This window comes from Lepisosteus oculatus, chromosome 4, assembly GCF_040954835.1.
Source record: "Lepisosteus oculatus isolate fLepOcu1 chromosome 4, fLepOcu1.hap2, whole genome shotgun sequence".
NCBI lineage: Eukaryota > Metazoa > Chordata > Actinopteri > Semionotiformes > Lepisosteidae > Lepisosteus > Lepisosteus oculatus.
The window spans coordinates 5,045,903-5,114,536 of NC_090699.1; the positions used below are offsets into that span (position 1 = coordinate 5,045,903).

The following is a 68,634-nucleotide window of genomic DNA, read 5'->3' on the forward strand; positions in this document are numbered from 1 at the left end:
TGCTTGCCTTTGTGATTGCAATAGCAATTATTCCTTTTTATTATGTTTTCATAATTTTCATACATTTTCTGGGTACGAGATTAATACCCTTCACATAAAATGAGGTAGATGTTTTTTTATATTTCTTCATTTTTTCTCATGTTTTTATCCAAGCTAGTAGACAAACAGGACAAGGTCTTCAAGCCTTTTCAGCTTTCCTACTGGGCCACAATTTGAAAATGAAAATGATCTCTGAAGATATAAATGTTGTTGTTTTATTTTTCAATATTTCTGTCTGGTGAGTGGACATAGTAAGACATATAAGACATGTGATGGTTTGCACTCGATGCCCAAGGGGTAAAAAAGAGTGTAACATTACAAAAACAACCTTATGCATAATCATATGAGTAATGTTCATCATCTTCATCATGATATTGTAACGCAACGGGGGCTCAGGCGGGCGCCCTTGCCGCATTTGGTCGGCCCCATCCCGACTGGAGGCTCGAACCCGGGACTTCCGCGTCTCTCTGCAGCGACCTAGCCCCGTGAGCCAAAGAGAGATCTCTCTTCAGCCCAGTAGCTGTGGTCCTGCTATCACAGGGAAGGGCGGTGACGTCACCCGCTCTGGTACGCCGGCTCTTACACAGCGCCTGTCGGCCGTAAGCGTTACACTCTCCCCCGCTTAAATCGCCGTCCCCGGCGAAGGGCTATCCCGCCCCGCTTCTGACACCAATGTAACGCAACGGGGGCTCAGGCGGGCGCCCTTGCCACATTAGGTCGGCCCCTGCACCGTCCGGGGCTCAAACCCGGGACTTCCACGTCTCTCTGCAGCGACCTAGCCCCGTGAGCCAAAGAGAGATCTCTCCACAGCCCAGTAGCTGTGGTCCTGCTATCACAGGGAAGGGCGGTGACGTCACCCGCTCTGGTACGCCGGCTCTTACACAGTGCCTGTCGGCCATAAGCGTTACAATATAAAAAGTAGCTTATTATTCTACTGTGGCTTGTTGTGAACACGATGTGCTTCTTTCAGGCTTCCATCTGCATTGAGATCTTGTGTCTGAATGTAAATGAGTAATCAGGATAATTTAACTTTAAATTTGGATCATGAAAAATATATTTCACACATACTGTACTTTAGTGGCTTTAAAGCCATACGGTCTCATACATAATATATACCTGATGTACATACAGTAGATGGTAGTGGTAGCTAAATATATAAAAAAGTACACAGTATTTCACCATCCTCATAAATATTTTATACATCAAAGTCTTCAATTCTGTAACGTGCCGTGGCTGTTTTGGAAATGGTTTGATGAGCTTGTTCTAACCATATAAAGTTTATATACTTCATTAAACACTATAATGTTTTATCCATTTTTAAGAATATGTAATAGTAATATGGAACTGTGTAGCTCAAGAAAGTTTGGTAGTAACAATATCTCTTGCGGATATTTTTGGAAACTTTCAGATGTTCATTTTAAAAAAATGTTTATTGTTCTTAGATTGTTATGGACATTGAAATAATCACATACTGTAATGTAGCACCCTGCACACAACTGTCAGTTTAGTGCAGTGGTTAAATCAAGCAAGTGTTCTTCTGAGTATTGCGGTTCAAGACTTGATTGGGATGAGCCTTTTTTTCTATGTTTTTTGCATAGCTGGATGTATAAAATAGTTTATTATTATAGCTTATTGTTAATGAGATGTGCCTCTTTCAGGTTTACATCTGCATTAAGAAAATCTATATTTTTTCTTAATTACATTTTCAGCAAGAAGTGGTCAACAATCAATTTATCTTTAAATTTGGATTTCGAAAAATATTTCACATAATATATGTAGTGGCATAGAAACCATACTGAATCATACTGTATATATAGTATATTTATACAGTATGCAAACACACTGCTGTTCATTGGCATGTGTTTTATTACTGTTTTAGTATATCTGTGGATCTGGTTTAATGGGAGTTCCGTGTGTGGAACAGCGGGAGGCAATACCAGGCGAGGGCAGGGCTGTTTGTTGATTATACTATGAATGAGTCCCCGAAGCATATCGTCCAAGTTTCGGAAATATAAAAGAATAAACTTTTGTTGAGTTTGCATGAGTGAAAAGGATACCTATTTTTCAAGCCATGTACTGCTTGCAAAGTAGCTGATTTTGAAAAGCAGCCAATTTCACTTGAAGAATTTAACATTTGACTGTACTGTAGCTCTGAGCTGTCTTCTGAGCTGTGTGGTGATTAACGAGAGTCCTTGCATGAAACTTCGATGGATTAGAAGTTGATAAAGAAGGAAATACTAAGAAATATCAAATTTCTACCTCACTGAGACGCTGGTCATTGTGTTCCCGATCAAGACCAATACAGTCCTGGACACCAGGTGTCAAAACCATGCACATTTATTTGCCCTCTGTGACAGTATCTATGAGAGACATTAAATGAGAACTCCCATGTTGTTACACACAGGTGACAGAATGAGAGGAGTTTCCACACACTGATGGTCAGCAGGGCTGCTGTCTTGAGACTCAGCAGTCAGGAGGTTTATCTGATGATGGCAGTGTGGGGTCACACAACACCAGAGTGTTCATATTGATACAAATAGGTGTTACAAAAACTGTGAAAATTCCAAAATAGACAGCCGTTTTTTTTTTCAATAAGATCTAAGGTCATAACCCAAGGAGAGAGAGTTGAGTCTCTTAGTAAGAAAAACATGCTGCTCTCTGTGATATGTTTCCCCACAGCTCCCAGGCCACAGGGGTCAGCGCTGAGCAACTGACCCTCCAGGACAAACCCTGATCTGACAGGAGGGTGAGACTGAGCAACAGAACCACTTCCCTCCAGGACAAACCCTGATCTGATGGGGGAGAAGAGTTGGTTCAGCAAAGACAGAACAGCTCACAGTAGTTGAACACATCTTCATTATGATTAGGTCTAAGGAGACTTTACTCGACAGAGCTCTTCACTAGATACACCAATGCAACACCAAGTGGCACTATGAACCCCTTTATAAACCAAACTAGAACAAATCAACCTCATGTGAGAAGGTGACTCTAAGTTCTCTAACAATTAATTAATCCATTATAAGAACCTGAACAAAAACAATAGAGGCCTTAACACTCTCCAGTGACAACAGAAGACACAGCAGTCCTTAGGTGTGTATGTGTGACAACAGGAGGGACAGGAGTCCACAGGTGTCATTCTGGTCTCTCTCCCAAAATTACCTTGAGCGTAAGGCTCCTCTGTTCCTCACCTCACACACTGGCTGATACTGACACGGAGACTCATGGCAGAACCAGCAAGAACTGTGCATTGAGAAACCTGTGAACAAGTGACCGAGTCCACTTTCCTTCGGTGGTCTGGACAAGAACATCCATCCATTTTCTAACCATTTCTTCCAGTCCAAGGTCTAAGGGAAGCCGCAGAATATCCCAGTAGGCAACAGTAGCAAGGCACCAGAACACACACAGAAACACAGACAGACTCACACTCACACCAGGCCCACTTTCCCCAGAAGCCAATTAAACTACCAGCAGGTCTTTTGACATATACTGTATAGTACCCCAGGAACTGAACAAAGGGACCCCAGCGATGTGAGGAAGTATTATTAACCACTTCGCTGTCCTTCCTGCACGGAACATTTAAACACAAAAAATACAATAATTTTGCTAATCAAATTGACTGCTTCTCCAAACCACACGGGCCTTTGAGCACTTCTGAGAAACAGCCTGTGTGGCCTTTAGGCTTTCAAAAGAATACAAATCATACTGTCATCTTCATGAGAAGTGAGAACTGTTTTAGATAAATAGGCAGAGACATCTGCATGACATTAAAGGCCCTTACAGATCCCCCTTTAATCACATCTTGAGACACTAGGAGACTATGTGTCTATGTAAGAGTGTACATATGTCACAGACACCATCAGACACTTCTGAAGAGCTCTGGACTGACCATCCCAGAGACCTGCTCCATCACACACTGAGACTCTGGACTGACCAACACCAACTTCTGAAGAGCTCTGGACTGACCATCCCAGACACCTGCTCCATCACACACTGAGACGAGCTCTATAGAGACCAATACTTCTGAGCTGGAGTTCTGAAAGCTCTGAGAAAACTAGAAGGGTAAAAACGTTTTTCCTACAGTTGTTGTTGTTTCTCTTTCTGATTCAGAACACTATCTGAAGCTAAATGAGTCAGAATAAATAATAATCTATAGGGTTTTAACAACTCTGAAAGAACCTCAGTAACAGTGTTATGTCTACAGTCCTATTATATTGTTTCCTGTAAAAGGTTTCTCTGTTATCTCCTCTCTCTCATTGTGTCTCCTGTCTTTTTGTTAGTTTATTACTGAGGGATTCTCTGTGATCTCCTCTCTCTCTTTGTCTCATCATGTCTCCTGTCCTCTCTCTCTCTGGGGAGACTCTTGGCTCTGCTCTGCTTGCTGTGAGAGATCACTTGTACTGAGAATCAGTAAATCTCCAGTCATTCACACTCCTGTCTGCAGTGAATTACTCACCTTGAAGTCCAATGTGTACAAGCCTCACCTGCGTTCATTCCTGATCTGACATCCATGCATTTTAAACAATCGTCTGTTGTGTGTGACATTTCAGAAAAAACAACAAGGCGAGGATAATATTATCAGGAATCGCCACTGTGTCTATAGTTCAAATACTGTACATAGGCAATGGTCACTTCTAAACACACATTCATGGTAATAACACAGGGTTACCAGAGCTGTACTCAGACTATAAAAGCTTCCTGCAAAACTGCTTGGGTTAAGAGCTCTATACGGGACACCTTGTATGTGTCTTCTTTAAGGTTCTCAAACCTTCTCGAGTGGGTATCATAGCACGTGTGGTGCAGAGCAGTGGCTCTGTGGCTAGGGATCTGTGCCTGTGGCTGGAAGGTTTCAAATTCCATGGCCGGCAGAGGAATCCTTCTCCAAGGCCCTTAACCCCAACTGCTCCTGCAGTGCTGTATACATGGCTGACCCTGTGCTTTGACCCCAAGCTTCTCTCTCTCCACCTGTGTGTCTCATAGAGAGCAAGCTGGGGTCTGTGAAAAGAAAAATTCCTAATGCAAGAAATTGAATAGGGCTAATAACGTGATCTTAGCTTATACTTAGAGTAAAGCCACAGTCTGTCTCTTGCATTACCACAGACATTGTTTTTAGGGGTGAGAGACTCTTGCAATTGAATTTCATACCTGACCTGACTTGACCTGGGTTCATTCCTGATCCGGGATTATTTAGGAATACCTAATCAGAAATAGTCACTGTGCCACGTGTGGAAGTATGTTCTATAGATTTGAAGCACATGCCATTGTCACTCATACCCTTTCATGGTAATAACACAGGGTGAGCCCTCTGGTCACAGTTTGAACTGCTCTTCCCCAACATTTCCTCTGCTGTCCTCTAGCTTGTGTCTCACTGTTTATTATAAAGAATTCAGCTGGGTTGATCAGTGTGGAACACTCCCTTCACACTAAAGAGGCTCAGTTCCTGCAGCCTGTCAGTGGGGGACACTCCGTTCAGACTAAAGAGACTCACTTCCTTCAGCCTCTCAGTGTTGGACACTCCCTTCAGACTAAAGAGACTCAGTTCCTCCAGCCTGTCAGTGTGGGACTCTCCCTTCAGACTAAAGACACTCAGTTTCTTCAGTCTGTCAGTGGGGGACACACTCTTATGACTAAAGAGACTCAGTTCCTTCAGTTCCTACTCTAAAAGGTTTACCGGATGTCTTGCAATTTCCACACCACATCTTGTCCTGTTTCCACAGCTGGGTGGGGTAGTTCAGGTGACCTGAGGGGGTAATTTACTGCAGGATGGGGGTGAGATCACTGATGCAGCTCCGCAGGGTGCAGCGAGCTCTGGCTGGGGCTGACTGAGAGTGTGGTGTCAGTGCTTCTGTGGAAAGCAGGAGGCCTGCGGTTCTGTCTTCCCTGGGGTTTTATCTGATGACAAACCCTGTGGGTTTCCATGGAAACATCAGTACGCAGATAAGAGCTCACTTCTCTGGTTTCTCCAATCGCCACCTGCAGGGAAAAGATCGATCGCTGGTCCATTTCCTTTTCAAACCTGAGAGCTGAATTCTCCTCTCCGAGACGAGGCAGGGCAGACTCTGTTAGAGAGTCACGGCGCCACCCTGCTGTCCACACAGGAGAGGGGGCTGTTTCATGTGACCCTGGGGACGAGGGAGAGCTGCCTGTAGTAAGGTGTCTATCCCAGCAAGCAACGGGCACAGGGCAGGGTACACTCCGGACAGGACGCCAGTCCATCACAAGGCACACACACACCCTGACACCAGGGCCAATATCCTACCAGTGTGTCTTTGGACTGTGGGAGGAAACACATAGGAACATGGGGAGAACATGCAAACTCCACGCAGACAGCACCCCAGGAGCTGAACCCCAGGACCTCAGCGCTACAAGGCGCCCATGCTCACCACTGCTCAGTGCCTGTGGTCTAGCTGCTCTTTCGTCTGTTCAGTTCCAGCTTCGTCCTGCTGTCTCCCCTCCTGGGTGATTGGAAATCAGATCCGGGGAATCTGCAGAGCCATCAGGTGCGCCTGAGTTATCTGGAAAGTCTGGGAGCACTTATCAGGGTCGAATCACACAAGCACCAGTGCAGAAGCTCATCAAGATGAGAACGACACAGCTGTGAAGATGGAATCAGAGAAGACAGGAGACTGACCCCTGACAGATTCACCCCCGGCCCATGTCTTACAGCTGTAGGCTGGGCTAAGGCTCTCCAGGACCCTTGATTGGGGCTCAAGGCTCTGCTTTCCGGCTCTGAGATAGAGACCGAGTGAGTCTTGCGTGGACTGTGAGCCCGGCGGACTTCTCCAGAGTAAACCGGAGGACACGAGGGCCAACCACAGGACAGTGTGTTTAATAACGAGTGTAGTGGGAGTGTGGAACAAGCTGCCCAGCCCTGTTGTTGAAGCCGATACCCTGGCCTCTGTCAGGACACAACTGGGTGAAACACTCCAGTCAGGCCAGGAGGCTTTTCTTTACGCGCAGGGTGGTGGGAGTGTGGAACAAGCAGCCCAGCCATGATATTGAAGCTTCCAGATCAATTACTTACTAACTACCAAACAGGCCAGATAGGCCGAACAGCTCTTCTCATTGAAAGCGATTCTAAGGACTTTCAACCTTGCATACAAAACCACGGCTCGCATTAGTCTCACTCTCCTCTCTGAGGTTTCTCAGTGTGGCTCTGAGGTTTGACACACTCCACCCAGCAACACTGGTGTGACCCATCCTCCTGTGGATGCTATCTCCCATCTCCGATGGCCTCTCGCAGACGGGTCTGTGTGTGATTGGCTGTCTGCAGGGTTTAAGAACGGTACAGCCCACAGACGGGCTCACAACGAGCGCTGAGTGAGTGGGCACATCGACACCACAGAGTAAGTGTGTCTCCTTTCATCTGCTGTCTCATCTACCACAATCTCACTGGGCTTTACTGCACTGTACTGTGTTTTTACCACAATCTCACTGGGCTTTACTGTACTGGACTGTGTTTTTACCACAATCTCACTTGGCTTTACTGCTCTGTACTATGTTTTTACCCAGATCTCACTGGGCTTTACTGGACTGTATTGTGTTTTTACCACAATCTCATTGGGCTTTCCTGCACTGTACTGTGTTTTTACCACAATCTCACTGGGTTTTACTGGACTGTGTTTTTACCCTGATCTCACTGGGCTTTCCTGCACTGCCTTGTGTTTTAACTCTGATCTCACGGGGCTTTACTGCACTGTACTGTGTTTCTAACACAAACTCACTGGGCTTTACTGCACTGTACTGTACTTTTACCACAATCTCACTGGTCTTTACTGCACTGTACTGTGCTTTAACCACACAATAACAGAGTAGATCTTACCACAGTACCTGACAGAAAGTCTCAGTGTTGTGTGTGGCTGTGTAGGTTGCTGTATTGCCCTGATTGGACTGGGGCTCGTCTGTGTTCAGTGACCAGCTGTGTGTTAAAGACGCAGGTGTGCTCAGGGATACAGACTCTCTCCGCTCATCTCTGTCTGGTTTTCTCTAACAGATGGATGTGTTTCTCCTCCTGCTGTGTCTGGGGGTGCTGTCCTCAGTGAGAGCCAGTGAGTATTATTCTCACTCCTCCTGCTCCTTAGATCCTGAGCTGGAACTGAAGCTCTGCTGTGGTTCAGAGTGATATACATCTCTATTGAGTATTCAATCAGCAATCTAATTAGACACAATCTCAGAGCAGTTTCAGTCTAGTTTATCTGCCACAGGCGCACGCGCAATGAGATGCTTATTTGCATGTAGGCTCCAATACAAAGACATTGAGGAAACACCAACTTCAACACACAACAACAGCAGCAGCAACAACGAAGCTGAATAACACACAGATAAAAGGCAGCAGCAACCAGTGTGCAGTTGTAGAGTCACTGTAGAATTCGACAAGCTGACATCCTGAGGGAAGAAGCTGTCTCTGAGTCTGGAGATCTGTGTCTTTATGATCCTACAGTATAACACTTACCAGAGGGCAGGGGAGAGAATAGTGAGACTAATGTCTGGGATAGAGGGGAGCTGTGCTCCAGTGATGGACTGGGCCAAACTGATCACCCTGTGACACCTTCCAGTCAGACATCGAGCTGCTGGCAAACCACACTGTGATCCCACAGGTGATCCCACACTCTCAACAGAGCACCTGCATACTGGAGTAAGAATACCTGAAGATAGAGAGATCACAGAGAATCCCCCAGTAATAAACACACAACAGGACAGGAGACACAGGGAGAGAGAGGAGATCACAGAGAATCCCTCAGTAATAAACACACAACAGGACAGGAGACACAGGGAGAGAGAGGAGATCACAGAGAATTCCTCAGTAATAAACACACAGCAGGACAGGAGACACAGGGAGAGAGAGGAGATCACAGAGAATAATAATAAACCCTCACTCCCTCAGTCAAATCCCTCAGTAATAAACACACACAACAGGACAGGAGACACGATGAGAGGGAGAGGAGATCAGAGAGTCTCTCAGTAATAAACACACACAACAGGACAGGAGACACACAGAGAGAGAGGAGATCACAGATATTATCTCAGTGATAAACACACACAACAGGACAGGAGACACAATAAGAGAGGAGATCACTGAGAAACCTTAGTAAGAGGATGGGAGGTGTAATTCTGAGTGTCGTTAGAAAGCAGGAAATTGGTTGTCCTGAGAATTTGCCTCTTGTAACACTCTCTGTCTTTCAGAGTCTCATCAGTCTCACTGGTGCTACCATCGCGGGCAGTGTGGTAAGACACTGGAGTGAATCATCTAATCAATAATATCCTGATCAGTGATTGATTAAGGAATGCTCTGATTAATTACCCCGATTGATGATTGGTTAAGGAATGGCCTGACTGGAGACAGGAGTCTCCTGTCTACACAACCGATCAGCGTACACAGGCACTGTGTTCCTGTTACAGGACCTTCTGCCTGGGTGTCCAGGCCTATTGGTCACTGCAATGGGCAACGTCAGTCTCCTGTGGACATCAGGACCTCTGGAGTGACCACTGACCCCTATCTGACTGATCTGACCTTCAATGGGTACAGAGAGAAGAACATCATGAGAGAGCTGACCAACAACGGACACACAGGTAACACTGACACACACACTGACTGACTGAGACAGCGAGAGACTGACTGAGACAAAGACTAACAGAGACAGTGTGTGACTGAGACAGTGACAGGAGCAGTGCGTGACTGGGACAGTGACGGGAGTAGTGTGTGACTGAGACAGTGACGGGAGCAGTGTGTGACTGAGACAGTGACAGGAGCAGTGTGTGACTGGGACAGGACAGTGACAGAAGTAGTGTGTGACTGGGACAGTGACGGGAGAAGTGTGTGACTGGGACAGTGACAGGAGCAGTGTGTGACTGGGACAGTGACGGGAGTAGTGTGTGACTGGGACAGTGACGGGAGCAGTGTGTGACTGAGACAGTGACGGGAGCAGTGTGTGACTGGGACAGGACAGTGACGGGAGCAGTGTGTGACTGGGACAGTGACGGGAGCAGTGTGTGACTGGGACAGGACAGTGACAAAAGTAGTGTGTGACTGGGACAGTGACGGGAGTAGTGTGTGACTGGGACAGTGACGGGAGCAGTGTGTGACTGGGACAGGACAGTGACAGAGTAGTGTGTGACTGAGACAGTGACGGGAGCAGTGTGTGGCTGGGACAGTGACGGGAGCAGTGTGTGACTGGGACAGGACAGTGACAGAAGTAGTGTGTGACTGGGACAGTGACGGGAGTAGTGTGTGACTGGGACAGTGACGGGAGCAGTGTGTGACTGGGACAGGACAGTGACGGGAGCAGTGAGTGATTGGGACAGTGACGGGAGCAGTGTGTAACTGGGACAGTGACGGGAGCAGTGAGTGACTGGGGCAGTGACGGGAGCACTGTGTGACTGGGACAGTGATGGGAGCAGTGAATGACTGGGACAGTGACAGGAGCAGTGTGTGACTGAGACAGTGACAGAAGTAGTGTGTGACTGCGACAGTGACGGGAGCAGTATGTGATTGGGACAGTGACGGGAGTAGTGTGTGACTGGGACAGGACAGTGACGGGAGCAGTGTGTGATTGGGACAGTGACGGGAGTAGTGTGTGACTGGGACAGTGACGGGAGCAGTGAGTGACTGGGGCAGTGACGGGAGTAGTGTGTCACTGGGGCAGTGACGGGAGCAGTGTGTGACTGAGACAGTGACGGGAGCAGTGTGTGACTGGGACAGGACAGTGACGGGAGCAGTGAGTGACTGGGACAGTGACGGGAGCAGTGTGTGACTGGGACAGGACAGTGACGGGAGCAGTGAGTGACTGGGGCAGTGACGGGAGCAGTAAGTGACTGGGACAGTGACGGGAGCAGTGAGTGACTGGGACAGTGATGGGAGCATTGATGGGAGACACCCTGGCCCTCTCTGGCTGTGTGTCTCAGTGCAGGTGACCCTGCGGCCAGGGGCGGGGGTCAGTGGCGGGGGGCTCTCTGGCCAGTACTCCGCTGTCCAGTTCCACTTCCACTGGGGAAACTCCGCAGACTTCCCCGGCTCCGAGCACCTGCTGGACGGCCAGCGCTTCCCCATGGAGGTGAGGGGACAGCGCGGGGTTGTGTGACTGTGTCCAGGCTTGTGTCACTGTTTCCAGGCTTGTGTCACTGCCACAGGCTTGTGTCACTGCCACAGGGTTGTCTTACTGCCACAGACTGTGAGGGGCGATGGAAAGCTTTCTCCCATGCTGACCGCTGATATAGGTGTCCCTCAGGGCTGTGTGCTTGGTCCCCTGCTGCTCTCCTTGTTTACCCACGACTGTGAGGCCAGACGCAGCTCCAGCTCCATCTGCAGGTGTGCTGAGGACGCTGCAGTACCATCATCAGCCGAATCGCCAGTCAGGAGGAGACGGCCTACAGGGATGAGGTCAGGACCCTGGTGGAGTGGTGCCTCGACAACAATCTCTCCCTCAACGTCGGCAAAACCAAAGAGCTGGTTGTCGACTTCAGAAAGCAGGCTGGGGACCACACCTATAGACATGGTTCTCAGCTTCAAGTTCCTGGGTACCTTCATTACTGATGATTTAACGGGGTCCCAGCGTGTAACTGGAGCTACAGAGAAGGAGCAACAGCACCTTTACTTCCTCAGACTGTTGAAAAAATGGATCTGCCTTCAGGTGTCCTTGCTCCAGTCTGCTCTCTGTTGGGAGCGTGCTCATGTTTGGGGTTACAGTGTGGTTTGGTGGCAGCTCGTTGTGTAAGCAGAAGGCGTGACAGGGGGTGACCACTGGGTCACACTGACGGGTTTTTTTTTCCTCACACTACTTGTGTCACTTTTTTGAAAGATGTGCAGTATGTTATTTAAATTGTTGTTGGTGCTGCTGCTGTTCTGTGTTCATGTTGTTAATGATTCCTCTCTAATGTCTTTGTATTGGAGCCTACATGCAAATAAGCATCTCGTTGCGCTTGCGCCTGTGGCACATAAAATTTACTGAACTGTTTCCAGTGTTGTGTTACTGACACAGGGTTGGGTTACGGCCACAGGTTTGTGTTGCTGTTTCCAGGCTTGTGTCACTGCCACAGGCTTTTGTTACTGCTACAGGTTTTGTTACTGACACAGGCTTGTGTTACTGTTTCCAGGATTGTGTTACTGTTTTCAGTGTTGTGTTATTGTGTTGTCACGTATTCAGTGCTGTGTCACAGTGTTGTGTAAGAGCTGTGTTGTGTTACTGTTTTCAATGTTGCGTTACAGCATTCAGTGTTGTGTAAGTGCTGTGGTGCTGTGTTGTGTTATCAGCTGCACATCGTCCATGTGAAGAAGGGGAAGAGTTTGCCTGCAGCTCTGGCTGATCCTGAGGGCATCGCTGTCCTGGGCTTTTTCATAGAGGTCAGTACTGAGAGAGAGAGACAGGACACTGAGAGAGAGACAGGACACCCTGAGAAAGAGAGACAGGACACAGAGAGAGAGAGGACACTGAGAGAGAGAGACAGGACCCTGAGAGAGGGAGAGACAGGACACACACAGAAAGAGAGAGACAGGATACTGAGAGAGAGAGACAGGACACAGAGATAGAGAGAGACAGGACACAGAGAGAGAGATAAGACACACACACAGAAAGAGACAGGACACAGAGAGAGACAGGACACACAGAAAGAGACAGGTCACAGAGAGAGAGAGACAAGACACACAGAGAGAGATACAGGACACAGAAAGAGGACAGAGAAGACACAGGGAGGACAGACAGAGACAGGACAAATAGAAGAGAGAGACAGGACAGAGAGAGGGCAGTCATGATAACAGAGAACTGATAGTGAACGTCTCAAATAACGTTCTGTTGTTCTTTGTAGTAAATGTCTGTAAATGTCTTCCTAATTGTTATTTCTTTGGAAACGTGTGGTTCATCTGTCAAGCCAGCAGAGCTGTCTGGTTGAGCCCCCGTGTCCAGTAGAGGGCAGTGTTCCTGCAGGGAGATGAGTCTGTAGGCTCTCTGCTCCTGGGGGGCCCCGGGGTCACTGTGTGTGTCCAGTGGCGCTGTCCAGTCCAGTGACCAGCTGATCTCAGACATGTGGAGCTGAAGACCAGACTGGGGCTGACCTGCCTGTCTTTGGGTTGCTAGGCGACAGAGGCAGGTGGCACTCCCAAAGGCTGGAAGACACTGACGTCACTCCTGAAGGAGGTCACTGGGACAGGTGAGGTCAGGAGAGGAGTGTCCAGCCAGTGAGGGTCCATCAGCGAATGCTCTCGGTTAAGGATGCGTCTCTCTCTCGTGTCCCCCACAGGCTCCAATAAGAGACTGGCTCTGTCCCTCTCCCTGGACGACCTGCTGAGGGGGGTGGACCGATCCAAGTTCTTTCGCTACAGGGGGTCCTTGACCACCCCTGACTGTAATGAGGCTGTGGTATGGACCGTGTTCCAGGAGCCGGTGAAGGTCAGCAGAGATCTGGTGAGAGGCAGGTGGACGTGTGTGTGTGTCTTAAACATGTTTGTATTGAGCTGTAAGTGTCCAGTCAGTCTGTCTCTCAGTGCAGTGTTAATGTACTGGAGTGTCCAGTGTGTCTGTATTAACCCCTCTCTCTCAGTGCAGTGTTAATGTACTGGAGTGTCCAGTCAGTGTGTCTGTATTAACCCCTCTCTCTCAGTGCAGTGTTAATGTACTGGAGTGTCCAGTCAGTGTGTCTGTATTAACCCCTCTCTCTCAGTGCAGTGTTAATGTACTGTAGTGTCCAGTCAGTGTGTCTGTATTAACCCCTCTCTCTCAGTGCAGTGTTAATGTACTGGAGTGTCCAGTCAGTGTGTCTGTATTAACCCCTCTCTCTCAGTGCAGTGTTAATGTACTGGAGTGTCCAGTCAGTGTGTGTATTAACCCCTCTCTCTCTCCAGATTGACCAGTTCACCACAGTCCTGCACTTGGCTGATGTTTATCGCCCTGTCCAGCCTCTGAATGGCCGCAGTATCTTCTCCTCCCCTGCTGTCGGGCTGGCCCTGGGTGCGAGCTCCAGGGATGGCAGCAGCCCTGCCCGGCTCTTAACCGAAGCTGAAGAGGAGCTGTACGTTCTGTCTGGCTAAGGGAACAGGGGGGCGTTGTTGAGAAAGTCATTGTTTTCACTCTACGTCTGCATCTGCATAAATATAACATCCACTCAGTAAAGTACAGGGGCTATGATGTCATTTGGGAATTGCATGATGTCATTATTGGAATATATGATGTAATATTGGAAGAACATATAATCATATCAGGACTTTCTAATGTCATGGTGGCACTGCTCTGTATGTGTTTGTCATCCTGCTTATTCTGTGTTTGAATAATTATTACTGTCGGATAATCTGTTTGAAACATTTAATAAATGCTGGTGCTTCTCTTCTCCATCTGATGTCTGTCGTTTATATTAGCGTGACTTTGTCCCCCTGCTGCTCTCCGGCGAGAATCAACCCAGGCCAGTCCAGAGTCTTCTCTCTACATCGAACCCGAGCTCGCACTCACCCTCCCTTGTCCAGAGACACATCCAGGACTTCAACACATTCACAGTTCAGCTACCCGCTTGTGCAGAGACCCGACAATCCCTATTTAGAGGCTGCCAGGACCCCCAGATCTCCCCCCAGCACTGGCCATGTCTCATTCTCACCTACTGACGACAACCTCACCTGTCACGCAGAAGAAGTTTCCAGCTCCTCGGTGTCACTGCCCAGCCATTACTGGGTTCATCCTGGTGCCTCTGACAGGGAGTCTTCCTCGTGACTTCATCAACAGCCTTTAGATTCAGGGCTTTCAGCTGGAGCACAAGAGAGGAAACCAACTGGAAGTGCATCTAAAACTGAGAACAGGAGTGCATCCTTACACAGAGGGTGGTGGGAGTGTGTAGCAAGCAGCCCCGCCATGTTCTTGAAGCTGATATCCAGATTTCTTTCCAGAAAGAGCTGGTTGAGATCCTTCAGACAGGACAGGAGGCCACTACTGTACATGAAGGGTGGTGGGAGTGTTGAACAGAATTTGAGGAAGAATTATCTACCAGCAATGGAACAGGGCAGCTGGGCAGAATGGCCTCATCTTGTTTGTGACCGGTCTTGTTTTCTTATGAAATTGCACTGAGCTCCCGAGCAGGAGTGCTTTGCACACTTCTCTCAGAAAGCTGAAGACAGAAGCAAGACAAGATCTCTTCACGCCCTTCAGAATAAAGCTGCCCGCAAATCAGATAAGAGTTTGACACGTCAGGACATTTCTGCGATCAGCTGCGCTCATCTCAAACCGTTCCAGGAGATAAGAAGAGGAGCTGATGGTGGCCGAGGCACAGTGTGGGACACAGTCTCTCTCTCCACGACAGAATCACTCCACACGTCCCGGCCCGCCTGACCCACCAAGACCCGCTGACCCCGGACCTTCTGACCTCTGACCCCCCAATCGTCACCCTGAAGGGCAGCTCTGTGCAGGGAAGACCACTGCTGGGAATGAGCCTGAATAATGGCAGAGAGCTGTTTTTGGGACAGTCAATCCCATGTCCTTCTAATGTACATGCATGCATGTATTCACAGATATGTGCAGACATTTGTACGTACATGCAGAAATATGGACATACATGCATGCAAAATAAATACATGTATGTCCATATTACTGCATGTTTCTGCATGTAAACACCCACATACTGCACATATATAAATATACAGATATATACATGCATAAACAGTGTACACAAATATGTGCAGACATATGTACGTGTATGCATAACAAATACACACATGTAAAGACACACATACATGCATAAATATATGGATATACACTATACATGCATATACAGTATACACAAATATGTGCAGACACGTGTACATTCATGCAAAACAAATCCACAGATGAAAACTCTCACACACGGACAAACATGCATAAATATACAGATGCATACATGCATATTTACATCCATTACACATATGCATATACATGCATTGTACATACAAGCACATACACACATGCTCAGTCACACACACATACTGTACACATGCCTGCATACTGTGCACATAAATACATACATGTAATAAAACTTTCCCACAAATAATGCCTACACACACACATATACTGTATATTATATAGACGTGTGTAGTGTGTGCAGCCTATAAATGAACATACATGTGTTTCACCGCTTCACACTCACTCAGACAGTGTGCCAGCAGAGGAGTTTTCATGGTGTTAAACAGCAGCTGGAGGTGCCTGTGCCTGATCCCTCTCCCGTCTCTCAGCGTGCACACATGAGCCAGCAGCTGTGTGCGATAAGCAGAGGACACGGTCGGTGCTTTCCAAGCTGCAACAACGAGAGGCTGTCTGAGACAACCCTAGCAGGCGGCTAATTCAGGGACTCCCCAGTTTGATCACATCAGCGTCATCCGACAACAGTCGATTCCTACTGGAGGGCAGGAACGATATTCTCTCGGGAATCTGGGCTCTGCTCCGAGCGCTGTCTGCACCAGCTGAACCAGAGGCAGTCTGGGCAAAACAGCCTCTCACAACAGAGTGCTGGGGCAGCTAGCATGACACTGAGCCTCCTGTCTCCAGAGCTCCTCCAATAGGAGGTGAAGGGCACTGAGCCTCCTGTCTCCACAGCTCCTACAATAGGAGGTGAAGGACATTGAGCCCCCTGTCTCTACAGCTACTCTGAGAGGAGGTGAAGGGTACTGAGCCTCCTGTCTATACAGCTGCTCTGAGAGGAGGTGAAGGGCACTGAGCCTCCTGTCTCCACAGCTCCTCCAATAGGAGGTGAAGGACATTGAGCCTCCTGTCTCTACAGCTACTCTGAGAGGAGGTGAAGGGCACTGAGCCTCCTGTCTCCACAGCTCCTACAATAGGAGGTGAAGGACATTGAGCCTCCTGTCTCTACAGCTACTCTGAGAGGAGGTGAAGGGCACTGAGCCTCCTGTCTCCACAGCTCCTACAATAGGAGGTGAAGGACATTGAGCCTCCTGTCTCTACAGCTACTCTGAGAGGAGGTGAAGGGTACTGAGCCTCCTGTCTATACAGCTGCTCTGAGAGGAGGTGAAGGGCACTGAGCCTCCTGTCTCCACAGCTCCTACAATAGGAGGTGAAGGGCATTGAGCCTCCTGTCTCTACAGCTACTCTGAGAGGAGGTGAAGGGCACTGAGCCTCCTGTCTCTACAGCTGCTCTGAGAGGAGGTGAAGGGCACTGAGCCTCCTGTCTCCACAGCTCCTCCAATAGGAGGTGAAGGACATTGAGCCTCCTGTCTCTACAGCTACTCTGAGAGGAGGTGAAGGGCACTGAGCCTCCTGTCTCTACAGCTGCTCTGAGAGGAGGTGAAGGGCACTGAGCCTCCTGTCTCCACAGCTCCTCCAATAGGAGGTGAAGGACATTGAGCCTCCTGTCTCTGCAGCTACTCTGAGAGGAGGTGAAGGGCACTGAGCCTCCTGTCTCCACAGCTCCTACAATAGGAGGTGAAGGGCATTGAGCCTCCTATCTCCACAGCTCCTCCAATAGGAGATGAAGGGCACTGAGCCTCCTGTCCCTACAGCTACTCTGAGAGGAGGTGAAGGGCACTGAGCCTCCTGTCTCCACAGTTCCTGTGTCCAGCAGTGGTTGAGGAGGGTCAGTGTTCTGTGTTCAGCAGTAGTTAGGAGGGTCAGTCCTCTGTGTCCAGTAGTAGCTGGAAAGGGTCAGTGCTCTGTGTCCAGCAGTAGTTGAGGAGGGTCAGTCCTCTGTCTCCACTCACTGAGTAATAAGGGATAGGATATGATAATTTTATCACTTTAAAGACTAAAACAGAGATGTGCAATGATAAACTGAGAAACTGAAATGGAGTTTCTGCAGACAGAATCTGTCTGAGATAATCATAGGATAGCATTCAAATTCTGGATCAGAACACTGAAGTTTGTTTAGAGCATAATTACTGAGGTGCAAGTTGGACATGGAGAATGTGGCTCACTATTTGACTGACAGTAATCAGTCAGGATTGAGGTGCACCTGGAGAACAGGGGTTCACTCTAGGAAAGTACACAATCCTCAGATGCTGGAGTCTTGCTCTCTAATGTTAACACAAACCACAGAACCTATTCCATCTGAAGTCCCGATCTGTGCATCTGAGCTTCGTTATTAGCAATAGCAACAGGTGTCCCACCTGGAGTCCTGATCTCTGTATCTGAACTCTTTTAACACAAACCACAGCAGGTGTCCCACCTGGAGTCCTGATCTCTGTATCTGAACTCTATTAACACAAACCACAACAGGTGTCCCACCTGGAGTCCTGATCTCTGTATCTGAACTCTATTAACACAAACCACAGCAGGTGTCCCACCTGGAGTCCTGATCTCTGTATCTGAGCTCTATTAACACAAACCACAGCAGGTGTCCCACCTGGAGTCCTGATCTCTGTATAACTCTATTAACACAAACCACAGCAGGTGTCCCACCTGGTGTCCTGATCGCAACATCTTATATGGGAATATAAAAATAGGTGGATTATTTGTGTTGTGTCTTTGTTTATCATCTGTTATGTCTTTTCATCTGAGCTCATGAGTATCACAGTAGTGAAAAGCACAATGTCTCCGTGTGTGTGTATACTGAGAGTGTGTAGTGTGTGTGGAAAGAGAGCTCTGTGGGTTTCTGCAGTGTGTGTGGAGAGTGGTGTTCTGTGGTTACGTTGGGTCTCTGTGGAAGAGGTGGTCAGTGGGAGGGTTTGGGTGTGGGTAGCGTGTGAGGAAAGAGGTGGTTGGTGGGTGTTTGTGGTGTGTGTGGAAACAGGAGATCTTTGGTCTGTGGGAGGGTTTGTACTAATTACTGTGTCACTGCAGATCATATAAAGCCCAGAGTCTCCACCAGTGGACAGCAGAGCAGGAGTCTTGTGTCCAGTGCTCAGAAGAACGTGGGAAGTGTCAGTCCTCCGTGTCCAGTGAGAAGTTGGAAGGATGAAGATGCTTTTCTTGCTGCTTCTGTCTTGGAGCCTGATCCTGGACACCGAAGGTAAGAAGAGATTGAGCACCCAAAATTGTGATAAAGACTTGAGCCGATTTACTGTCTCTGTAGACTTACAGAAGTACGCTCACAGAGATACTGTTTGTGCACAGCGTGTATATACTGTGTATACTGTGCCATAGAGTCTATACACATTTTGAAGAGGCTGCTTAAAAAAAAGGGTAAGGTGATCATGATGATACATCATTTACTTCATCATTGTCTCGTTGAGGATGGTTAAAAGTGAAGAATTTTAACGAAGAGGTGTGGCAAAGTTGGCTCAGACCTGCTCTCTCAGCTCATTCCTTCTTCTCACCCTACACTTTCCACAGTCAGGCACTGGAGCACTCAGCCTGACTGACTCTCTCTTCCTTACTGACCCTTCAACCAGTCCTGCCATGACCCTGTCAATCACCAGACAGGTCCTTTTCATCACACAGCTGCCAGGTTCTCTCTCCACTTCACCATGGACATTCCCAGACCTCAAGGAATGTCCTTCACTGAAAGGCTTCAGAAACCTGGTCTCTTTTGTTGTGAAGGAAAAAGACATAAAACTGTCAACTGGAGGCAATTCAATCCTATCAACAGTTCTCTCGTCTGTGTGATTAACCCTCTGTCTCTCTCCAGTGTCCAGCTCTCCTCTGTCCAGGAGCTCTATAGTGGGTGGTGAGGATGCGGAGGAGGGACAGTGGCCCTGGATGGCTTATCTCACAATCTTGAAAGAGAAGGAGAATTTTTGTTTTAAGTGTGGTGGCTCTCTGATCAGTGATCACTGGATTCTCACTGCTGCACACTGCCTGGAACAGTGAGTATCTACAAGTTTACTTCACCTCTATTAACACAACCCACAGCAGGTATCTGAAGTCCTGATCTCTGCATCTGAGCTCTATTAACACAAACCACAGCAGGTGTCCCACCTGGAGTCCTGATCTCTGTATCTGAGCTCTATTAACACAAACCACAGCAGGTGTCCCACCTGGAGTCCTGATCTCTGTATCTGAGCTCTATTAACACAAACCACAGCAGGTGTCCCACCTGGAGTCCTGATCTCTGTATCTGAGCTCTATTAACACAAACCACAGCAGGTGTCCCACCTGGAGTCCTGATCTCTGTATCTGAGCTCTATTAACACAAACCACAACAGGTGTCCCACCTGGTGTCCTGATACAAACCTCCAATATAGGAATATAACAATTGGTGGATTATTTGTGTTGTGTCTTTGTTTATAATCTGTTATGTCTTTTCATCTGAGCTCATGAGTAACCACAGTAGTGAAAAACACAATGTCTCTGTGTGCATTGCTACTACAGCAGCAATACTATTGCTACTACTGTCTCTTTTTGTCGTTCAGCTGAGTGGATTACTGTTTCTCCTGTTGGAATATCTACTGTTTGTTTTCTCCAGCTCACATAACTTTCACCCCTGTTTCTATTTAGCATCTTCTACTTAATGATCCCACTAGCAGTGTGAATAGGTGTCTTGTTTTAGTGATTATACTGTTGCCGCTAATATTTCTGATGGCTCCATGTCTTCTAGAGCCACAGTGGTGCAGGTGGCCCTGGGGGCTTTACAGTTGCAGAACCCTCCCAGGTACCAGGGCCTAGCAAAAACGATCATCACACATGAGAACTACACTCAGTTTACAAAGGGCTTTGACATCGGCCTGGTGGAGCTGAAGGAAAAAGTGTCTTTCAGTCAGTGGATAAGTCCTGTGAATCTGCCCTCACGCTTTGAAAACATCAGTCCAGGCTTGCAATGCTGGGCTACAGGCTGGGGGAATATTCGAGAAAACGGTAGGAGACTGACCTCTGTGTCTCAGTCATGGTTCTGTGGGCTAGAATAGGGGAAGGAGAGAAACAGGGAAAATGTCTTTACAGTGAGTTACAGACTATAGTTCACTGGGGGAAATATCTGTGTGTGTGTGTCGCATTACTGAAGAGCATAGATAGCATCAAAGAGCATCTTTGAAGTGATTAATCGGTCTGCAGTCAGAAGGGATGGATCTGTAAACTCATATTAAGATCAGGTCTTTCACGTTTTCTTTCTCGTCCTTTTATTGTGCTTGGATAGCCTTTACTCCTCACAGCCGTGATTAAAGAAATAGCCAGCTCTGAATTGGAGGAACCAGAGAAAATGGGTGGATGGATGTATTCATAGAGTGTATATAGAGTATTCATAGATTCAGTAACCTGGCAGCCAGCAGCTGTATCACCCTGCAACTCACCGCTTGCAGCCCCACTGGAGCTCAGCAGGTGAGAGCCTGGCCAGTACCTGGATGGGAGACCTCCTGGGAAAAACTAAGGTTGCTGCTGGAAGTGGTGTTAGTGGGGCCAGCAGGGGGTGCTCACCCTGTGGTCTGTGTGGGTCCTCATGCCCCAGTATAGTGATGAGGACACTATACTGTACACAGGTGCCTGACTCTCTGTGGCCATTAAAACTGGATGGAGACAGCAGAGGTTTAAGAATGTGCTTTTCCCAGCAATTATTTCAAATCTATAATACTTTTCAAATAGTAAGAGGAGGCAGGTCTCTCTATATGCAACATGTACTGTGGATATTTTCTTCCTTGATATTTTTTTAATAATTCTTTTTAAGAAACCAATGGCTCTAGGACTGGGTTCAGGCATGGACATATATAGAAGGCAGAACATCATCAGGCTTCTCTGTTTTAATAGTTTGGGATAGTGTCTTTCATGATAGAACATTCAAAGCTACAGTGAAACATTGGAGATACAGATAGAGATTAATTAAAACAGTAAATTTAACAGAATTAAATGCTACAATATCAATGTAAGACCTAAGAAGGGATTTGAAAGTGATAACTTTGAATACATCTTTCAAGCATTGAAAAATGTCAGATTCCCAGCAGTTCAGATAGCAGTGTCTCTGGGTCTCATGTCCTTTGAGTCCAGGTGTCACATCATGTCAGTTCAAGCAAGTGTGAAGCTTCCTTGTGTCCTGGTCCTGATACGCATGAGACTGAAAATATTAGTTCAGGTGGGTAGCTGCGTCAGCATGCATAGCCTGCAAAGGAACAAGTAATAGGTTTATTCCATGCTGAAAAAAAGAGGAGAGAAAACACAACATTTTGGCCGTGGAGCCTTCTTCAGGTATGATTCTTCAGACACCTGAAGAAGGCTCCACGGCCGAAACGTTGTGTTTTCTCTCTTCCTTTTTTCAGCATGGAATAAACCTATTACTTGTTCCTGAAAATGTTATGTACCTTGTCTTTCAATTTTTACTCTGTATCTGCAGTGGGTCTGGAATATCCTTACACTCTACAGGAAGTCAGACTCCTCATTGTAGACAACCAGCAATGTAAAAAGAGGTACAATGACATCATTAGACCAGACATGCTGTGCACTGAGGTCCCTGGGGGAGGGAAGAGTCCCTGCCAGGTAAGTCAGACTGCCTGTGAGCTACTGAGGCTCTTTAACCCTTTCAGCAGGTACAAGACTATATTCACTAGTTCAAACAGGGAAGAGCCCCTGCCAAGTGAGTCAGACTGCCTGTGAGCTGCTGAGGATCTTTAACACTTTCAGCAGTTACAAGAGTATATTCACTAGTTCAAACAGGGAAGAGCCCCTGCCAGGTGAGTCAGACTGCCTGTGAGCTGCTTGGCTCTTTAACCTTTTCAGCAGGTACAAGAGTATATTCAGTAGTACAAACAGGGAGGGAAGAGCTGCTGCCAGGTGAGTCAGACTGCCTGTGAGCTGCTGAGGCTCTTTAACCTTTTCAGCAGGGTCAAGGCAACAGTATCAGAGTAGAAATCTTCTCGACCCTTAAGTATTTTGAAATTGATCTGCAAAATCAGTGCTTAGAAACTGAATAAACAGCAGGCATGATGACCATCAGTCCATTCCTGCTTCTAACTTTTTTGCGCTTGAGAGCTGCTGTTGTAAATCGATCGATCTTGATGTCATTTCTCAAAAGCTGGACACTGTAGATCATGTGAACCATTACTGCACCTGTACATCTCCCTGTGTTTTCAGTCACAGGGGCTGGAATAAGGAAATACTATCAGCTCTCTCTTTCCTCTCCAGCAGTCAGCTATCTTGTCCACACAGTACTCAGATACAGGTGATGAGTGAAAGATTAGAATTGTAAGACAGACAGAAAAACACGAGACAGGTCCAATCTAGCCATTTGGTAGATGGTAGCTGATTGACCCAGGATCATTAAGTCATTAGTAGTTAGTTGAGCAGAAGATCCAGCTGTGTCTTGAAAGAAGCCAGGTTATTGAAAGAAACCTGCACAGCAGCTTCAACAACACAGCTGGGCAGCTTGTTCCACACTCCCACCACTCTCTGTGTAAAAATGTGCCTCCTGTCCTGACTGGAGTGTCTCACCTAGCTGTGTTTTGAGAAAAGTCAAGGTATCAGCTTTAACAACATGGTTGGGCAACTTGTTCCACTCTACCACCACCACACGTTTGCTACCACACAGTGTGACATTCTGAGCATTTTTCACAAACATCAGATGGTATGATGTTGGTTTGTATGTATTTCAAAGAATACGTCTACAAGAATCAGCCCCCCTTGTGATCTTCTCTGCTCAGTCTCTTTAGACAATAACTCACAGAATGTTGTCAATCCTTCAAGACTTTCTCTCAGCTTTTCAAAACTCAAAGATTCACAAAACATTTCACGGATGTCACACCAAACTTCTCTTATTCTCTGCAGGGCGACTCTGGAGGTGCTCTGGTCTTCAAGAAGGGGAATGTTTGGGTCCAGGCTGGGATTGTGAGCTTTGCACTTGGTTGTGCTCGACCAGAATTTCCCAATGTCTACACCCGGGTCTCCAGCTTCCGAGACTGGATACAGACCAAGTCTGGAGTCTGAGGCTGACCTCAGAAACCCAGCAGCTCCCTCTGCAGACTCAGAGATGGTCCCACAGCTTCTAGAGCTCATAGGTGCTTCAGCCACAGCTCACCAGCTCCTCTGTCTCACTGTCCTATAGTGCTTGTTTCATCCCCTCTTGCTTCTCTTGGTTTTACTCTGCCAAGAGATCAAGACTGATTTGTGAGAGATCAGTTATCCTGCAACTCTGTCAACAGCTCAATAAAACTGCAAGCATTCAAAATCCTGGCCTGGATACTGAAGTTATTCACAGAGTAATCAGTGAGGATTGGGGTACACATAGAGAATGGGGATCACTGTTAGACTGACAGGAATCAGTGAGGATAGGGGTACACCTGGAGAATGGGGTTCACTGTTGGACTGACAGGAATCAGTGAGGATTGGGGTGCACATGGAGAAGAAGGGTTCACGGTTGGACTGACAGGAATCAGTGAGGATTGGGGTGCACATGGAAAATCGGGGTTCACTGTTGGACTGACAGGAATCAGTGAGGATTGGGGTACACATGGAGAAGAGGGGTTCACTGCTGGACTGACAGGAATCAGTGAGGATTGGGGTGCACATGGAGAAGAAGGGTTCACGGTTGGACTGACAGGAATCAGTGAGGATTGGGGTGCACATGGAAAATCGGGGTTCACTGTTGGACTGACAGGAATCAGTGAGGATTGGGGTACACATGGAGAAGAGGGGTTCACTGCTGGACTGACAGGAATCAGTGAGGATTGGGGTGCTCATGGAGAATGGTGTAAATGATGAAGAGTGTAGAGTCGTGTTTAAGTTGTACAATCTTCATTTGACCTCATTTATAATCTTTTGGGACCAAGAATTTTAAGGAAGAGTAAGCAGTCTCATTAAAGTCTGAATATGTGCCAATACATTCAGCTTTAGTCCACACATTTCAAATCCAAAGCGGTTTCATGTCCTTGTGATCTACAAGGTCTGTCACACATCTCTTCAGAGACACACAGACACACACTCACAACGAGACACACTCAGACTGTGTAGTTGTTTCTACCCGAGTACATTGATCCTCATCAAGACCACTAAAGATCTTAGGATATCCTGCAGCCAAGAAGTGAAGATAGTCTGCATCTATCCGTTAACTGTTGACTGTACAATACTTTTAGGGTGCTGTTTGTGTATAATATTATACAGTTATGGACAACGCTTTATAGAAAACCATTTCTGCCATAGAAGAATCCATTCTGGGCACAGATGAACTGGATCTCTTTAGTCTTGAATAGAGTAGAGTATGAAAACTTGATCTCTTTAATTTTTAACAGGCTAGATTAAGAAGGAACCTGAAATGTTCACATTCCCCAAAGCCTTTGACAAAGGCAAACCAGCGGACTTCTTCAGAATGACCAGTGATATGCAGGCCAGAGGACACGAGAAGACACTGCAGTGCAGAACAGGCCTCCCAGGAGCAAGTTTCCTTTGAGCACCAACTGGATCTGTAATTTTGCAGTTCTCAGTGTGTATTAATGGATTGGTGGTAGGAATTGATTTCATTATCTCATCCAGCTGTTTCTTGAAAAAGCCCGGGTACCTGAGTGCAATTAAAAGTCATCAGCTCATTCTGCCCTACTGTCTCCAGCACTCAGACGTCTTGTCAGCTGACTTGATCTTCTCTTGGCATCTGATTCTGATTTCTATCCTTATTCCCCGTGACCTCAGTGCTGCGTTTGACACTGCTCGCCTCAGTGTTTTTCGACACCCTTCTGAGATAATGTATGGAGTTCCTGACACTGCCCTTCGATGGTTCCACTTTAACCTTGCTGATTGACGACTTGTTATCTCTCTTGGGGTTTCAGGGCTGAATTTGGGTTTGTTTGCTTAGTCTGGGTTTCCTCAGGGCTCGATACTGGGTCCCCTACCCTTCAGCATTAATTTCTTCCCACGTGGTGGGCTATTATTATCTACCATGCGAAAGGAGACCCAAGTGAGTGTAAAAACTATAAAAACTATAGAGGAATAAAACTTCTGGAACATGGATTGAAAATCCTGGAAAAAATTCTGGACAAGAGACTCAGGAAGATAGTCAGGATCCACAACTCACAATTTGGATTCTCAGCGGGGAAAAGCACAACAGATGCCATTTTTGTGATGAGACAGTTACAGGAGAAGACACTAGAGAAAGGGAAAAAGCTGTATGTGGCCTTTCTGGACTTGGAGAAGGCATATGACCGTGTGCCCAGAGAGGTGGTGTATTGGTGCTTGAGGAAGAAAGGAGTACCAGAAAGCATGGTGAAGTTAGTTCAAGCAACCTATAGAGATGCAACTACGAAGATGATAACACAACGGGGAGAGACAAAAGAGTTTGAAATAACAGTTGGAGTACACCAAGGATCAGCACTAAGTCCTTTCCTTTTCATAAACATTATTGACACACTGACAGAGGAGGTAAGAACAGAAGTGCCTTGGGAACTCATCTTTGCTGATGATGTGGCACTGATGGCAGATTCAGAAGTAGAACTACAGGAGAATGTGTTCAAATGGCAGAGGAGTCTGGAAAAGGGTGGACTGAAAATGAATGCAGAAAAATCTGAAATAATGGTAATGGAGAGAAGAGGAGATACTATGACCAATGTTGAGGAGACAAATGGAGGAAAACTGAAACAAGTTGATGGCTTTAAATACCTTGGATCAAAACTAGTAAAGGGAGGAGAAACACTGGAGGCAGTAAAACAAAGAGTGAAAGCTGGATGGAACAAGTGGAGAGAAATAACTGGAATAATCTGTGACAGGAAAATTCCTAGAAAGTTAAAGTGCAAAATGTACAAGACTGTGATTAGACCTGTACTACTATATGGAGCTAAAGCTTGGCAGTTGGAAAGAGGGAAGAGAACTTGATGAGAAGAACTGAAATGAGGATGTTGAGATGGATTCTGCAGATTTCAATGAAGGACAAGATCAGAAATGAAGAAATCCGTAGACGATGTAGGGTGGTGGATGTGGTTGAGAAGATGCGAGAGGCGAGGTTACGGTGGTATGGACATATCATGAGGAGGGACGTTGAGGAAGTAACAAAGAGGGTAATGGAATTTGAGGTGGAAGGTAACAGGGGAAGAGGCAGGCCTAGAAAGAGATGGATGGATTGTGTGAGAAAAGATATGGAGGTATGTGAAGTGAGTGAGGAAGATGTGCTCGACAGAGACAAGTGGAAAAGAGCAACCAAAGCAGCTGACCCCAGGGCAGTCTGGGACTAAGGCTGTGAAAAAGAAGAAGAAGAAGAAGAAGAAGAAGAAGAAGAAGAGGTAGTGGTGGGCTATTAAGATCACATAAACTGAATTCTGATTTCAATGCTGATATGACTTAAATCAATATTCACACTAAACCTGACACTGATGTGGCTGTCTCTGCACTCTGTAATTACATCGCTGACATTAAAACCCTGGCTGACTCAAAATGTCCTTCATCTAAACTGCGACCACACTGTGGTCATGCTTCTCAGCTCAGCATGCTTCTGCCATCAGCTTCGTAAAGCTGGTGCAGTGATCTTATCTGCGGATGGCTCTGTACTTGATTTTCAAACTCAATTAAAGAACTTGGGCATGATATGTGATCCAGGCCTGACGATTGGCCCACGTTTGGAAAAGATTGCAGACACATCTCAGAAAGAATCGCTAGGCTACGTCCTATGTTGTCCTATGTTGTCTCCGCCTGTTGATTACTGCCACACCCTGCTCACTGAGTATCTATATCCACACCGAACAAACACTGTGGAAGACAAAACCCTGCTTTCCTTGAAGACACAGCTGGATGAGCCCTCTAGTGAGAAAAGGAGGCTCTTTTTTACACCAACACGCTCAGCCCTGTTGTCGATTTAGCACCTGCCCGGGCTGTTTGTGCCTCGGCTGACTGGACGTGCCCACTGTTCTGCAGATCAACACTGAATTACAACAGATTCACAGAAGTGCTAATTTACAGGGAACTGTGAGCTCAGCCTACTTCCTCGTGGTCTTGCGGTTGTGTTGAGAGTTACTCATTATCACTCTCGCAACGATAACGTGTCTCTTTCGCGATCAGATCTGATAAGCCGCTCGCTCTGATGAAGAGCAGACTGATGATCTGATTATCTGAGCAGCACTGCAGTGTGGTCTGAGCACACAGCTCTGTGGCACTCAAAGTGTTCCTGAAAGATCCAACATCTGCAGCTCATCTGTCTGCAATCACTCAAACAGTCCAGGTCAGGACTCTCCAGTCCTGGTCCTGGAGGGGTCAGTCGGTGTGTCTGCAGCAGGGTTGTCCAGTCCTGGTCCTGGAGAGGTCAGTCAGCTGTCCAGTTTCACAGTGACCTTTAACCCCTGAGTGAAGACACTAGAGCACTGAAGGACTGGAGACCAGGGCTGGAGAACAGTTTTTGCAGCTCCTGTCTCCTCTGGGTGTCTTTTCAGCTGAGCTCTCTGATGTGCTGACTCAGACTCTTTGGTCTGTACTCTCTGGGCCCACTTGTTTTTGTGTACTTTTGTTTCCTGTGGGAGTGGTTTGTATCAAGGTATGTATATATATAAAATGCCACAAGGGTGTTTGATACAAGAGGAGGGAGAGTCGTCTTCTGTATCCTGCAAAAGTTGGGGTGGGTCAGTCTTCTGTGTCCAGCACTAGTTAGGGAGGGACTGTCCTCTGTGTCCAGCACTAGTTAGGGAGGGACTGTCCTCTGTGTCCAGCACTAGTTAGGGAGGGACTGTCCTCTGTGTCCAGCACTAGTTAGGAAGAACTGTCCTGTTTGCAGTGAGACGTTAGAAGAGTGAAGATGCTTTTCCTGCAGCTGCTGTTTGGGATCCTGATCCTGGACTCTGAAGGTAAGAGCAGAGCTATTCTACTACTGACTACTGTTCCTGCTTCTGTTAAAACGCATCACACTAATAATAAGCAAAACCACCTGGATGTTCCCAGTCTGGAATCATTCTGTCTGTAATCAGCACCACAGACCACTGTCTCCTGTGTCCAAGGGGCTCTATAGTGGTCAGTCAGGGTGTGAAGGAGGGACAGTGGTCCTGCATGACTGATCTCAAGCCTGTTCTGTATTATCCCTTCTGTCTCTCTCCAGTGTCCAGCTCTCCTCTGTCCAGGAGCTCTATAGTGGGAGGTCAGGAGGCACCGAAGGGAAAGTGGCCCTGGATTGCCTATATTGAAATTATGAGGTTTCATAATAAAACTGAAAACTGCGATGGCACCCTCATCAGTGATCACTGGGTTCTCTCTGCGGCCCACTGCTTTGACAAGTGAGTGTCCGTGTCTCACTGTTAGTGTTACCTGTCTCTCTGTCCTGACTGGCACTGTTACCTGTCTCTCTCTTCTAACTGTCGCTGTTACCTCTCTCTCTCCTGACTGTCAGTGTTACCTGTCTCTCTCTCCTGACTGCCACTGTTACCTGTCTCTCTCTGGACTGTCAGTGTTACCTCTCTCTCTCTCCTGACTGGCCCTGTTACCTGTCTCTCTCCTGACTGCAAGCGTTACCTGTCTCTCTCTCTCCTGACTGTCGCTGTTACCTCTCTCTGTCCTGACTGTCACTGCTACCTGTCTCTCTCTCCTGACTGTCGCTGTTACCTTACTCTCTCCTGACTGGCACTGTTACCTGTCAATTCAATTCAAGGTGCTTTATTAGCATGACCGATGGGTACAATCAGTGTTGCCAAAGCAAATAAAAATAATAAAATTAACATGGAACAAAACAAAAAATAAAAGTAAAATAAAATCTACAGACATATTACAGACATTTACAACAAAGACATATTTTAAAATATTAAAATATACTGTAGGCGGCTGGAGCATTATTGGGAGACAGACTCACTGTTCCTCAGGCTGTGACAGGAGATCACATACTGGGCTGCCAGATCAACTGAGTTCCCTCCTCTCTCTCCCAGTAGGATTGGGACCCGTTGTGACTCTGGCAGGTGTGGGAACTCTGAGATTAGATTTCTAAATTTCGGGAAGAATGTTTCTCTAATCCCAGAGTATCTGTCACAGTGCAGTAGGAAGTGCACCTCTGTCTCTATTTCTCCCCGCTGGCAGTGGGAGCACAGCCTGTCCTCTCTGGGCAGCCAGGTCTGCCTGTGTCGCCCAGTTTGTATGGCCAGGCTGTGGTCACTGAGCCTGTACTTCGTCAGGGTCTGTTTCTCTTTGTTATTTTTTATTTTGGTCAAATATTCAGCTAGTGTGTATTGTCTGTTTAGGGTTCTGTAGCATTCCAGTTTATGTTGTGTTTGTGTGTGTGTGTCCCAGTGTGTGAGATATTGCTGTTTGATCTGTGCTGTGATGTGGTTGAGTCTGGGTTGTGGTGCTCTAGCAGTGCTTTCGGTGTGGCTCAGGTCAGTGAGCCTCAGGACCAGCTGGCTCAGGGGGCTCTGTTTTGGGCTCAGCTCTTGGCTCAGCAGGGCTTTGTGGTGGTAGGAATTTTGGTCACTGTTTTTTAGGTGTAGCCAATACTTTAATATTCTTTTCTGTATGTTTATCAATAGTGGGTACTGGCCTAATTCGGCCCTGCACCCGTTGTTAGGAGTTTTTCTCTGCACACGGAGGATGTTTCTACAGATCTCCATGTGCAGAGTTTCTGTGGGGTGTTTGTCACATTGGGTGTAATCCTGGTCTGTGAGGGGACCCCACACTTCACTGCCGTATGGGGCAATGGGCTGGATTACACTTTCAAATATTTGGAGCCAGATTCTTGTTGGTGGGTTGATGTTGAAGAGCCTCCTTCTTATTGCGTAGAAGGCCCTGAGTGCCTTCTCCCTCAGTGCCTTCACTGCCAGGTCAAAACTCCCGGAAGAGCTGATGGTGAGACAGAGATATGTGTAGCTGGATGTGTGCTCCAATGTGTTGTTGTTCAGTGTGAATTTGCACCTGTTTCCCTGAGGTCTGGCTTTCTTCTGGAAAACCATAACTCTGGTCTTGTCCAGATTGACTGTCAGTGCCCAGGTCTGACAGTACTGCTCCAGCAGTGCCAGGTTCTGCTGTAGCCCCTGTTCTGTGGGCGACAGCAGGACCAGGTCATCTGCGTAGAGCCCGAACTTGATTTCTGTGTCAAGTAGTGTGAGACCAGGAGCTGAAGACTGCTCCAACATTCCTGCTAATTCGTTGATATAGATATTGAACAGTGTTGGGCTCAGGCTGCAGCCCTGTCTCACCCAGCGACCTTAGGTGAAGAATTTAGTCCTTTTGTTTCCAATTTTCACTGCACATTTGCTCTCTGAATACATTGATTTAATGATGTCGTACACTTTGCCCCCTATGCCACTTTGGAGTAGTTTGTAAAACAATCTCTCATGCCAAATCGAGTCAAATGCTTTTTTGAAATCGACAAAGCAGGCAAAACTTTTTCCTTTGTGTTTTTGGTGGACGTGTTTGTCTATCAGTGTGTGCAGGGTGTAAATGTGATGAGATGTGCGGTGATCTGGCAAGAAGCCAATCTGACTTTTACTCAGGACATTGTGTAAGGAAAGGAAGGCCAGTATTCGTGTATTTTGGATACTGCAGAATACCTTCCCCAGGTTACTGTTCACACAGATGCCCCGGTAGTTGTTGGGATCGAGTTTATCTCCACTCTTATAGATGGGCGTGATCAGTCCTTGGTTCCAGGCCTCGGGGAAACAACCAGCTGTCATGATGAGATTGAGGAGTTTGAGCAGGGCTTGTTGCAACTTTGGGCTGCTGCGTCTCAGCATCTCATTTATGACTCCATCATGGCCACAGGCTTTGCGTGGTCTGAGGGCCTGGAGTTTGTCCAGTAGCTCCTGCTCAGTGATTGGGGAGTCTAAGGGGTTTTGGTTGTCTTTGATAGCCAATTCCAAAATTTTGAGTTTTTCATAAATGGTGTTTTGGTCTGATTGATTTGTATTTGGGAGCTTTTCATAGAGATTTTCAAAGTATGTTTGCCAGATTGTTCCATTTTGGATGGCCAATTCTTCAGGTTTTGATTTGTTTAAGTTGTTCCACTTCTCCCAGAAACAGTTCTGGTTTAGTGACTCCTCAATTTCTGCAAGTTGTTTGTTTATGTATGTGTTTCTTTTCTTTTTCAGCGTGTGTTTGTAAAGTTTTACCATGTCACAGTACCTGAGGCGCAGATCTGTGTTGTGTGGTTGTCTGTGTTTTTCATTTGAGATTTTTCGTAGTGCATTTCTGATGTTTTTGCACTCCGTATCAAACCACTTTTCTTTTGCTTTTGTTTTTTAGTAGTTTTTTGATTTAGTTGTTTTTAGCTTAGATTTTGATGCTAGTTTGTGGAATAGGTGATTTAGTTTTTGTGTGGCCAAGTTTATGCCTAATTTGTTGGTTTGTTACGGAGTATTTAGGAATGTGTCCATCAGTGTCTGAATTTCGTCATGGCCCAGTGCAGTTTGGTATCTGTCTAGGCTGTCTGTGTCCCATCTGTATGCCTGGTTAAGGTCATACAGCTGGCTGGGCTGTGTCAGTGTGTCTCTGTGCTGGTGTGCTCTCTTCATGTAGAGTGTGATCTGGCTGTGGTCGGAGAGGGGAGTTTGTGGCCTGACAGTGAAGGCACTGATACAGGAGGGGTCCAGGTCGGTGATGGCGTAGTCCACCACACTGCTGCCCAGAGCTGAGCTGTAGGTGAACCTGCCTAGAGAGTCCCCTCTAGTCCTGCCGTTGACGATGTACAGGCCCAGCCCTTGACAGAGCTGGAGCAGCTCGCGCCCGGTGCTGTTGGCCGTGGTGTCATGGCTGCACCTGTGTGAGGTGACCGGTGTGTGGTACAGAGGGGATTGTCCGAATATGTGAGTGTTTCCCTGTGTGCTGGTGTAGTCTGCCAGTGTGCCTGTTCGTGCATTGAGGTCACCATAGAGCAGCACGTTTCCCTGGCCCTGGAAGTGACCGATCTCTGTCTGGAGACTGGGGAGAATTCCCTCACTGTAGTAGGGGGATTCTGAGGGCGGGATGTAGACAGCACACAGGAAGACCTCATTTTCTGTACAGATGGTATTTCTTTTGATTTTAAGCCAAACTCGTGACTCTTTTTTCTTTACTAATTGTATGGAGTGACTGAGCTCCGCTCTGTACCACACAACGATCCCCCCAGCGTCTCTGTGATTTGGGGTTTTTTGACAGAGGGCACCATGATCTCCTTGTAGCCTGGGGGACAGTGGGTAGCCAAGTCTCCCCGACACCATGTCTCCTGTAGGATCATGATGTCTGTCTCCTTTACATCCTTGATAAATTCAGGATCAGTGCTCTTCAGCCCAAATGCTGACGAGCCCAGACCCTGAATGTTCTACATACTTATCGTTAGAGATCTCATTGTTATCGTTTGAGTTATCTTTGCAATTTGTTATTGTTTTTCTGGAACTGTATCAAATTAGTGTCGGACATTTACATCATCAACAGAAACAAGTATTGTGCTGGGTTTGTGTCTGTCGCTGTGGGTGATGGAAGTTCAGCTCATAAGCCGGGTGCAGATGAGGTTCAGGAGCTGCCGGATTTCTCCCAGCTCCAAACCGCTCGGGACCGCTGGTCTGGCCAAGGCTGCGGCGTAGCTGTGCAGGAGGGGCTCGGTCCAGCTCTACTGTTGTGCTGGGTGGGGAGGGGTTGTGGTTCAGGTCCAGTTCAGCTGCTGGTCTGGGTGAGGGGCATGGGGTGGGGCACTGGTTCTGGTCCTGTTCGGTTGTTGGTCTGGGTTGGAGGGCTGTAGGGTGGTGCTGGTTCTGTTCTTTGTGGGTTGAGCTGGTCTGGGTTGGGGGTGTGGGTGCTGGGGCGTTCCTCTGGTAGTCCTCCTGTTTCTCTCTGGGGTGCTGTTTGGGTGTCGGCCCAGTGTGGTGTCTTTCAGAGTTTTTGTGAAGAGTCCAATGGTCTGTTTTTTTAGATGTTTATGGTCGTGTAGATGCTGTGGTCCAAGGGTGGAGTGATGGACCAGGTAGACGTTTGGAAGCAGGGCGCAGCACCGTGAGATCTCAGCGTTGATTCTCTGGATGGTGTGGTGCTGCTCGTCCTGTCTCGGCAGCAGGGTGGAGATGACAATTCGGGCGCGAGGGAACTCCTGTATGGCCCTCTCTGCCACTCTCCTGATGGACTGGGCCACCTGCTCCCTCTGGGTCCTCAGGTCATTGGTGCCGGCGTGGATGATGATGTGCTGAGGGGCTCCCAGCACCGACCTGGACAGCAGCTGCAGGGCCTTCTCTGGACACCAGAGTTTTGCTGTTTGTAATCCCGGGAAGAGCCTGTGCTCATCGATGTACCTCCCGTTGGAGTCGATGGGAAGGGCTACTTCCATGCGTCTGCCTCTGGTGTCCAGTCTGCTGGAGGGGCGCTGTGCTGCCGGGCGGGGGGCTGCGTGAGGGGATGCAGTGTGTGAGGTGGAGGTGTTGGGTGGGGCCTGGTGTGTGTGTGGGTCACCCTGAGTGTTCGGCAACGTGCATGTGCTTTTGGGCAGTGGAGTTGTGAGGGGATTTGGGGTGCCGGGGGGTGCAGTGGGTGTAGTGTTTGCTACGGTGGGGGTACTGGGTAAGTGGGAGTTGGTGGTGGGGGTTGTAGGGGTGTCAGGTTGTGTGTCAGGTTGTTCTGTCTCTCTCTCAGGACTGTTGCTTCATTGTTTGCTTTTGCAGACATGACAGACTGAGAGACTCCAAGGTGACTCTGGGCCGTTACCAGCTGTCGAAGCCCAGCAACAATGAGCAGGTCTTCTCAATGAGGAATGTCATCGTTCACGGGAACTTCGATGATAGCACGAAAGAGAACGACATCGCCGTGGTGGAGCTGGAGGGGAGAGCGTCCCTCAATGGCTACGTCAAGCCTCTCGCCCCACAAAACCTGCACACAGACTTCACCAGAAACTCCAACTGCTGGCTGGTGGGCTGGGGCAACATGGACAGCAACGGTAGGTGATCCCAGGGGCTGCTGGGTAGGTGCCTCTCTGGCCAGGGGAACATCGACAGCAATAGTAGGAGATCCCAGGGTGTGCTGGGTAGGTGTCTCTCTGGCCAGGGGAATATCGACAGCAGTAGTAGGAGATCCCAGGGGGTGCTGGGTAGGTGTACTTCTGGCCAGGGCAACTTCGACAGCAATGGTAGGTAATCCCAGGGGCTGCTGGGTATCATTTTTGTTTGGCACACAGTGTTTATTTAGTTACAGTAGGGCAGACAGAGTATCCAGATTACTTTACATATCACCTAACAATCAAAAGAACATTTCAAATTTTCAATTCTAATTGTTCAAATCTATAAACTCAGAACGATAACATTTGAAGGTGCAGACTGGCTATAGTCTCAAAAATGTCTCCTGTGTCTGCAGTTCCCCTTCCAGAGCCCAGGACTCTGCGCAACGTGAAACTCCCTGTTCTGTCGAAGGAAGAGTGTGAGGATTACTGGCCAGTTAAAGATGGAATGGTCTGCGCTGGAAGTGGAGCAGTGGGAGGCTGCTATGTGAGTCATGGGGGGGGGGCAGTAGAACATTAAAGATGTAGGATGGAGAGCTGTAGAGATGCAAGACTGTAGGACAGAGAGTTTTACACCTGTAGAGCTGTAAAATAGAGAGCTGCAGCATGAAGGATAGAGCTTTAGGACAGAAGGGCAAGGAGCTGTGAAGCTGGAGAGCTGTAGAAGGCTCTTCTACAGAAAGTAGGACAAATGGCTCTAGAGCTGTAAAGCTACAGGATGCAGAGCTCTGGAATAGAGGAGCTATGGGGCTGAACTGTAGGGCTTGGGCAGGGAAGAGCTGGATGGCTGTAGCACATGAGACCTGTAGCCCAGGGTGCGCTTTGCAGAAGAGAAAGGAAGACACAGCCCTCTTTGCCCCTGACAGCCTCTGTCCTTCTCTCCTCCTGTCTCCCTCTCCATCACTCTCTCTGCAGGGAGACTCTGGGGGTCCCCTGGTCTGTATGAACGCCAGTCACTGGGTCCAGGTGGGAGTGGTCAGCTACGGCCAGGGAGACTGCTCTCCTCCCTTGAAGCCCACTGTCTTCACCCAGGTCTCCAGCTACAGGAACTGGATAAAGAAAAAAACTGGTGTCTGAGGCTTCTGCTCTAACCTGCAGACAGCGCCCCCACCTGGCTGGGTGTGTCGTCTCATCCTCTGCTTTAACAATCTGATACTCTGCCTGCTGTGAGAGATCAGTTATCCTGCGACTCTGTCAACAGCTCAATAAAACTGCAAGCATTCAAAATCCTGGCCTGGATACTGAAGTTATTCACAGAGTAATCAGTGAGGATTGGGGTACACATAGAGAATAGGGTTCACTGTTAGACTGACAGGAATCAGTGAGGATAGGGGTACACCTGGAGAATGGGGTTCACTGTTGAACTGACAGGAATCAGTGAGGATTGGGGTGCACATGGAGAAGAAGGGTTCACTGTTGGACTGACAGGAATCAGTGAGGATTGGGGTGCACATGGAGAAGTGGGGTTCACTGTTGGACTGACAGGAATCAGTGAGGATAGGGGTACACCTGGAGAATGGGGTTCACTGTTGAACTGACAGGAATCAGTGAGGATTGGGGTGCACATGGAGAAGAAGGGTTCACTGTTGGACTGACAGGAATCAGTGAGGATTGGGGTGCTCATGGAGAAGTGGGGTTCACTGTTGGACTGACAGGAATCAGGGAGGATTGGGGTGAACATGGAGAATGGTATGAATTATTAAGAGTGTGGATAGATATTTTATTGATCCCGTGAGGGAAATTGCAATGCAACAGCAGCTTAACACAGACACAGTGTCACGAATGATACAATAATACAACAATACAATCCATACAATACAATCAGTCCAGTGAGTGAGAATTGCACTAAGAAGAGTTACTCACGGTCCAGAACATACAAAGAACTAACCAGAAATGTGAATTCTTTATTCTCTGGCACAGCTTTGGTGAGAGGAGTAATTATCCAGGCACACTTAGTTAAACAGATATTTATTACAATGACAGGACACCAACGACGCTACACATAGCATACAACACACACGTTACATTATGTACAGTATCTCAAAACAAGGCATTTCAGAGGCCAAAACCCAGGTCACCCAGAAAACCCCAGACTGCTACTAAGCACTAAACTCATAATATGCCTACAGAGGCCACACAAGAGATCAGCTGCCTCCTAACTAAATACAATCCAACCTGCAGTTAAATCTCTCTGCACCCTGGGTGCCACAAGGTTAATGGGAGCCTATATCCCTCTCCATATAAATACACCCTATGTAGCGATGCGTTGGTCAGGACCCTGTGCAGATGGTATAATCGGGAAGTGGAAACGGACATGGGGAGGAGACAACGAGGAACTGGGCAGGTAGACAAACAGAGGGGGGCTAACTGTGCTCGGGTGCTTGGGTGCTTGGGTGCTCGGGTGCTCGGGTGCTCGGGTGCTCAGGGAGGGGTGTGGCCATGGCGAACTAGTCCAACTGGAAAATCCAGAGCGAAGACCAACAATCCAGAGCCGGGAGATTCATCCAAGACCAAAACAAGACAAGGCTTAAAAAACCGGAAGGGGATCTGGTGCGGGGACAGGGAGTCAAACCGGGGTAACGAGGCAAGGCACGCCGAGCCCCGGACTCAGATGGGCAGGACGCCATGGTGAAGCCAATGCCGGGTCTCTCCTGGACCCACTGGTAAGGATAGCGGGAGCACCAGTCTTAAATAAAGAGACAGAACAGGGTTCAGGTGGGTGTACTCAACTAAAATACGAAAGAGCTGGGAGACCCTTAAGAGGAGGGATTGCGATCATGACACCCTCAGCAGGAAAGACGTATAACCGATCTTATATCTTTTATACCCTGGTTTCATTCCCTGTCCCTGCACCTGATCCCCTTCCGGTCTCATAACTCTGCTCTCCTCACTGTCCCCCAAGCCTGTCTACACTCTGTGGGTGACAGGGCCTTCTCCTGTTATACCCCCAAGCTCTGGAACTCTCTGCCCAAGGATATCTTCTCTAATCTCCTTCAAATCCAGATTAAAGAAATCCAGACTTCAGAAAAGCCTTTACTGAACTGGTTCCATTCTTCAACCCTCTGCTTATCTTAGTACCACCATCCACACTCTCCTCTGTATATTGTATTGTGTTTTATCTTGTGTATTCTTTTTATTATTTTTATTCTTTTTATTATTATTATTATTATTATTATTATTATTATTATTATTATTATTATATTGTCTGTTTCTGTCCTGCTTCTTCGCAATCAATAACCCACAATGCCCCTAGTTATGCTCAGGTAAACTTTACAGTTGTTTCTGCTCAAGGGACCCCCCCCCGACCTCAACAAACATCCTCTCTGCTTTGAAGTTAGAAGTGTTTAGCCTTCCAAGTGTCACAAACGTTATCTGAAATCTAACAGACACTTCTCAGTCACCTAAAGCTGTAACAGTGTTATGCACAGTTTTGGTGAATGGAAAACTAATTCTGTTCTGGGAGCAGAGCAAAGAGTTTCGTTCTTGGACTAGAGGAACTGAATCTCTTTAGTCTTGAAATAGACTACGTTAAAAGGGAACTTGAACTATTCAAATTCCCCGAAGCCTTTGAGAAAGACAAACCAGTGGACTTCTTCAGAATGACCAGCGCTATTCAGGCCAGAGGACAAGAGTCATTAAAGCCACCATCGAGAGGAACTTCTGCACCAAAGGATTGTGGGAGAGCAGAACAAGCCTCCCAGGGGCAAGTTTCCTTCAAAACTTCTTGATGTGTAATTTTTCAGTTCTCAGTAAGTATTAATTATTAAATTGTGTAAATACCTCAAGAAGCTGTTTCTTGAAAAAAGCCTGGGTACCTGAATGTCAGGTAAAGTCATCAGCTCATTCTTTCCTAGTGTCTCCAACAATCAGGCATCTTGTCGGATGCCTCGATCTTTTAATGACTTCTGATTCTCTTCCTATCCTTATTCTTACATATCCATGACATCTTACGTTCTTGTCTTGAGACAGTGTTTGGAGTTTCTGACGCTGTTCTGAAGTGGTTAAGCTTGTACCTTTCTGATCACCAACAGGTTGTCTCTTTGGGGGTTTGAGTTGTGAAGCTGGTTTTGTGAAGTCTGGGGGTTCCTCAGGGCTTGATACCTTGTCCCCTACTCTTCAGCAGTTAAACTCCAGTATGTCCAGAATTCGGCAGCCAGAATCCTGTGCAGCTCATGTGCAAGTGATCACATTACTCCTGTCCTGGAGTCCCTGCACTGGCTTCCTGTCATGTTTCATGTTGACTTCAAAATCCTCATGCTCACCGATAAGGCTCTGCATGGCTTGGCACCTCAGTACCTGTCTGAGCTACTATCGTCCTACTCCCCACTTCACAACCTTCACTCTTCTTATTCTGGTCTCCTGTCTGTCCCCCAAGATATTCTACACTCTGGGGGTGCCAGGGCCTACTCCTGTTGGGCTCCAAAGCACTTTCAAACTTAGACTTAAAACCTTCTTGTTCAGAGGAGATGTTCTGAATTATTATTATTATGACTTTCCTCCCATCTCCAGCTCACTGTCTTGTACAGAAGATGCGTGATTGATTAGAACTGGAACACAAGAGAAGTCACAAAAGAGGCCCGTTTGATAGTTCTTAGCTGATTGATCTCAGGATCTCGTCCAGCTGTATCTTGAAAGAAGCTGAGGATGGGCTTCAACCGGCATAGCTGGGCTGCTTGTTCCCCACCCCCACCACCCTTGGTGTGAAGACGTGCCTCCTGTTCTCAGGATTTTAATGTCCTTCCCTGTAGTTTCTATTTCTCTTCCCTGGCTTGTGGTTCAGTACATTTAACGGTGTCAATTTGTGAGATCCGTATGTACATGCCATCTCCCTGACCTTCTGTTTCTAGGAATCAGCTCAGCTGCTTGATCCCAGGATGGTTTAATGAAAAAAAAAGGCTACAGGTTTTAACAACATGGCCGGCCAGTGCTGTTCCCTCTCCTAGCAGTGCAGCTGCTGACCTCCCAGCCCCGAGCGTGACACCGGTCTCTGATGACGCTGTGGTCTCAGCGTTGTGCTGACGTTGTGCAGGAGGGAGAGCTCTGTGGGTCGGGTCTCTGCAGCAGAGATGGTACGCAGATATCCGGGTCGCGTGGTTTCTGAGTGGGCTGGCCGAGACACACAGAGACATCCAGAGACAAACAGAGACACATGCAATCCTTCTGCAGCTGAAGCGAAACACTGGGCCTTCGGGTTTGCAGGAACACAAGACGATTCCAAACGAGAGGAGGCCTTTAGGCCCTCTGAGCCCACACAGTAGTTAGCAGCTACGTGATCTGAGAGTCTCACCCGGCTGTGTCTCCACGGAATCCAGGGTATCAGCTCGTGCCATGCTCCCACCACCCTTTGTGTAAACAAGTGCCTCCTGTCCTGATTGCAGGATCTCATCCATCGAAAGGAATCTTGTTCATCAACTAGAACTTGTTCATCTCAGGATCTCATCCAGCTGCGTCCGGGGCAGGGGTTCTTTACACAAAGGGTGATGAGAGGATGGCTCGGGCTGCCCAGACATGTTGTTAAAGCTGATTCAGGAAATGGCTGGATAAGATCCTGGAATATGATGGTAATATCGAAAGTTGAACACTGTCCTCCTATCTGTGACCTGTCTTAGAGTTGTGACCTAGTAATCTCAGGACCTCATCCACCTGTGCCTGGGGGGCAGGGGGGTTTACACAGAGGGTGGTGGAGTGTAAAACAAGCTGCCAAGCCATTTTGTTGAAGCCCATACCTTTCTTTCAGGAACTTGATTCATGAGATCTTGGAGATGAGCATGACAGTAATTCTACATGGGTTACAATATACAAATTATATACAACATAATTCTATACGGGCTGATGCGAGACCACTCTGCTCAGACAGATGCTGCAGATCAACACTGGATAACAAGGTGCTGTGAACTCAGCCTACTTTCCTCGTGGTCTTGCAGTTGTGTTCTGTTCTGAGTCACTTCTTATCATTCTGTACCATTCTCGCATTGATGACGTGTCTCTTTCGCGATCAGATCTGATATGCCGCGCTGATGAAGAGCAGACTGATGATCTGATTATCTGAGCAGCACTGCAGTGTGGTCTGAGCACACAGCTCTGTGGCACTCAAAGTGTTCCTGAAAGATCCAACATCTGCAGCTCATCTGTCTGCAATCACTCAAACGGTCCAGGTCAGGGCTGTCCAGTCCTGGTCCTGGAGGGGTCAGTGTGTCTGCAGCAGGGCTGTCCAGTCCTGGTCCTGGAGGGGTCAGTGTGTCTGCAGCAGGGCTGTCCAGTCCTGGTCCTGGAGGGGTCAGTTAGTGTGTCTGCAGCAGGGCTGTTCAGTCCTGGTCCTGGAGGGGTCAGTCAAGTGTGTCTGCAGCAGGGCTGTCCAGTCCTGGTCCTCAAGAGGCTCAGTTAGTGTGTCTGCAGCAGGACTGTCCAATCCTGGTCCTGGAGGGGTCAGTCAGTGTGTCTGCAGCAGTGCTGTCCAGATGCCGGTCATTGTGTCTGAAGTGGGGCTGGTCCTGGAGGGGTCGGTCTGTGTGTCTGCAGGTCAATTCAAAGCTGAAAGACACAAAAAGCTGTCAGAAGCAGGAAAATGTTTGAATTGGTCCTGATAAGCCTAAAAAATAAAAATGAACTTTCATGAGTCCAGATTCATAGTGACCTTTAATCCCTGAGTGAAGACACTAGAGCACTAAAGGACTGGAGACCAGGGCTGGAGAACAGTTTTTGCAGCTCCTGTCTCCTCTGGGTGTCTTTTCAGCTGAGCTCTCTGAGGTGCTGACTCAGACTCTTTGGTCTGTACTCTCTGGGCCCACTTGTTTTTGTGTACTTTTGTTTCCTGTGGGAGTGGTTTGTATCAAGGTATGTATATATATAAAATGCCACAAGGGTGTTTGATACAAGAGGAGGGAGAGTCGTCTTCTGTATCCTGCAAAAGTTGGGGTGGGTCAGTCTTCTGTGTCCAGCACTAGTTAGGGAGGGACTGTCCTCTGTGTCCAGCACTAGTTAGGGAGGGACTGTCCTCTGTGTCCAGCACTAGTTAGGGAGGGACTGTCCTCTGTGTCCAGCACTAGTTAGGAAGAACTGTCCTGTTTGCAGTGAGACGTTAGAAGAGTGAAGATGCTTTTCCTGCAGCTGCTGTTTGGGATCCTGATCCTGGACTCTGAAGGTAAGAGCAGAGCTATTCTACTACTGACTACTGTTCCTGCTTCTGTTAAAACGCATCACACTAATAATAAGCAAAACCACCTGGATGTTCCCAGTCTGGAAACATTCTGTCTGTAATCAGCACCACAGACCACTGTCTCCAGTGTCCATCTCTCCTCTGTCCAAGGGCTCTATACTGTTCAGTCAGGGTGTGAAGGAGGGACAGTGGTTCTGGATGACCGATCTCAAGACAGTTCTGTATTATCCCCTCTGTGTCTCTCCAGTGTCCAGCTCTCCTCTGTTCAGGGGCTCTATAGTGGTCAGTCAGGGTGTGACGGAGGGACAGTGGTCCTGCATGACTGATCTCTAGACTGTTCTGTATTATCCCCTCTGTGTCTCTCCAGTGTCCAGCTCTCCTCTGTCCAGGAGCTCTATAGTGGGAGGTCAGGAGGCACCGAAGGGAAAGTGGCCCTGGATTGCCTTTATTGAAATTATGAGGTTTCATAATAGAATTGAAAACTGCGATGGCACACTCATCAGTGATCAATGGGTTCTCTCTGCGGCCCACTGCTTTAACAAGTGAGTGTCCGTGTCTCACTGTTAGTGTTACCTGTCTCTCTGTCCTGACTGGCACTGGTACCTGTCTCTCTCTCCTAACTGTCGCTGTTACCTCTTTCTCTCCTGACTGTCACTGTTACCCATCTCTCTCTGGACTGTCAGTGTTACCTCTCTCTCTCCTGACTGGCCCTGTTACCTGTCTCTCTCCTGACTGCCAGCGTTACCTGTCTCTCTCTCTCCTGACTGTCGCTGTTACCTCTCTCTCTCCTGACTGGCACTGTTACCTGTCTAGCTGTCTCTCTCTCCTGACTGTCAGTGTTACCTGTCTCTCTCTCAGGACTGTTGCTTCATTGTTTGCTTTTGTAGACATGACAGACTGAGAGACTCCAAGGTGACTCTGGGCCGTTACCAGCTGTCGAAGCCCAGCAACAATGATTAGGTCTTCTCAATAAGGAATGTCATCGTTCACGGGAACTTCAGTGATATCATGACAGGGAACGACATCGCCGTGGTGGAGCTGGAGGGGACAGCGTCCCTCAATGGCTACGTCAAGCCTCTCGCCCCACAAAACCTGCACACAGACTTCACCAGAAACTCCAACTGCTGGCTGGTGGGCTGGGGCAACATGGACAGCAACGGTAGGTGATCCCAGGAGCTGCTGGGTAGGTGCCTCTCTGGCCACGGGAACATCGACAGCAATAGTAGGAGATCCCAGGGGGTGCTGGGTAAGTGTCTCTCTGGCCGGGGTAGCATCGGGAGGAAGGGCAGGTGATCCCAGAGGCTGCTTGGTACAGATGCAGCCATTCAAAGTGCGCGGTACAGACACGTACCGGAGGTAATTGGCTGCGGCGTCGCGCATCGTGACGCAAGATGACGCGGGGTACCGCGGTACGTGATTGGTTGACCGACAGGGGCACTCATGGTCCGTTGGTCTGTCGTAGAAAGATTTACAGTAAACGTCTTTACTGTGCCCGTTGTAGATATTGAATTCTACCACTGAAGGGAAATCTTAGTAGCTGAGCATTAAAAGAATAGGAGCATACTGTAACGCGTGTGAAGGCCATAAATGATATTAACTTTGGAACATAAACATACAGTATATGGCTGTTCTTGGTACTTTAAAGTAAAAAATACACACCAGTATTCCATTTCTCCCTTAACATTTTAAGCATCGAAGTCTTTAACTAAAGAGATACCGGAGTCAACAAGCATACTTTTAGAATTTGATTAATAGGGAAAATAATATGGAATCGCGTATCTAAAGAATTTAATAACGATATGATTATATTTGTGTACTGCGACAGGGCTGTGTAGGGCTGTTTCGCCTCCCTTTTCATGTGACTTCCCTTGTAGCCTACTGGTCTACATGCCTGACTAACAACTTGCAGGGTGTGTGTTCAAATCCAGCTGGTGCTGGACTTTTCTTTTAACAAACATTTCTTCGAAAAAATAGAATATCGATATTATGGACAATCAATTGACTTTTACATTTCAAAATATCACAACATGATCGATTTTAAGTCATTTTTGATAACAATGAATAGTCACCTTCCCTTCTGACAACGGTCCCTGCTTCTGCTTCCTGCTTCTATTGTGTGTGTGTGCAATAGAGTAAATTTTTATAGAGAAATGGAGGCTGGACAGTATGCGTTACAATATAAACATTTATATTGATTTAAATCGTGTTCTGATTTAAATCGCAAACGCGTGTTTAATTATATGTGTTTTTTAATCATAATCAGGCTAATGCAACATAAATTGATACAGTATCTTTGTCTTCTAAGTATCTTAATAAACTTTCAGCATAGCTTTCTACCCGTTTAGATTTATATTTCTTGGGATTTTGGGATCAAATGTGGAAGGATTAGATTGTAATCGTTTTTATTTGTCAAATACATGATTGTATTTCTGAATGTTATGTTACACCTACAGTAGTTCACTGCTTTAAATACATCGAATTAAGAAAGTTATGTGTAGCACTTTAGATCTTTTTTTCTGAACCAGGGAAAATCTGATCATGTTTCTCTATAACAATAATAAAAAACTTTATTTTACATAAAAGTGCTACACATAACTTTCTTAATTCGATGTATTTAAAGCAGTGAACTACTGCAGGTGTAACGTAACATTCAGAAATACAATCGAGAATAGTTCTGTGGTGTTTGTTTAGATGAAACGTTCCTAAAACGTATAACGTAACAAAATTAAAGACGATTTAAATCTGTAATCTTTCCACTTGTACTGTAAGTCATCGGAAAGTTTCTGCTTTGTGTAAGGATGGTATCAAAAGGCAATCTTAAGTGGTAAGAAAGCTGGGCTCAATGTATTTAAGGGACTTAAAAGTAAAAGGAGATGCTTCATATTACTTGACTAATTTTAAAAACTAAGTTATAAATGCAGACGCTCCCTCGACTTCTGCGTCTCTCTGCAGCGACCTAGCCCCGTGAGCTAAAGAGAGACCTCTCCACAGCCCACTAGCTGTGGTCCTGCTATCACAGGGAAGGGCGGTGACGTCACCCGCTCTGGTACGCCGGCTCTTACACACAGTGCTTGTCGGCCGTAAGCGTTACAATATCAAAATATACATACCCAACACTGATTGTACCCATCTGTCATGCAAATAAAACACCTTGAATTCAATTGAATTGAGGGAGATAGGGGGGGAGGGGGAGAGAGATAACCAGGACTCAAGGCAAATAAGATACACTCCACAGGCATTCACAACAGCAACATATGAAACGTTTGCACGTATAGTTAAGTTATTACTTGGTTTTCAAAGTGCAATGAAATACAATATTGTTGTTGTTGCTGTTCTTGTTGTTTTTATCCTGTAAAGCGTTTTGAGAAGCCACCTTTAAAGGCGATATATACTGTTAAAGCACTGATTCTTATGGAATGTGTTCCGCCGGGGATTCAAATTTTTTTTTTAATTGCGTATCTAAGGAAATCTCAGTATAACTTTGTTCATGAACAAACAGTGGCATGTTACATTATTATTAGTTTTTTTTGCTAACAACTTCCCCTGTAGCCTACTGGTCTATGTGCCTGACTAACAACTCGCAGGGTGTGTGTTCAAATCCAGCTGGTGCTGGACCTCTCTTTTAACAAACATTTCTTCGAAAAAATAGAATAGCGATATTATGGACAATCAATTGACTTTTATATTTCAAAATATCACAACATGATCGATTTTAAGTCATTTTTGATAACAATGAATAGTCACCTTCTTCCCTTCTGACAACGGTCCCTGCTTCTGCTTCCTGCTTCTATTGTGTGTGTGTGTGCAATAGAGTAAATTTTTATAGAGAAATGGAGGCTGGACAGTATGCGTTACAATATAAACATTTATATTGATTTAAATCGTGTTCTGATTTAAATCGCAAATGCGTGTTTAATTATATGTGTTTTTTAATCATAATCAGGCTAATGCAACATAAATTGATACAGTATCTTTGTCTTCTAAGTATCTTAATAAACTTTCAGCATAGCTTTCTACCCGTTTAGATTTATATTTCTTGGGATTTTGGGAACAAACGTGGAAGGATTAGATTGTAATAGTTTTTACTTGTCAAATACGTGATTGTATTTCTGAATGTTATGTTACACCTACAGTAGTTCACTGCTTTAAATACATCAAATTAAGAAAGTTATGTGTAGCACTTTAGATCTTTTTTTCTGAACCAGGGAAAATCTGATCATGTTTCTCTATAACAATAATAAAAAACTTTATTTTACATATCACCTTTAAAAGTGGCATCTCAAAGCAATACAGTAGATCGAAAAACAGTTAAAAGGGACCAAAGTAAATACCATACAAACGCAAACGTGTTTTTAATAAAATGCTTTTATTCATTCAGCAGTTTGTGAGAGGGACATCCAGCAGAGAGAGAGACACACCGGTTTCCATTGACAAAATTGTTTTTTTTTTTTCAATTCCTCTTGTCTAACAGGAATGTTTTGTTTGTGGACAGACTGTTAGACTAGAGGAAAAGAGTGCCTCCTTCTACGAAGCATTTCCTTGAACCAATCACAAATTCTTTTCCAAATGTGATCTGAGAGTCTCACCCGGCTGTGTCTCCACGGAATCCAGGGTATCAGCTCGTGCCATTCTCCCACCACCCTTTGTGTAAAGAAGTGCCTCCTGTCCTGATTGCAGGATCTCATCCATCGAAAGGAATCTTGTTCATCAACTAGAACTTGTTCATCTCAGGATCTCATCCAGCTGCGTCAGGGGCAGGGGTTCTTTACACAAAGGGTGATGAGAGGATGGCTCGGGCTGCCCAGACATGTAGTTAAAGCTGATTCAGGAAATGGCTGGATAAGATCCTGGAATATGATGGTAATATCGAAAGTTGAACACTGTCCTCCTATCTGTGACCTGTCTTATTAGAGTTGTGACCTAGTAATCTCAGGACCTCATCCACCTGTGCCTGGGGGGGGTATACACAGAGGGTGGTGGGAGTGTAAAACAAGCTGCCAAGCCATTTTGTTGAAGCCTATACCTTTCTTACAGGAACTTGATTCATGAGATCTTGGAGATGAGCATGACAGTAATTCTACATGGGTTACAATATACAAATTATATACAACATAATTCTATACGGGCTGATGCGAGACCACTCTGCTCAGACAGCTGCTGCAGATCAACACTGGATAACAAGGTGCTGTGAACTCGGCCTACTTTCCTCGTGGTCTTGCAGTTGTGTTCTGTTCTGAGTCACTTCTTATCATTCTGTACCATTCTCGCATTGATGACGTGTCTCTTTCGCGATCAGATCTGATATGCCGCGCTGATGAAGAGCAGACTGATGATCTGATTATCTGAGCAGCACTGCAGTGTGGTCTGAGCACACAGCTCTGTGGCACTCAAAGTGTTCCTGAAAGATCCAACATCTGCAGCTCATCTGTCTGCAATCACTCAAACGGTCCAGGTCAGGGCTGTCCAGTCCTGGTCCTGCAGGGGTCAGTGTGTCTGCAGCAGGGCTGTCCAGTCCTGGTCCTGGAGGGGTCAGTTAGTGTGTCTGCAGCAGGGCTGTCCAGTCCTGGTCCTGGAGGGGTCAGTCAAGTGTGTCTGCAGCAGGGCTGTCCCGTCCTGGTCCTCAAGAGGGTCAGTTAGTGTGTCTGCAGCAGGACTGTCCAATCCTGGTCCTGGAGGGGTCAGTTAGTGTGTCTGCAGCAGGCCAGTCCAGTCCTGGTCCTGGAAGGGTCAGTCAGTGTGTCTGCAGCAGTGCTGTCCAGATGCCGGTCATTGTGTCTGAAGTGGGGCTGGTCCTGGAGGGGTCGGTCTGTGTGTCTACAGGTCAATTCAAAGCTGAAAGACACAAAAAGCTGTCAGAAGCAGGAAAATGTTTGAATTTGTCCTGATAAGCCTAAAAAATAAAAATGAACTTTCATGAGTCCAGACTCACAGTGACCTTTAACCCCTGAGTGAAGACACTAGAGCACTAAAGGACTGGAGACCAGGGCTGGAGAACAGTTTTTGCAGCTCCTGTCTCCTCTGGGTGTCTTTTCAGCTGAGCTCTCTGAGGTGCTGACTCAGACTATGTGGTCTGTACTCTCTGGGCCCACTTGTTTTTGTGTACTTTTGTTTCCTGTGGGAGTGGTTTGTATCAAGGTATGTATATATATAAAATGCCACAAGGGTGTTTGATACAACAGGAGGGAGAGACGTCTTCTGTCTCCTGCAGTAGTTGGGGTGGGTCAGTCTTCTGTGTCCAGCACTAGTTAGGGAGGGACTGTCCTCTGTGTCCAGCACTAGTTAGGGAGGGACTGTCCTGTTTGCAGTGAGACGTTAGAAGAGTGAAGATGCTTTTCCTGCAGCTGCTGTTTGGGATCCTGATCCTGGACTCTGAAGGTAAGAGCAGAGCCCACAGACCACTGTCTCCTGTGTCCAAGGGGCTCTATAGTGGTCAGTCAGGGTGTGAAGGAGGGACAGTGGTCCTGCATGACTGATCTCTAGACTGTTCTGTATTATCCCCTCTGTCTCTCTCCAGTGTCCAGCTCTCCTCTGTCCAGGAGCTCTATAGTGGGAGGTCAGGAGGCACCGAAGGGAAAGTGGCCCTGGATTGCCTATATTGAAATTATGAGGTTTCATAATAAAACTGAAAACTGCGATGGCACCCTCATCAGTGATCACTGGGTTCTCTCTGCGGCCCACTGCTTTGACAAGTGAGTGTCTGTGTCTCACTGTTAGTGTTACCTGTCTCTCTGTCCTGACTGGCACTGTTACCTGTCTCTCTCTCCTAACTGTCACTGTTACCTCTCTCTCTCCTGACTGTCAGTGTTACCTGTCTCTCTCTCCTGACTGCCACTGTTACCTGTCTCTCTCTGGACTGTCAGTGTTACCTCTCTCTCTCTCCTGACTGGCCCTGTTACCTGTCTCTCTCCTGACTGCAAGCGTTACCTGTCTCTCTCTCTCTCCTGACTGTCGCTGTTACCTGTCTCTCTCTCCTGACTGTCGCTGTTACCTTTCTCTCTCCTGACTGGCACTGTTACCTGTCAATTCAATTCAAGGTGCTTTATTAGCATGACCGATGGGTACAATCAGTGTTGCCAAAGCAAATAAAAATAATAAAATTAACATGGAACAAAACAAAAAATAGAAGTAAAATAAAATCCACAGACATATTACAGACATTTACAACAAAGACATTTTATAAAATATTAAAATATACTGTAGGCGGCTGGAGCATTATTGGGAGACAGAATCACTGTTCCTCAGGCTGTGAGAGGAGATCACATACTGGGCTGCCAGATCAACTGAGTTCCCTCCTCTCTCTCCCAGTAGGATTGGGACCCGTTGTGACTCTGGCAGGTGTGGGAACTCTGAGATTAGATTTCTAAATTTCGGGAAGAATGTTTCTCTAATCCCAGAGTATCTGTCACAGTGCAGTAGGAAGTGCACCTCTGTCTCTATTTCTCCCCGCTGGCAGTGGGGGCACAGCCTGTCCTCTCTGGGCAGCCAGGTCTGCCTGTGTCGCCCAGTTTCTATGGCCAGGCTGTGGTCACTGAGCCTGTACTTCGTCAGGGTCTGTTTCTCTTTGTTATTTTTTATTTTGGTCAAATATTCAGCTAGTGTGTATTGTCTGTTTAGGGTTCTGTAGCATTCCAGTTTATGTTGTGTTTGTGTGTGTGTGTCCCAGTGTGTGAGATATTGCTGTTTGATCTGTGCTGTGATGTGGTTGAGTCTGGGTTGTGGTGCTCTAGCAGTGCTGTCCTGAGGCTGGTTAGTGTTGGTGTGGCTCAGGTCGGTGAGCCTCAGGACCAGCTGGCTCAGGGGGCTCTGTTTTGGGCTCAGCTCTTGGCTCAGCAGGGCTTTGTGGTGGTAGGAATTTTGGTCACTGTTTTTTAGGTGTAGCCAATACTTTAATATTCTTTTCTGTATGTTTATCAATAGTGGGTACTGGCCTAATTCGGCCCTGCACCCGTTGTTAGGAGTTTTTCTCTGCACACGGAGGATGTTTCTACAGATCTCCATGTGCAGAGTTTCTGTGGGGTGTTTGTCACATTGGGTGTAATCCTGGTCTGTGAGGGGACCCCACACTTCACTGCCGTATGGGGCAATGGGCTGGATTACACTTTGAAATATTTGGAGCCAGATTCTTGTTGGTGAGTTGATGTTGAAGAGCCTCCTTCTTATTGCGTAGAAAGCCCTGAGTGCCTTCTCCCTCAGTGCCTTCACTGCCAGGTCAAAACTCCCGGAAGAGCTGATGGTGAGACCGAGATATATGTAGCTGGATGTGTGCTCCAATGTGTTGTTGTTCAGTGTGAATTTGCACCTGTTTCCCTGAGGTCTGGCTTTCTTCTGGAAACCATAACTCTGGTCTTGTCCAGATTGACTGTCAGTGCCCAGGTCTGACAGTACTGCTCCAGCAGTGCCAGGTTCTGCTGCAGCCCCTGTTCTGTGGGCGACAGCAGGACCAGGTCATCTGCGTAGAGCCCGAACTTGATTTCTGTGTCAAGTAGTGTGAGACCAGGAGCTGAAGACTGCTCCAACATTCCTGCTAATTCGTTAATATAGATATTGAACAGTGTTGGGCTCAGGCTGCAGCCCTGTCTCACCCAGCGGCCTTAGGTGAAGAATTTAGTCCTTTTGTTTCCAATTTTCACTGCACATTTGCTCTCTGAATACATTGATTTAATGATGTTGTACACTTTGCCCCCTATGCCACTTTGGAGTAGTTTGTAAAACAATCTCTCATGCCGAATCGAGTCAAATGCTTTTTTGAAATCGACAAAGCAGGCAAAACTTTTTCCTTTGTGTTTTTGGTGGACGTGTTTGTCTATCAGTGTGTGCAGGGTGTAAATGTGATGAGATGTGCGGTGATCTGGCAAGAAGCCAATCTGACTTTTACTCAGGACATTGTGTAAGGAAAGGAAGGCCAGTATTCGTGTATTTTGGATACTGCAGAATACCTTCCCCAGGTTACTGTTCACACAGATGCCCCGGTAGTTGTTGGGATCGAGTTTTTCTCCACTCTTATAGATGGGCGTGATCAGTCCTTGGTTCCAGGCCTCGGGGAAACAACCAGCTGTCATGATGAGATTGAGGAGTTTGAGCAGGGCTTGTTGCAACTTTGGGCTGCTGCGTCTCAGCATCTCATTTATGACTCCATCATGGCCACAGGCTTTGCGTGGTCTGAGGGCCTGGAGTTTGTCCAGTAGCTCCTGCTCAGTGATTGGGGAGTCTAAGGGGTTTTGGTTGTCTTTGATAGCCAATTCCAAAATTTTGAGTTTTTCATAAATGGTGTTTTGGTCTGATTGATTTGTATTTGGGAGCTTTTCATAGAGATTTTCAAAGTATGTTTGCCAGATTGTTCCATTTTGGATGGCCAATTCTTCTGGTTTTGATTTGTTTAAGTTGTTCCACTTCTCCCAGAAACAGTTCTGATTTAGTGACTCCTCAATTTCTGCAAGTTGTTTGTTTATGTATGTGTTTCTTTTCTTTTTCAGCGTGTGTTTGTAAAGTTTTACCATGTCACAGTACCTGAGGCGCAGATCTGTGTTGTGTGGTTGTCTGTGTTTTTCATTTGAGATTTTTCGTAGTGCATTTCTGATGTTTTTGCACTCCGTATCAAACCACTTTTCTTTTGCTTTTGTTTTTTAGTAGTTTTTTGATTTAGTTGTTTTTAGCTTAGATTTTGATGCTAGTTTGTGGAATAGGTGATTTAGTTTTTGTGTGGCCAAGTTTATGCCTAATTTGTTGGTTTGATACGGAGTGTTTAGGAATGTGTCCATCAGTGTCTGAATTTCGTCATCGCCCAGTGCAGTTTGGTATCTGTCTAGGCTGTCTGTGTCCCATCTGTATGCCTGGTTAAGGTCATACAGCTGGCTGGGCTGTGTCAGTGTGTCTCTGTGCTGGTGTGCTCTCTTTATGTAGAGTGTGATCTGGCTGTGGTCGGAGAGGGGAGTTTGTGGCCTGACAGTGAAGGCACTGATACAGGAGGGTCCAGGTCGGTGATGGCGTAGTCCACCACACTGCTGCCCAGAGCTGAGCTGTAGGTGAACCTGCCTAGAGAGTCCCCTCTAGTCCTGCCGTTGACGATGTACAGGCCCAGCCCTTGACAGAGCTGGAGCAGCTCGCGCCCGGTGCTGTTGGCCGTGGTGTCATGGCTGCACCTGTGTGAGGTGACCGGTGTGTGGTACAGAGGGGATTGTCCGAATATGTGAGTGTTTCCCTGTGTGCTGGTGTAGTCTGCCAGTGTGCCTGTTCGTGCATTGAGGTCACCATAGAGCAGCACGTTTCCCTGGCCCTGGAAGTGACCGATCTCAGTGTGGAGACTGGGGAGAATTCCCTCACTGTAGTAGGGGGATTCTGAGGGCCGGATGTAGACAGCACACAGGAAGACCTCATTTTCTGTACAGATGGTATTTCTTTTGATTTTAAGCCAAACTCGTGACTCTATTTTCTTTACTAATTGTATGGAGTGACTGAGCTCCGCTCTGTACCACACAACGATCCCCCCAGAGTCTCTGTGATTTGGGGTTTTTTGACAGAGGGCACCATGATCTCCTTGTAGCCTGGGGGACAGTGGGTAGCCAAGTCTCCCCGACACCATGTCTCCTGTAGGATCATGATGTCTGTCTCCTTTACATCCTTGATAAATTCAGGATCAGTGCTCTTCAGCCCAAATGCTGATGAGCCCAGACCCTGAATGTTCTACATACTTATCGTTAGAGATCTCATTGTTATCGTTTGAGTTATCTTTGCAATTTGTTATTGTTTTTCTGGAACTGTATCAAATTAGTGTCGGACATTTACATCATCAACAGAAACAAGTATTGTGCTGGGTTTGTGTCTGTCGCTGTGGGTGATGGAAGTTCAGCTCATAAGCCGGGTGCAGATGAGGTTCAGGAGCTGCCGGATTTCTCCCAGCTCCAAACCGCTCAGGACCGCTGGTCTGGCCAAGGCTGCGGCGTAGCTGTGCAGGAGGGGCTCGGTCCGGCTCTACTGTTGTGCTGGGTGGGGAGGGGTTGTGGTTCAGGTCCAGTTCAGCTGCTGGTCTGGGTGAGGGGCATGGGGTGGGGCACTGGTTCTGGTCCTGTTCGGTTGTTGGTCTGGGTTGGAGGGCTGTAGGGTGGTGCTGGTTCTGTTCTTTGTGGGTTGAGCTGGTCTGGGTTGGGGGTGTGGGTGCTGGGGCGTTCCTCTGGTAGTCCTCCTGTTTCTCTCTGGGGTGCTGTTTGGGTGTCGGCCCAGTGTGGTGTCTTTCAGAGTTTTTGTGAAGAGTCCAATGGTCTGTTTTTTGAGATGTTTATGGTCGTGTAGATGCTGTGGTCCAAGGGTGGAGTGATGGACCAGGTAGACGTATGGGAGCATGGCGCAGCACCGTGAGATCTCAGCATTGATTCTCTGGATGGTGTGGTGCTGCTCGTCCTGTCTCGGCAGCAGGGTGGAGATGACAATTCGGGCGCGAGAGAACTCCTGTATGGCCCTCTCTGCCACTCTCCTGATGGACTGGGCCACCTGCTCCCTCTGGGTCCTCAGGTCGCTGGTGCCGGCGTGGATGATGATGTGCTGAGGGGCTCCCAGCACCGACCTGGACAGCAGCTGCAGGGCCTTCTCTGGACACCAGAGTTTTGCTGTTTGTAATCCCGGGAAAAGCCTGTGCTCATCGATGTACCTCCCGTTGGAGTCGATGGGAAGGGCTACTTCCATGCGTCTGCCTCTGGTGTCCAGTCTGCTGGAGGGGCGCTGTGCTGCCGGGCGGGGGGCTGCGTGAGGGGATGCAGTGTGTGAGGTGGAGGTGTTGGGTGGGGCCGGGTGTGTGTGTGGGTCACCCTGAGGTTTCGGCAAGGTGCATGTGCTTTTGGGCAGTGGAGTTGTGAGGGGATTTGGGGTGCCGGGGGGTGCAGTGGGTGTGGTGTTTGCTACGGTGGGGGTACTGGGTAAGTGGGAGTTGGTGGTGGGGGTTGTATGGGGTGTCAGGTTGTGTGTCAGGTTGTTCTGTCTCTCTCTCAGGACTGTTGCTTCATTGTTTGCTTTTGCAGACATGACAGACTGAGAGACTCCAAGGTGACTCTGGGCCGTTACCAGCTGTCGAAGCCCAGCAACAATGAGCAGGTCTTCTCAATGAGGAATGTCATCGTTCACGGGAACTTCGATGATAGCACGAAAGAGAACGACATCGCAGTGGTGGAGCTGGAGGGGAGAGCGTCCCTCAATGGCTACGTCAAGCCTCTCGCCCCACAAAACCTGCACACAGACTTCACCAGAAACACCAACTGCTGGCTGGTGGGCTGGGGCAACATGGACAGCAACGGTAGGTGATCCCAGGGGCTGCTGGGTAGGTGCCTCTCTGGCCAGGGGAACATCGACAGCAATAGTAGGAGATCCCAGGGGGTGCTGGGTAGGTGTCACTCTGGCCGGGGCAGCATCGGGAGGAAGGGCAGGTGATCCAAGAGGCTGCTTGGTAGGTGTACTTCTGGCCAGGGCAACTTCGACAGCAATGGTAGGTAATCCCAGGGGCTGCTGGGTATCATTTTTGTTTGGCACACAGTGTTTATTTAGTTACAATAGGGCAGACAGAGTATCCAGATTACTTTACATATCACCTAACAATCAAAAGAACATTTCAAATGTTCAATTCTAATTGTTCAAATCCATAAACTCAGAACGATAACATTTGAAGGTGCAGACTGGCTATAGTCTCAAAAATGTCTCCTGTGTCTGCAGTTCCCCTTCCAGAGCCCAGGACTCTGCGCAACGTGAACCTCCCTGTTCTGTCGAAGGAAGAGTGTGAGGATTACTGGCCAGTTAAAGATGGAATGGTCTGCGCTGGAAGTGGAGCAGTGGGAGGCTGCTATGTGAGTCATGGGGGGGCTGATGAACAGGACAGAGGGCTCTAGAGCTGCACAACAGAGGGATGAAGGACTGGGAAAGAGAGCTGTAGGGCTGTAGGACTGTAGGACAGATGGCAGTAGAGCTGAAGAGCTGTAGGGCAGAGGGCAGTAGAACATTAAAGATGTAGGATGGAGAGCTGTAGAGATGCAAGACTGTAGGACAGAGAGTTTTACACCTGTAGAGCTGTAAAATAGAGAGCTGCAGCATGAAGGATAGAGCTTTAGGACAGTAGGGCAAGGAGCTGTGAAGCTGGAGAGCTGTAGAAGGCTCTTCTACAGAAAGTAGGACAAATGGCTCTAGAGCTGTAAAGCTACAGGATGCAGAGCTCTGGAATAGAGGAGCTATGGGGCTGAACTGTAGGGCTTGGGCAGGGAAGAGCTGGATGGCTGTAGCACATGAGACCTGAAGCCCAGGGTGCGCTTTGCAGAAGAGAAAGGAAGACACAGCCCTCTTTGCCCCTGACAGCCTCTGTCCTTCTCTCCTCCTGTCTCCCTCTCCATCACTCTCTCTGCAGGGAGACTCTGGGGGTCCCCTGGTCTGTATGAACGCCGGTCACTGGGTCCAGGTGGGAGTGGTCAGCAACGGCCAGGCAAACTGCTCTCCTCCCTTGAAGCCCACTGTCTTCACCCAGGTCTCCAGCTACAGGAACTGGATCAAGAAAAAAACTGGTGTCTGAGGCTTCTGCTCTGACCTGCAGACAGCGCCCCCACCTGGCTGGGTGTGTCGCCTCATCCTCTGCTTTAACAATCTGATACTCTGCCTGCTGTGAGAGATCAGTTATCCTGCGACTCTGTCAACAGCTCAATAAAACTGCAAGCATTCAAAATCCTGGCCTGGATACTGAAGTTATTCACAGAGTAATCAGTGAGGATTGGGGTACACATAGAGAATAGGGTTCACTGTTAGACTGACAGGAATCAGTGAGGATAGGGGTACACCTGGAGAATGGGGTTCACTGTTGGACTGACAGGAATCAGTGAGGATTGGAGTGCACATGGAGAAGAGGGGTTCACTGTTGGACTGACAGAAATCAGCGAGGATTGTGGTACTGAATTATTAAGACTGTAGATAGATAGATACTTTATTGATCCCGTGAGGGAAATTGCAATGCAACAGCAGCTTAACACAGACACAGTGTAACGAATGATACAATAATACAACAATACAATCCATACAATACAATCAGTCCAGTGAGTGAGAATTGCACTAAGAAGAGTTGCTCACGGTCCAGAACACACAAAGAACAAACCAGAAACCTGAATTCTTTATTCTCTGGCACAGCTTTGGTGAGAGGAGTAATTATCCAGGCACACTTAGTTAAACAGATATTTATTACAATGACAGGACACCAACGACGCTACACATAGCATACAACACACACGTTACATTATGTACAGTATCTCAAAACAAGGCATTTCAGAGGCCAAAACCCAGGTCACCCAGAAATCCCCAGACTGCTACTAAGCACTAAACTCATAATATGCCTACAGAGGCCACACAAGAGATCAGCTGCCTACTAACTAAATACAATCCAACCTGCAGTTAAATCTCTCTGCACCCTGGGTGCCACAAGGTTAATGGGAGCCTATATCCCTCTCCATATAAATACACCCTATGTAGCGATGCGTTGGTCAGGACCCTGTGCAGATGGTATAATGGGAAGTGGAAACGGACATGGGGAGGAGACAACGAGGAACTGGGAAGGTTGACAAGCAGAGGGGGGCTAACTGTGCTCAGGTGCTCGGGTGATCAGGGAGGGGTGTGGCCATGGCGAACTAGTCCAAGGGGAAAATCCAGGGCGAAGACCAAGAATTCCAGAGCTGGGAGATTCATCCAAGACCAAAACAAGACAAGGCTTAAAAAACCGGAAGGGGATCTGGTGCGGGGACAGGGAGTCAAACCGGGGTAACGAGGCAAGGCACGCCGAGCCCCGGACTCAGATGGGCTATCCACTGGTAAGGATAGCGGGAGCACCAGTCTTAAATAAAGAGACAGAACAGGGGCCAGGTGGGTGTACTCAACTAAAATACGAAAGAGCTGGGAGACCCTTAAGAGGAGGGATTGCGATCGTGACACCCTCAGCAGGAAAGACGTTGTTTTATTCCCTGTCCCTGCACCTGATCCCCTTCCGGTCTCATAACTCTGCTCTCCTCACTGTCCCCCAAGCCTGTCTACACTCTGTGGGTGACAGGGCCTTCTCCTGTTATACCCCCAAGCTCTGGAACTCTCTGCCCAAGGATATCTTCTCTAAGCTCCTTCAAATCCAGACTCAAGAAAACCAGACTTCAGAAAAGCCTTTACTGAACTGGTTCCATTCTTCAACCTTCTGCTTTTCTAAGTACCACCATCCATGCTCTCCTCTGTATGTTGTATTTGTGTTTTATCTTGTGTATTATTTTTATTATTATTATTATTATTATTATTATTATTATTATTATTATTATTATTATTTTTATTTTTATTATATTGTCTGTTTTTGTCCTGCTTCTTCGCAATCAATAACCCATAATGCCCCTAGTTATGCTCAGGTAAACTTTACAGTTGTTTCTGCTCAAGGGACGCCCCCCCCCCGACCTCAGCAAACATCCTCTCTGCTTTGAAGTTAGAAATGTTTACCCTTCCAAGTGTCACAAACGTTATCTGAAATCTAAGAGACGCTTCTCAGTCACCTAAAGCTGTAACAGTGTTATGCACAGTTTTGGTGAATGGAAAACTTATTCTGTTCTGGGAGCAGAGCAAAGAGTTTCGTTCTTGGACTAGAGGAACTGAATCTCTTTAGTCTTGAATAGACTACGTTAAAAGGGAACTTGAACTATTCAAATTCCCCGAAGCCTTTGAGAAAGGCAAACCAGTGGACTTCTTCAGAATGACCAGCGCTATGCAGGCCAGAGGACAAGAGTCATTAAAGCCACCATCGAGAGGAACTTCTGCACCAAAGGATTGTGGGAGAGCAGAACAAGCCTCCCAGGGGCAAGTTTCCTTCAAAACTTCTTGATGTGTAATTTTTCAGTTCTCAGTAAGTATTAATTATTAATTTGTGTCAATACCTCAGGAAGCTGTTTCTTGAAAAAAGCCTGGGTACCTGAATGTCAGTAAAGTCATCAGCTCATTCATTCCTAGTGTCTCCAACAATCAGGCATCTTGTCGGATGCCTCGATCTTTTAATGACTTCTGATTCTCTTCCTATCCTTATTCTTACATATCCATGACATCTTACGTTCTTGTCTTGAGACAGTGTTTGGAGTTTCTGACGCTGTTCTGAAGTGGTTAAGCTTGTACCTTTCTGATCACCAACAGGTTGTCTCTTTGGGGGTTTGAGTTGTGAAGCTGGTTTTGTGAAGTCTGGGGGTTCCTCAGGGCTTGATACTGGGTCCCCTACTCTTCAGCAGTTAAATGTTGTGTTATCTGTGTTATCACTAACTGTGGCTGAAAAGCTGGTAAACAAATGTGTCTACTCCAGAATTCACTACTGTAATGCTCTACTCGCTGGAGTTGCTAAATCCACATTGAACAAACTCTAAACTCCAGTATGTCCAGAATTCGGCAGCCAGAATCCTGTCCAGGTCATGTGCAAGTGATCACATTACTCCTGTCCTGGAGTCCCTGCACTGGCTTCCTGTCATGTTTCATGTTGACTTCAAAATCCTCATGCTCACCGATAAGGCTCTGCATGGCTTGGCACCTCAGTACCTGTCTGAGCTACTATCGTCCTACTCCCCACTTCACAACCTTCACTCTTCTTATTCTGGTCTCCTGTCTGTCCCCCAAGATATTCTACACTCTGGGGGTGCCAGGGCCTACTCCTGTTGGGCTCCAAAGCACTTTCAAACTTAGACTTAAAACCTTCTTGTTCAGAGGAGATGTTCTGAATTATTATTATTATGACTTTCCTCCCATCTCCAGCTCACTGTCTTGTACAGAAGATGCGTGATTGATTAGAACTGGAACACAAGAGAAGTCACAAAAGAGGCCCGTTTGATAGTTCTTAGCTGATTGATCTCAGGATCTCGTCCAGCTATGTTTTGAAAGAAGCTGAGGATGGGCTTCAACCGGCATAGCTGGGCTGCTTGCTCCCCACCCCCACCACCCTTGGTGCGAAGACGTGCCTCCTGTTCTCAGGATTTTAATGTCCTTCCCTGTAGTTTCTATTTCTCTTCCCTGGCTTGTGGTTCAGTACATTTAACGGTGTCAATTTGTGAGATCCGTATGTACATGCCATCTCCCTGACCTTCTGTTTCTAGGAATCAGCTCGGCTGCTTGATCCCAGGATGGTTTAATGAAAAAAAAGGCTACAGGTTTTAACAACATGGCCGGCCAGTGCTGTTCCCTCTCCTAGCAGTGCGGCTGCTGACCTCCCAGCCCCGAGCGTGACACCGGTCTCTGATGACGCTGTGGTCTCGGCGTTTTGCTGACGTTGTGCAGGAGGGAGAGCTCTGTGGGTCGGGTCTCTGCAGCAGAGATGGTACGCAGATATCCGGGTCGCGTGGTTTCTGAGTGGGCTGGCCGAGACACACAGAGACATCCAGAGACAAACAGAGACACATGCAATCCTTCTGCAGCTGAGGCGAAACACTGGGCCTTCGATTTTGCAGGAACACAAGACGATTGCAAACGAGAGGAGGCCTTTAGGCCCTCTGAGCCCACAGAGTAGTTAGCAGCTACGTGATCTGAGAGTCTCACCCGGCTGTGTCTCCACGGAATCCAGGGTATCAGCTCGTGCCATTCTCCCACCACCCTTTGTGTAAACAAGTGCCTCCTGTCCTGATTGCAGGATCTCATCCATCGAAAGGAATCTTGTTCATCAACTAGAACTTGTTCATCTCAGGATCTCATCCAGCTGCGTCCGGGGGAGGGGTCTTTACACAAAGGGTGATGAGAGGATGGCTCGGGCTGCCCAGACATGTTGTTAAAGCTGATTCAGGAAATGGCTGGATAAGATCCTGGAATATGATGGTAATATCGAAAGTTGAACACTGTCCTCCTATCTGTGACCTGTCTTATTAGAGTTGTGACCTAGTAATCTCAGGACCTCATCCACCTGTGCCTGGGGGGGAGGGGGGTTTACACAGAGGGTGGTGAGAGTGTAAAACAAGCTGCCAAGCCATTTTGTTGAAGCCCATACCTTTCTTTCAGGAACTTGATTCACGAGATCTTGGAGATGAGCATGACAGTAATTCTACATGGGTTACAATATACAAATTATATACAACATAATTCTATACGGGCTGATGCGAGACCACTCTGCTCAGACAGCTGCTGCAGATCAACACTGGATAACAAGGTGCTGTGAACTCGGCCTACTTTCCTTGTGGTCTTGCAGTTGTGTTCTGTTCTGAGTCACTTCTTATCATTCTGTACCATTCTCGCATTGATGACGTGTCTCTTTCGCGATCAGATCTGATATGCCGCGCTGATGAAGAGCAGACTGATGATCTGATTAGCTGAGCAGCACTGCAGTGTGGTCTGAGCACACAGCTCTGTGGCACTCAAAGTGTTCCTGAAAGATCCAACATCTGCAGCTCATCTGTCTGCAATCACTCAGACGGTCCAGGTCAGGGCTGTCCAGTCCTGGTCCTGGAGGGGTCAGTGTGTCTGCAGCAGGGCTGTCCAGTCCTGGTCCTGGAGGGGTCGGTCAGTGTGTCTGCAGCAGGGCTGTCCAGTCCTGGTCCTGGAGGGGTCAGTCAGTGTGTCTGCAGCAGGGCTGTCCAGTTCTGGTCCTGGAGGGGTCAGTGTGTCTGCAGCAGGGCTGTCCAGTCCTGGTCCTGGAGGGGTGGGTCAGTGTGTCTGCAGCAGGGCTGTCCAGTCCTGGTCCTGGAGGGGTCAGTCAGTGTCTCTGCAGCAGGGCTGTCCAGTCCTGGTCCTGGAGGGGTCAGTCAGTGTGTCTGCAGCAGGGCAGTCCAGTCCTGGTCCTGGAGGGGTCAGTCAGTGTGTCTGCAGCAGGGCTGTCCAGTCCTGGTCCTGGAGGGGTCAGTCAGCATGTCTGAGTGAGGAGTGAGGAGTGAGGAACAGGAGTGAGAGTCGTCTTCTGTCTTCTGCAGTAGTTGGGGTGGGTCAGTCCTCTGTGTCCAGCACTAGTTAGGAGGGACCGTCCTGTTTGCACTGAGACGTTAGAAGAGTGAAGATGCTTTTCCTGCAGCTGCTGTTTGGGATCCTGATCCAGAACTCTGAAGGTAAGAGCAGAGCTATTCTACTACTGACTCTGTTGCTGCTCTTGTTCCTGCTTCTGTTAAAACTCATCACACTAATAATAAGCAAAACCACCTGGATGTTCCCAGTCTGGAATCATTCTGTCTGTAATCAGCACCACAGACCACTGTCTCCAGTGTCCATCTCTCCTCTGTCCAAGGGCTCTATACTGGTCAGTCAGGGTGTGAAGGAGGGACAGTGGTCCTGCATGACTGATCTCAAGACTGTTCTGTATTATCCCCTCTGTGTCTCTCCAGTGTCCAGCTCTCCTCTGTCCAGGAGCTCTATAGTGGGAGGTCAGGAGGCACCGAAGGGAAAGTGGCCCTAGATTGCCTATATTGAAATTATGAGGTTTTCATAATAGAATTGAAAACTGTGATGGCACCCTCATCAGTGATCACTGGGTTCTCTCTGCGGCCCACTGCTTTAACAAGTGAGTGTCTGTGTCTCACGGATTTCACACCTGAGTCTGTTTCTCATGGATTTTACACCTGAGTCTCTATCTCACTGATTTCATGCCTGAGTGTCTGTGTCTCACTGTTTTTATGCATGAGTCTCTTTGTCTCACGGATTTTATGCCTGAGTGTCTGTGTCTTACTGATTTCACGCCTGAGTCTCTGTGTCGCACTGATTTCACGCCTGAGTCTCTGTTTCACTGATTTTAAGCATGAGTCTCTGTGTCTCATGGATTTTACACCTGAGTCTCTGTGTCTCACTGATTTCAATCCTGAGTGTCTGTGCCTCACTGATTTCACACCTGAGCCTGTGTCTCACTGATTTTAAGCATGAGAATCTGTGTCTCGTGGGTTTTACACCTGAGTCTCTGTGTCTCACTGATTTCAATCCTGAGTGTCTGTGTCTCACTGATTTCATGCCTGAGTGTCTGTTGTTTGCTTTTCACCTGCTCTTGTTTCTTTCTCTACTGGAGGTCTGTCAATCTCCCTGTCATATCCTTGGTCCTTTAGCCTGTGCTGTCCTATTTGTGTGTGCATGTCTTTGTGTTTGTCCCTCTGTCTGTCCCTTTCTGTCTCTGCACCTGTCTCTCTTGTGACTTTCACAGTAACCTGTCTCTCTCTCTCAGCACTGTCACTGTTACTTTTCCATATCTTATGTATGTCAATGATACTTGTTTCACTCTCTCATGACCCATACTGCTACTCCTCTCTCCCAGGGTTGTCACTGCTACTTGTCTCTCTCTCTCTCCTGACTGACGCTGTTACCTGTCTCTCTCTCTCCTGACTGTCACTGCAACCTGTCTCTCTCTTCTGACTGTCGCTGTTACCTGTCTAGCTGTCTCTCTCTCCTGACTGTCAGTGTTACCTGTCTCTCTCTCAGGACTGTTGCTTCATTGTTTGCTTCTGCAGACATGACAGACTGAGAGACTCCAAGGTGACTCTGGGCCGTTACCAGCTGTCGAAGCCCAGCAACAATGAGCAGGTCTTCTCAATAAGGAATGTCATCGTTCACGGGAACTTCAGTGATATCATGACAGGGAACGACATCGCCGTGGTGGAGCTGGAGGGGAGAGCGTCCCTCAATGGCTACGTCAAGCCTCTCGCCCCACAAAACCTGCACACAGACTTCACCAGAAACTCCAACTGCTGGCTGGTGGGCTGGGGCAACATGGACAGCAACGGTAGGTGATCCCAGGGGCTGCTGGGTAGTTGTTTCCCTAGTTTCCCTTGTTTCCCTCTGCTTTTCCTAGTACCACCATACACGGTCTCCTCTGTGTGTTGTAACTGTGTTTTGTCTTGTGTATTCTTTTTATTTATTGTTGTTGTCATTCTGTAAAGCGCTTCGAGAAGCCACCTTTAAAGGCGCTATATAAAATAAAGTTTATTATTATTATTATTATTATTATTATTATTATTATTATTATTATTATTATTATTATTTAAAGACGCAGGCCATCTATTGTCCCAAAATCGTGTCCTGTGTCTGCAGTTCCCCTTCCAGAGCCCAGGACTCTGCGCAACGTGAACCTCCCTGTTCTGTCGAAGGAAGAGTGTGAGGATTACTGGCCAGTTAAAGATGGAATGGTCTGCGCTGGAAGAGGAGCAGTGGGAGGCTGTTATGTGAGTCACAGGGGCAACTGAAGACACAGTAGGACTTTAGGACAGAGAACTACAGCATCAGAGCAGCAGAGCTGTAGGACAGAGAGAAGTGGAGCTGTAGAGCTGTAGGACAGAGGGTAGTAGAGCTGTAGAGATGTACATCAGAGGGCAGTGGAGCTGTACGCTTGTAGGACTGAAAGTTGTAGAGCTGTAGGACTCAGGAGTGTAGGACATCAGGTCACAAAGCTGTTGGACCATAGAACACAGAACTGTAAAGGTGTAAGATGGTGAAATGTAGAACTGAGGGAGAGAGAGGCTTTTAGACTACAGGGCTGAGGGACTGTTGAGCAAGAGAAGGGAAGAGTTGGTTGGCTCTCTTTTCCCCTGACAGCTTCTCTCCTTCTCTCCCCCTGTCTCCCTCTCCATCACTCTCTCTGCAGGGTGACTCTGGGGGTCCCCTGGTCTGTGAGAAGGCCGGTCACTGGGTCCAGGTGGGATTGGTCAGCTATGGCCAGGCAAACTGCTCTCCTCCCTTGAAGCCCACTGTCTTCACTCAGGTCTCCAGCTACAGGAACTGGGTCAAGAAAAAAACTGGTGTCTGAGGCTTCTGCTCTGACCTGCAGACAGCGCCCCCACCTGGCTGGGTGTGTCGCCTCATCCTCTGCTTTAAGAATCTGATACTCTGCCTGCTGTGAGAGATCAGTTATCCTGCGACTCTGTCAACAGCTCAATAAAACTGCAAGCATTCAGACTCCTTGATTCATTTTTTTAGTGAAAAAGGTGGGACACTGAGGGACCAGGACAGACATCACACTGACCGACAAGGACAGACATCACACTGAGTGACCAGGACTTGCTCAACAATACTGTGATTTTCCTCTGCCTTCTGTGAGATTTGAAGTCCAGGAAACTCTGCTGCTCTGAGCTGAGCTGTGGTCTGCTCTTGAGAGAACGGCGTCTCTCGGGGCAGGACGAGCAGACCAGTGATAGATAGCACAGATACCGTAACTGTGTCAGGGGGCTGCGATCTGGCAGTCGGTCCTCTCTGTCTGCATTCTGCACTGATGTAGGAGGAGCTGTGAGAGTACAAGACTGTCACAAACTAGGTCACAAACTAGAGCAGTCCTTTCTGCCCATCTAGGCCCGCTGGAAGTTAGGAGCTAATTAATCTACATGTCTCACCCAGCTGGTTCTTGAACAAAGCCCGGTTATCGGCTTCAACAACATGGCTGGGCAGCTTGTCCCACACCTCCACCACTCTTTGAGCAAGGAAGTTCTTGCTGTCCTGATTGAAGGATCTCTTCCAGCTGCAACTCGAGAAAAGCCAGGGTTTTAACTTCAATGACAGAGCGGGATTGCTTGTTCCACACTCCCACTGCCCCCTGTGTAAAGAAACAAACAGTGCTTTGCTGTCCTGCATGAGTATCGAGCTCACAACTCTCAGATTATGATACTGATGACTATTTGCTGCGCTGGAGAGCCTGGACTCTGCTCTTAAACGAGGCTAGATGGTAGCGTCTAAGGTGTTGAGCAAGTTACAAGTTGAGCAAGGTTTGTCCTGGCTCGACACCACTGTCCGGAGGTCACGGGTTCCTGTCCAGCTGTGCCGTTGGCCAACTGTGTGCTTAAAGTTGAGTTGTAAGCTGTAAAATGTACCTCCGCCAGCGTGGGAGTTAGGCGAGTGGGTATGGGATAATGAGACAGTTAGTAACCAGGTGTCCCTGAATGTGGGTCGGGTCTCTGACCTCCTGACCCCTGACCTCTGACCCTGCAGATTCACACTAATCTGTGCTTTTCCTCTCCTCCTCCTCTCGAGCTGAGGTCCTCTAAGCGTCTTGGCTCTTCTAATGTTGGGGTGGGTGGGGTGCCAAGGAAGGGGTCATGAGTAGATCCGGCAATAATCTATAATGAGGTGCCCAGGAAGAAAGATCAAAGGTCGATCTGATTCTCATCAGGAGCCTCCCCCTTTTGTCTGTATCTGGGTCACAGGACACAGACATTGGGGATCCCCCTCAACCCCCAGCAAGCACACTGGAGCAGCTGTGGTTTTGGGGTTTCAGGGGTTTTGTGCTTCCTGTAAAGACTGCCTGCCTCTGAGTCTCTCTGAATCACCAACTGCCTCAGGAAGGAAAGCAGCTATTTACATGTGTGTGAGATTGTATCCTGTGTGTGAGAGATTGTGTAATTGTGCCCTGTGTGAGTTTATAATAGTACTCTATGTGTGAGATACAACCCTGTGTGTGAGATTCTGCCCTGTATGTGTGAGATTGTGTGATTGTGTCCTGTGTGCGTGTATATTAGTACTCTGTGTGTGTGAGATACAACCCTGTGAGTGTGTGATTCTACCCTGTGTGTGTGAGATTGTGCCCTGTGTGTGAGATTGTGTGATTGTGTCTTGTGAGTGTGCATGTGTAATAGTACCCTGTGTGTGTAAGAGATTGTGCCCTGTGAGTGTGTGTAAGATTGTGTTCTGTGAGTGAGGGATTTAGCCCTGTATGTGTGTGCATGTGTAATAGTATTCTGTGTGTGTGACAGTACCCTGTGCGTGCTTGTGTTACTGTGCCCTGTGTGTGTGCGATTGTATTCTAACCTGTGTGTGTGCATATATGTGCAAGTGTGTGTGCATGCCCACATGTGTGCGAGTGTAAAGTGTGAAGAGGGGAGATGGAACAAAAAAAAACCTAATGAAAAAACACACACACTGGAACAGGAAACACAGTGTCACAGTATCCAGACTCATTTTACTGTAGTTTGATTAAAAACAAAATCAGAAGCAGAAGCTGCAGGGAAAGAGAGTGCCAGCAGAGGGTGCTGACCCCAGGACTCAGCAGAACTATCAGACTCCACTGTTCTCCTGCACCCAGGTCCTGTAGCTGGAGACCCGGGTGTAGACCCCAGGGAAGTTGGGCCGAGCGCAACCTCTTCCAAAGCTCACAATCCCAGCCAAGACCCACTCGTCCTCCTTCTTACAGGCCAGAGGACCTCCAGAGTCTCCCTGTAGAGGGAGAATCAGTTAATACATTACTCCTTCTCTTTAAACTCTTTAAAGTTAGACAGTAACTGGCTCAGTTCAGTCCCTGAGAGCCCCAGTCCTTCAGTGCTCTAGTGTCTTCAGTCAGGGGTTAAAGGTCACTGTGAATCTGGACTCATGAAGACAGTAACTGGCTCAGTTCAGCCCTGAGAGCCCCAGTCCTTCAGTGCTCTAGTGTCTTCAGTCAGGGGTTAAAGGTCACTGTGAGTCTGGACTCATGAAGACAGTAACTGGCTCAGTTCAGCCCTGAGAGCCCCAGTCCATCAGTGCTCTAGTGTCTTCAGTCAGGGGTTAAAGGTCACTGTGAGTCTGGACTCATGAAGACAGTAACTGGCTCAGTTCAGCCCTGAGAGCCCCAGTGTGACTCACCTGGCAGCTGTCCTTCCCTCCCTGCCTGAAGCCGGCGCACATCATGCTGCTCCTGAGGTTGTTGTAATACCGCTGACAGCTCCTGTTGTTTATGATGGGGAGCCTGACCTCCTGTAGAGTCTGAGGGGGCTCCAGAGGCACTGGGGTAGAGTGAGAGTGATATAAGAATTATTGATTCCCTGAGGAGAGGAATTCACATCTGAAAAATAACGCTACTGACAGGAGGTCCTCTTGATATGAGCTTGTATTATCAACAGGACTTGAAAAGGCCACTAGAGGGTGCCTGTGGTGTTATTTCAAGGCTCTGGACTCCAGCCAGGTCCTGCCAGAGTGGTTCTGACAGGCACTACTGTGAAACTCCAGGGGACATTTTCCATAATGTGTACAGAGGGGCACAGCAGATAGGGAAGAGGCAGCGGGTAGAACGCCAGCCCCTCCCAGGGTTGTAGAAAAGGGACACAAATTAAGCTATCTGGGCTGTAATATAACACAAATATCAGAGGGCATCAGAACTCGGGTCCTGATCTCTGTATCTTAGGGCCAGTAACACAAACCACAGCAGGTGTCCCACCTGGAGTCCTGGTCTCTGTATCTGAGCTCTATTAACACAAACCACAGCAGGTGTCCCACCTGGAGTCCTGATCTCTGTATCTGAGCTCTATTAACACAAACCACAGCAGGTGTCCCACCTGGAGTCCTGATCTCTGTATCTGAGCTCTATTAGCACAAACCACAGCAGGTGTCCCACCTGGAGTCCTGATCTCTGTATCTGAGCTCTATTAACACAAACCACAGCAGGTGTCCCACCTGGTGTCCTGATCTCTGTATCTGAGCTCTATTAACACAAACCACAGCAGGTGTCCCACCTGGAGTCCTGATCTCTGAGCTCCACTAACACACAACACCTACCATTCTCCTCCTTCATCCCCCAGCCTGTGGCCCAGCACTCCGAGCGTCGGGTGAAGATGTCAGTGCTCAGAGCCAGAGTGATGGGCTGGATGTATTTGGTGAGAGACACGGGCGTTTCCAGCTGCACAAGGGCGATGTCGAAGTCCTGCGCCTCGTCAGAGTACAGCTCATGCACGATGACTCTCCTCATGGGGCGGATTACCTGATTCTGGCTCGGGAAGGCTAGCTGGTACCCTCCCAGGACAACGATAGCCCTCCTCTGTGTGGACCGTCTGAAAGACAGGGCAGTGGTTGTGTCAACACACTATCAAAATAATTGTCTGAGTTATTCTGAGTGTCGATTTTTGTTATCGCTCCTACTGTAGTTATTAACATTACTACCACTGCTACAGTTTGGAAGCCTAATGACAGCTCAGTGGCAAACAAAAGGAAAAAGTGTTTAAGAAACATTTTCTGTATTTTTAAAACAAATGTCAATTTGTATAATAATAATAATAATAATAATAAAAGAGCTCAGATACAGAGATCAGGACTCCTGGTGGGACACCTGCTGTGGTTTGTGTTAATAGAGCTCAGATACAGAGATCAGGAGTTGGTGGGATGTGTGTTGTGGTTTGTGCTGATAGAGTTCAGTTGTCTTGGTGAGATACTGTAGATGCTGTGCAAATGACATACATGATAAACTCACCTATTCAAACAGTGAGCTGCAGAGACAACCCATTCCTCACTGATCAGAGAGCCACCGCAGAAACAAAATTCTCTGGACAAATTTGGGAATGTAATGCAAGCCATCCAGGGCCACTGTCCCTCCTCTGCATCCTCACCGCCCACTATAGAGCTCCTGGACAGAGGAGAGCTGGACACTGGAGAGAGACAGAGGGGTTCATACAGACACACTGACTGGACACTCCACTACATTAACACTGCACTGAGAGAGAGGAGTTAATACAGACACACTGACTGGACACTCCAGTACATTAACACTGCACTGAGAGAGAGGAGTTAATACAGACACACTGACTGGACACTCCAGTACATTAACACTGCACTGAGAGAGAGGGGGGTTAATACAGACACACTGACTGGACACTCAGTCAGTGTACAGTAACACAGAGAGTGCTCCATTTCATCACTTACCTTTAGTGTCCAGGATCAGAATACACAACAGCAGCTGTAGGAAATGCATCTTCATTCTCTGATTGTCTTAGAGGACACAGGACTGTCCCTCTTCCACACTGCTGGATACTGGAACAGATGACTGACCTTCCCCAGCTATTGCTGGACAGAGAGGACTGACCCTGCTAACCACTGCTGGATACAAAACACTGACCCTCCTCAACTACTGCTGAACACAGAGCATTGACCCTCGTAACTACTGCTGAACACAGAGGACTGAC

General features: G+C 47.6%; 6 protein-coding genes and 1 long non-coding RNA gene across 7 annotated transcripts in view; 6 read left to right on the top strand and 1 right to left on the bottom strand.

Annotated features, from left to right (window-relative positions):
- Window positions 1-7,335: 7,335 nt before the first annotated feature.
- LOC102684040 (carbonic anhydrase 4-like) lies at window positions 7,336-14,351 on the top strand. Its single transcript, XM_069187963.1, has 9 exons — window positions 7,336-7,382; window positions 8,030-8,084; window positions 9,220-9,261; window positions 9,436-9,606; window positions 10,939-11,087; window positions 12,284-12,373; window positions 13,104-13,176; window positions 13,267-13,430; window positions 13,868-14,351. Exons 2-9 carry the CDS (start codon window positions 8,030-8,032, stop codon window positions 14,051-14,053), a joined length of 930 nt encoding a protein of 309 aa, XP_069044064.1. The 5' UTR covers window positions 7,336-7,382; the 3' UTR covers window positions 14,054-14,351.
- Window positions 14,352-18,783: 4,432 nt separating this feature from the next.
- LOC107076336 (tryptase-2-like) lies at window positions 18,784-24,009 on the top strand. The gene is made up of 5 exons (XM_069187980.1): window positions 18,784-18,936; window positions 19,555-19,732; window positions 20,464-20,720; window positions 22,183-22,325; window positions 23,610-24,009. The coding sequence occupies exons 1-5, from the start codon at window positions 18,882-18,884 to the stop codon at window positions 23,766-23,768; spliced, it is 792 nt and encodes a 263-aa protein (XP_069044081.1). The 5' UTR covers window positions 18,784-18,881; the 3' UTR covers window positions 23,769-24,009.
- A 4,304-nt stretch (window positions 24,010-28,313) lies between these two features.
- Window positions 28,314-35,898, top strand: LOC138238102 (tryptase-like). The gene is made up of 5 exons (XM_069187984.1): window positions 28,314-28,591; window positions 28,840-29,014; window positions 34,343-34,614; window positions 35,028-35,158; window positions 35,587-35,898. The coding sequence occupies exons 1-5, from the start codon at window positions 28,543-28,545 to the stop codon at window positions 35,746-35,748; spliced, it is 789 nt and encodes a 262-aa protein (XP_069044085.1). The 5' UTR covers window positions 28,314-28,542; the 3' UTR covers window positions 35,749-35,898.
- A 5,631-nt stretch (window positions 35,899-41,529) lies between these two features.
- LOC138238113 (uncharacterized) lies at window positions 41,530-43,121 on the top strand. The gene is made up of 3 exons (XR_011189272.1): window positions 41,530-41,812; window positions 42,195-42,369; window positions 42,715-43,121. It is a non-coding gene; the product is annotated as an uncharacterized lncRNA (long non-coding RNA).
- A 4,866-nt stretch (window positions 43,122-47,987) lies between these two features.
- On the top strand, window positions 47,988-55,514 carry LOC138238101 (tryptase-like). The gene is made up of 5 exons (XM_069187983.1): window positions 47,988-48,202; window positions 48,342-48,516; window positions 53,836-54,107; window positions 54,521-54,651; window positions 55,203-55,514. The coding sequence occupies exons 1-5, from the start codon at window positions 48,154-48,156 to the stop codon at window positions 55,362-55,364; spliced, it is 789 nt and encodes a 262-aa protein (XP_069044084.1). The 5' UTR covers window positions 47,988-48,153; the 3' UTR covers window positions 55,365-55,514.
- Window positions 55,515-60,717: 5,203 nt separating this feature from the next.
- Window positions 60,718-63,677, top strand: LOC138238111 (tryptase beta-2-like). Its single transcript, XM_069187996.1, has 5 exons — window positions 60,718-60,858; window positions 61,132-61,307; window positions 62,239-62,510; window positions 62,819-62,949; window positions 63,369-63,677. The coding sequence occupies exons 3-5, from the start codon at window positions 62,360-62,362 to the stop codon at window positions 63,528-63,530; spliced, it is 444 nt and encodes a 147-aa protein (XP_069044097.1). The 5' UTR covers window positions 60,718-60,858; window positions 61,132-61,307; window positions 62,239-62,359; the 3' UTR covers window positions 63,531-63,677.
- Window positions 63,678-65,649: 1,972 nt separating this feature from the next.
- LOC102697658 (transmembrane protease serine 9-like) overlaps window positions 65,650-68,634 on the bottom strand; it is a 13,667-nt gene continuing 10,682 nt past the window's right edge. The window contains exons 7-10 of the mRNA XM_069188244.1: window positions 67,926-68,100; window positions 67,238-67,509; window positions 66,329-66,468; window positions 65,650-65,923 (exon numbers count right to left, since the gene is read on the bottom strand). Of these exons, the coding sequence (XP_069044345.1) occupies window positions 65,765-65,923; window positions 66,329-66,468; window positions 67,238-67,509; window positions 67,926-68,100 (746 nt within the window). The 3' untranslated portion in view covers window positions 65,650-65,764. The remainder of the gene's footprint in view (window positions 65,924-66,328; window positions 66,469-67,237; window positions 67,510-67,925; window positions 68,101-68,634) is intronic.

Excerpts from the sequence above, each read along its gene's own strand:
- LOC138238111 (XM_069187996.1), top strand. The coding sequence starts at position 62,360 with ATGACAGGGAACGACATCGCCGTGGTGGAGCTGGAGGGGAGAGCGTCC. Across the intron at positions 62,511-62,818 it reads GGGCAACATGGACAGCAACG|TTCCCCTTCCAGAGCCCAGG; the intron begins GTAGGTGATCCC and ends CTGTGTCTGCAG. Across the intron at positions 62,950-63,368 it reads GAGCAGTGGGAGGCTGTTAT|GGTGACTCTGGGGGTCCCCT; the intron begins GTGAGTCACAGG and ends CTCTCTCTGCAG.
- LOC107076336 (XM_069187980.1), top strand. The coding sequence starts at position 18,882 with ATGAAGATGCTTTTCTTGCTGCTTCTGTCTTGGAGCCTGATCCTGGAC. Across the intron at positions 20,721-22,182 it reads GGGGAATATTCGAGAAAACG|TGGGTCTGGAATATCCTTAC; the intron begins GTAGGAGACTGA and ends CTGTATCTGCAG. Across the intron at positions 22,326-23,609 it reads GAGGGAAGAGTCCCTGCCAG|GGCGACTCTGGAGGTGCTCT; the intron begins GTAAGTCAGACT and ends TATTCTCTGCAG.
- LOC138238101 (XM_069187983.1), top strand. The coding sequence starts at position 48,154 with ATGCTTTTCCTGCAGCTGCTGTTTGGGATCCTGATCCTGGACTCTGAA. Across the intron at positions 48,203-48,341 it reads CCTGATCCTGGACTCTGAAG|TGTCCAGCTCTCCTCTGTCC; the intron begins GTAAGAGCAGAG and ends GTCTCTCTCCAG. Across the intron at positions 54,108-54,520 it reads GGGCAACATGGACAGCAACG|TTCCCCTTCCAGAGCCCAGG; the intron begins GTAGGTGATCCC and ends CTGTGTCTGCAG.
- LOC102684040 (XM_069187963.1), top strand. The coding sequence starts at position 8,030 with ATGGATGTGTTTCTCCTCCTGCTGTGTCTGGGGGTGCTGTCCTCAGTG. Across the intron at positions 9,607-10,938 it reads GACCAACAACGGACACACAG|TGCAGGTGACCCTGCGGCCA; the intron begins GTAACACTGACA and ends TGTGTGTCTCAG. Across the intron at positions 12,374-13,103 it reads TCCTGGGCTTTTTCATAGAG|GCGACAGAGGCAGGTGGCAC; the intron begins GTCAGTACTGAG and ends TTGGGTTGCTAG.
- LOC138238102 (XM_069187984.1), top strand. The coding sequence starts at position 28,543 with ATGCTTTTCCTGCAGCTGCTGTTTGGGATCCTGATCCTGGACTCTGAA. Across the intron at positions 28,592-28,839 it reads CCTGATCCTGGACTCTGAAG|TGTCCAGCTCTCCTCTGTCC; the intron begins GTAAGAGCAGAG and ends GTCTCTCTCCAG. Across the intron at positions 29,015-34,342 it reads GCGGCCCACTGCTTTGACAA|ACATGACAGACTGAGAGACT; the intron begins GTGAGTGTCCGT and ends TTGCTTTTGCAG.